Source organism: Cajanus cajan, chromosome 8 (genome assembly GCF_000230855.2).
Source record: "Cajanus cajan strain Asha chromosome 8, NIPB_CcT2T_4, whole genome shotgun sequence".
Classification (NCBI taxonomy): domain Eukaryota; kingdom Viridiplantae; phylum Streptophyta; class Magnoliopsida; order Fabales; family Fabaceae; genus Cajanus; species Cajanus cajan.
The window spans coordinates 3625922-3698010 of NC_138524.1; the positions used below are offsets into that span (position 1 = coordinate 3625922).

Below are 72089 nucleotides of genomic sequence, written 5' to 3' on the forward strand. Positions count from 1 at the left end.
ATGATAAAATCCAGTAACAAGAATAATTCTTTTCTGATGTGACTGATCAGACAATACTGCAGCCACAGAGCATACTAAGAATTTTCTCCGATACTATACCAATGTACACCACAGCGGAATAATAAACAACCTAGTGGCTCTGATACCACTGTTAGGTCCAGAGTAGGCTTAATAGTTACTCACAGCTAAAATAAGAGATGAGTAAAAAAGAGACAAGGGAGAAAATAACCACAGTAAAAATATTATTTACTGAAAGGGAGGAAATTACAGCACTTCTCTCTCTATAACTTACTCCTTTGAATTAGGAGACTACTACTACCGAGAACAGATCTCAAGGTGTATAAGAGAGGAAGAGAGAAGAGAAGAAGATTTGGGATGAAAATTATGGTTTTCAGCTTCCCTATTTATAGGAAAGTCCCAATGGCATTTTCGTAATTTCTCCTAAACCTTTAATATTATTTTATTATCATGTGGGACCCGCTTTTAATTTAAAAATTAAAAGCCACCGAAAGTGGCTTGGCAGCTGTACCCAACATCTAGTACATGGTGGTCACTGAAAAATGACCTGATACAAGATTTCATCCATATAATTGACACAAGATAACTTCATATCTGCATATTTTACCATAGCCACTCCCACTTGTTGTTATTGGGTTCTAGGGACCAGCACCACATATGATACAACGATAATTTGCCCACATGACGGATACCCCATTTACTTATGTCAAATGGTTCTTCATCTGTGTGAGTCAAGCAGCAACACCATCTTCACATGAGCAATACTAATAGAGCATATTAGTTGGTTTTAGGGCCACAATAAAAATATGAATTTAATTGAAATATATTTACAGTATAATTTTACATAGTATTTTATTGATCCGTAATTTTACGTGGTCTTCCAATCATAGATTGACATATAAGTATAACTGAAAATTGTTTATTTGTGTAATTAATGATTACTTTAAAACTGGAAAATTCTTTGTACTATTTATACAAATAATTGTACTATTTCACTAGGTGTTGCTTAGAGATGCTCATTCATTCTGCATCATGATTATGTATTCAATGTTGGTTCCCTTGCTGACACCATGCTTCAAAATTATCAATAAGGTCTTGCTTAAGGCGTACAAAAGTTTCATATACTTTGCCACTCTGATATTAGTTGGCACTTGGTAGATCTATTTCTGCAGCATTGCCAATCTGAAGAAAATATGAGTTATGTCTGAAGCATGTCTACCAATAGGCCCGATACTATAGTACAACATTGCATGATAAACACACAATAGGTTTCACCTATGGAAAATTAAATGTCTTCAATTTTGAGTGTCGTTTTCTATTGGTCATTATCTCAGGTGCGGTAAACACTCCCGTTTAACTTCCAAGCTAATTAATACCTGACCGCTTGTGTGACAATGCCATGTGATCACTTGCAATTCATTGCCTCTCAGTAGACACCATCATGTAAGTGCCACAATAATCAAAGTAATTGGGAATCTGGTTTAGAAAGGCCCTTAGCAATTATATATATACACAATACTTTCTGGTTTCTCAAACAACACAAGTCATTTGCATCCTGAAGTATCAGAACTCATTTCTTTCTCATAGTGCACTTCAAATCAACATATTCTTTTTCTGTTTGCAGCCATAAAAAATGATGGGTATTCGCATAAAAGGCATTAGAATGGCATCAATTACTTCTGCAACCAAAGCAATTGCTAACGGTTTTCATGTCCCAAAAGGCTATCTTGCAGTCTATGTTGGAGAAAATAAGAGGCGGTTCATGATCCCGATATCATACTTGAACCAACCTTCATTGGGAGGATTACTAACTCAAGCAGAAGAAGAGTTTGGGTATGATCATCCCATGGGTGGTCTCACTATTCTTTGCCCAGAGGATGCTTTCTTAGACATTACTTCTCGCTTGAACTAATGGCCCGTAAAATCACACTGAAGGACCTGACATAGATTAGCTGAGTCAATTTTGTACAGTAGGCACTTTCTTTTTTTATACTCTTAGTCCCTTGTTGTAAAAGGAAAAAGGTGGTCTGAGTGAGATAGTTATGACCAAAGAGATTGGAATTTTTTTGCCAAATTTCAGTGAATTTATATATACACTTCTTTCTCAAAATATATCTTGCATATGCTCTGCACATGAGCTTCCTCTTATTTTTAGGGCACAACAAATGATATGGTGGTGAGAGATGGCTGATCCTTCAATGATTGTATTATATAAGTTATTATTTCTTGTCTTATTTTATCGATGTGAGACTTGTTTGTATCGCAACAGGAAGAAGGTGGACCTTAATCCACTGGTTCATTGATGTAGTTCCTCCCATTCACTAATGTTTGTTTAAAAAACCAAAGAAACAAAATAAAGGATTTCACCTATTAGAAAATTGTGTTTATATGATAACTATTTGCAATAAAGGTCAGTTATAATCCAACGTGTTAATGAGCCAAAAGCAGCATAGAAATATAGAGATAGTATTCAAAGCCCATTCTTCTTTACCTAATAGGTTTCCAAAGCCCTCTCCTTTATGTGTGTAGATATAGTCATGGTTGCAATCACAAGCAGTCCTTTTGCGTTTTTGTACCATCAAATACTTCATACAAAAACGCAAGTCTGTTCCAACTGTTCTTTTTATCTGCTATGGATTTCCATTTGCCTATTCTTCAAAGGTGAACTGATATCGAAAGGGCTATATTGCAGTTTATGTAGGAGAAAACCCAAAAGAGTAGTTTGTGATTCTCTCTATAATGTTGTTGGGGTTATTTTTATAGTATTTGTCTTAGGGGATATTTTATAAGGGCTATTTTTATAAGGTTATTACACAAACATACTCCACAATGATAAGATATTGTCTGCTTTGGGCCTAAGCCCTCATGGTTTTGCTTTTGGTCATCACCCAAAAGGCCTCTCTATCATTGAAGTATGTTTGTATTATATAAGTTGTTATTTCTTGTCTTATTTTATCAATGTGAGACTTGTTTGTATCCCAACAATCCTCCCCTCAAAGTATGTTTATGCTATATAAGTTGTTATTTGTTGTCTTATTTTATCGATATGGGATTTGTTTGTATCCCAACAAATGCCCATGAAATTAAAGTTGTTATGTGGCTGATTGTCTATATTCTTTGGAAGACTAAAACTACTTGAAAAGTCATATTTTAACTAAAGCATAATGAACTAAATTAGCATGCTCATCTAAAGTATTTCTAAGTGTCCAGCAGAGTATTGAGCATTTCTTGATTTTCTGCTGCTGTGTTAATCAACAAAAAAGAGCCATTTGATAAAGTAATCAATAATCCAGAAAGAAATTCAACTCATACATATTTCTTGGTCACTTTATGGATTAATCATAATAAAGTGTACATTTTAGCAATAGCTGTATGACAGATAAAAGAAATGACTTCTACTGTTGATAGTTATATGCACATTAGCTGTTGGTAGGGGCTTCAACTCAATTCAATGGCTGCTGATAGCAGCCTAAGTGCAACCAAAGGAAGTGGAGAAAAACGGGCTAAAAGAAGCACTCAGAAGCCCAGTTGGCATAAAGATTATGTTTTTAATTAAAATAGTTGACCCAATTTCTATCTTATAAGCCCAATTATGTTTTAGCATAGTTTAGTTTTTCTTTCAAAAAAAAGTTAGAATAGTTTTATCAACTATTGGGCCTTGGCTGGAGGGTGCTTGTTACCCTAATTTTCAAGTTGTATTTATTCTAACATGATGAAATGAAATGAAGAAGAGATTATTCCCTTTCTTTTGGTAGCTGTAGTGTTGGGAGATTTGGTCTATCTCGAAGCAAGACCTTGTTAGGAAAACTGCAATTAAAATCCTAACAATTTTGGTGCTTTCATCAATGCCTCCTCGGAAGGATATGGACGAAGCCTTGGCAGCCTTATCCGACCGCATCACCACATTGCAACAGCAACAGGAGACCCGTTTTGAAAATTTTCAATCCCTAATGGACGCCAGGTACGAATCCATCAATGGCATCCTAGCTACGGTTGTTGAAAAGCTGGCAGCTGTTCAACCCTCCTCTTCATCCACTATTGATAATAACCCCCCACCTCCCATTACTAATCTCAACAGCCCTGGACCGGAGGGTTCTACTCCCCATAACCTTCCACCTCCCTTTCCTTCTTTTACCCCAAACCCGTTTTCCACCCCTTTTACCCCTCCACCTTTCACCACTATACCCCGTCAATTTTCCCCACCTAACCATATGAATGCTTTTCGTCCTCCCAAATTGCAACTTTCTCATTTTGACGGTTCCGAACCCCTTGATTGGTTATTCCAGGCAGAGCAATTTTTCTCTTACCATCAGATTCCCATTGAGGCCCGTTTGTCTATGGTTGCTTTTTATATGAAAGGTGACGCTCTTTCATGGTTTAAATGGATGCTCCACAACCAACAGCTCTCTGATTGGCATGCTTTTGAGCGTGCTCTAGAGCTCCGATTTGGCCCCACAGGATATGAAAATTTTAGAGCTGAGCTTTTCAAATTACGCCAACATACCACTGTCACTGAATATCAACAAAGGTTTGAGAAAATTTCTAATAGGGTTTTTGGCCTTCCTCCTGATGCTATTGTAGACTGTTTTTATTCTGGCCTTCTACCTGAAATTCAACGTGAAGTTGCTATCCTTAAACCCACCACCATTTCCCAAGCCATTGGTCTCTCAAAACTTATTGAAGCCAAGATTCGCGACTCCGAACCCAAAATTCCTCTTAACCGCCTCCCACCTCTTCCACCCCCACCTGACATCACTACTTCACCCTTGCCCATTAAACGCCTTTCCCCTACTCAACTCCAAGAACGTAGAGCACAAGGTTTGTGCTTTAACTGTGATGCAAAGTATCACCCTGGTCATAAATGCCAACACCCAAAATTTCTCCTTCTTATGACCGATGACCCTGCCCCTGACACTCAAACCCTATCACACACTCCATGCCCCCTCACCGACGCTCCTCATACAGCAACCCCACTTCTCTCATTTGACACGGGCTGATGCACCTATTCAGGACTTTGTGGACAAAGTCCTTTGTTAAGTCTCAATTTTACCTCTTTTTGGATGAGACTTATTGAACAAATTCCACTCATCCTTTGAACCATTGCAATATAATTGTTCTCTTTTTGGTTCATTTTGTGTGCAGATATAACTAACCCAAATTCATCTAACAATACCTTAATCCACCTCATTTTTTTGTGCAGGTATTGAGGAAGAGTGGAAAGTTGAAGACTCTTAGGATTGGAAACCTAAGAAGCTAAGGAGCAGAGAAGAGGCTCTGCGCCGGGCTCAATATAACCTGCGCTGGGCGTGACAAAAACAGAGTATTTCATCTCTGCCAGGAATTAAGCCGGGCGCAAAAGGAATTAAGCCGGGCGCAAAAGGAATTAAGCCGGGCGCAAAAGGAATTGCGCCGGGCTTGTGTTGAGACAGAGAGTGCTTGACTTCTTTGGAAGAACTTGCGCCGGGCGCGAAGAATTGTGCGCCGGGCGCGGAACCCTAATCTGATCTCCCAGGCTCGTATTTGAAGCCATTTTCGGGGTTCTTTCCCCCCATTCTCACATTGGGCGCCTCCAGGAGCTGCGGAAGGGATTCCCAGGGCTTGGGATCGTCCGTGTGCGGATCTTTCCTTCGGTTCTTCACTTCCTCTTCCATCTCTATTTTGTATTTGCCCTCTTTGTTGAGTGGTTTCACCCATTTTGTGGGGTTAGATGTAACCAACGTACTCTATTGTAATCTTTACGGTTTTAATGATATATATACATGTTGTTTTATTCGTTGTTGTGTTTGTTTCTATTCTTAATGCTTGCTTTGGATTGATCACCCTTTGCATGATTTAAGGTTCCATGGGTATTGGAAAATAACCTTTGAAACTAGTTCTGAAACATATGCCTAGTGGTGATTGTATCTAGGGATAGAGCTTGACCCATTAGTAGTCTTAAACCCTAGCCCGTAATGCGGGTGTAGATATTGGGTACTCAAGGGATTGATATTCAATATCCGCATCTAGGCTCTTTCTCTAAGGGATTAGGTTTGAGTAAACTTATGGGTTGACTAAGCAATGAATTCAACAAGAGATTAAGGATACATTAGTGTTACGTTTGGTGAAATCTGACCCCCACAACCTCACAATACCACAATACCATTCCTTACCTTTTCCACTCACAAAACAATATTTATTTATAGCTTTCATTCCAATAGTCACAACTTTGAATTCACTGCACAAACTATGAAATTGGAATTATTCTTTAGTCACGAATAGTCAATAAATGCTTATATTACCTTCTAATCCCTGTGGATACGATATTTTTACTACTTGAACGGCCGGTATACTTGCCGTGTTTGAGACCGTTGATAGAATTAAACGAATTTACAAATATTAACAAAAGTGTTTCAACGGAAATCTCAACAAGTTTTTGGCGCCGTTGCCGGGGATTAGAATGGCAATTTAGTATTTATAGCTATTTGTGATTTAATCCTTTACTGTTTTTGTTATTCTTTGTTAGCAATGAATTGTTGGAGCTAACCTGTGTACTCTAGTCTTCAGCTTTCTCTTGTATGCAAGGTACTGCTCAAATTGGATTCACCAATCCTTCTGAGTCATTTGTTGAGCAATCATGAGATTGCACACGGGGCAAAAAGGAACAAGAGCAACAAGAGGAGAAGGAGAATCAGAGCACTTCAAGTTGGTCACCGTCAGGCTCGGGACAGTAAACAAGCGCTTCCTGGGAGGCAACCCAGAGATCTGACTTTGTTTATGTGTTTGTCCTTTCATTCTGTTGTAGATTTTAGTGTTAATGTTTGTTATGCATGATTGTTTTGTGTACACGTTGTTTGTGTTATATGTTGGTTTGTGGTATGTATTATTTTGTGTTAGATGTTGATTGTTAGAATCATGCTTGAGTGGGTAAATATAGGGTACATCTTGTTGGGAGTGTGAGGAAGAGGTAACCCTGTATCTAGGTGGAAATCAGGCCTTATCTCAAAGTAAATTTAGGCAAAACTGACCATATCAGGGTTATGCGCCCGGCGCGCTTCACCTCGCGCCCAGCGCAAGACTCGAATTGTGGTCTCTGGAACCCACCACGCCGGGCACGTTTAACGCACGCCCGGCGCGATATCAGATTTTGAAACCTCGTTGATTTTTACTGATATTAAGCCCGGCGCATCTGTGTTAAGCCCGGCGCACCACATTCCTGACAGCCCATATTTATCTGTTTGCAATCATGTTTCTTTATGTTCTGTTGTATGTTGTATGTTTGTGTGCTTTATGTTGCATTGTTATAGTTCATTTCCGTGTGCATGCATGTTGTGCTTAATTTTGGTCTAAGGATATTCTCCATTTTTGCTATATTTACTTGGTCATCACTGTGTATAATTTTTGTGCTCACCATGTTCTTTCATGAGTACACTCTGCAATCACTTCTGGTTACCAGGACTTTCAGGCGTATACTGGTTGGCCTGGGGACCAGGCTCCTAAGTTTGGGGGAGTGGAGCTGCTGAGGTTGATGGAGTTGATGATGGTGGAGCAGCTCTTGGAGATGATGATGACCAGACCCCATAGATGGAAGCAGACGGAGCCTACCTTAGTTTACCTTTGTTATTGCAATTTACTTTTCTGTCTTTTATTTTCAGTATTTAACTGTTTTTATATATAGTCTTTTTGATGATTACTTTGTTGGTTCTTTTTGTGAATAGTCTGCCTTAGCATGGTTTTTAATCTTGTTGATACTTGTTTTGCTTGTGGTCGATTCTGGATTATAGTTTGCTTGATGTTTATGGTGTGTGTACCTTAGACATTTTCAAGTCACATTAGATCTTTAGTTCATGACTAGTTGCATACGGGTTTCAATGTTGATCATAGAACTGAGCTGAGTTTGATAATTTGTGGATGCATAGCCGGGTGAGGTTTGAGCCTAAAATACCTATGAGTGAACTACACTTAGGTTGCATGATAGACTTTGCTTGAGTTTCCCTGGTGGTTTGCTTATGTTGTGCACTTATATGATCAAGGCATTTACATTTCCATATTTTGTTAATCATCTAAGCCAAAAAGCCATATCCACTTTCCACTTGACCCATACCTTCCTAAGTCTAAACACCACACCTTCCACTTGTCCCAAACCATGGAAAATTAACCATAACCTTTGCCTTGGTTAAGAGAGCAAAATGATGACATCAAATAAGTTTGGGAGAGTTGAAGAATGAGGAAATTTGGGAAGAAGAAAGTATGTGGTCAGCCATTACAAAAAAAAAAAACAAAACAAAACAAAAAAACAAAAAACAAAAAACAAAAAACAAAAAGCAAAACAAAAACAATAAGGCTAATGGCTTGGATCCGGTTAGGGGCATGTGCTTAATTGTTGTAATGGGGTATGGAGAGGGACATCATTGTAAAATCTTATTTGCTCTCTTAAGCTATAGCACCTTCAATCTTTGAAAAACCATAAAACTGCTACCGCTTGACCCTGCTTGACCCAGATTGCCCTAATAAAGACCTTGTGATAAGTGTCTGCATTTGTTTTACCACTGGTTTCATTTGGAAACGAAGAGCAAAGTTGAATTATGTGGCGTGAGTAGTAGACTAGAGAGAAACACTCACCCTGATACACTAGTGTGCATAGAGAGAAACATTTTCCTAGAGAGAAACACTCACCCTGATACCCTGATACCCTGATACACTAGTGTGCAAATGGGCCCGGTATTGATAGCAGCCTAAGTGCAACCAAAGGAAGTGGAGAAAAACGGGCTAAAAGAAGCACTCAGAAGCCCAGTTGGCATAAAGATTATGTTTTTAATTAAAATAGTTGACCCAATTTCTATCTTATAAGCCCAATTATGTTTTAGCATAGTTTAGTTTTTCTTTCAAAAAAAAGTTAGAATAGTTTTATCAACTATTGGGCCTTGGCTGGAGGGTGCTTGTTACCCTAATTTTCAAGTTGTATTTATTCTAACATGATGAAATGAAATGAAGAAGAGATTATTCCCTTTCTTTTGGTAGCTGTAGTGTTGGGAGATTTGGTCTATCTCGAAGCAAGACCTTGTTAGGAAAACTGCAATTAAAATCCTAACAGCTGCACTCAACAGTGTCCAGTCAAAATCAAAGCAATTGTTTATCATAACAACTTTCATCACTCATACTAGTGAAGAGTACAGACAGTACAATGCAACATATAATTCAATTGGAGATTGAAACACTGTTGTATGGTGGGATAAAGTATTGGTACAGATCATAGATAGAGAAACACTAGATATACAAGTCTCATGTGACACAGTTGAATGATATATTTCAACTCAGATCATAAAATTCAGCTAGAGATATCACCTTTTTGATTTTTAAAGTGTATATAATCATTTTTCTTATCAAATTGCTTAATTTTACAATGATCTCAAAAGGAATGACCATATCAGACATAATTAATGGCCTCGGATTTAAATCCTAAGAATGCAAATCTGTTAAAACTCGATAGGGAGATATCTGATACTCTTGATAATCTTTCGCATGCTAATAAAGAAATGATAAAGGAAGAATGATATAAGATCAATTAAAGAAAATAGATGGAATTATATGAACATTACATTATGGATTTAACATAATTTTTTTCATTCATATTTTTCTGTATGTGCTAAATAAATCATTAAATATTTGACTCTAGTTGGTAACAAAATTGGCAGCAGTACCACGAAAATTAGTTAAGGAAATCAATAAATTAAATAAATCTTGGTACTAATTAAGTCTGCTATTACCTGCATTAAATTAACAGTTGATGGGGTAACATCTCGTGCATGACTGGGGTCTGTGTCTATGAATTTAAATTTTCGTGAGTACAACACTTAAAAATCATTCAAAACCATCTCAAATAAGGTGTGCTTCTTCTGTTTTTTCCTAGCAATCTACCATTAACTCTGCCCAGACTGTAAAGTCCATGGTATGTTATGCTGTGGAATTCATGAGAACAATCAAGTCAGTTTAATTTTTGTTTTTGTTCACAAAGCAGCCTTATAATACTGTCTACAATTCTAATTGCTGGAAGAAAGTAAACATTTTAATTGGTAAAGAGAAACACTTAGCAATTGAATTCATTTTCATTTCTCAAAAATTGGTAATAATCATTACAAGAAGATGCCTATTGTACAAAATTTCTCAACTATGTTAGTGTCCTACAGTGTGATGAGATTTATTGTCCATTCAAGCAAGAAGTTATATGTTGGAAGACATCTTCACTGCAAGGAATTGTGAGGCCACCCATGGGATGATCATATCCAAATTCTTCCTCAGCTTGGCACAACAAATCTTGGAAAGAAGGTTGGTTCAAGTATGACACAGGGATCACAAACCGCTTCATTTTCTCTCCAACATAGACAGCAAGATAGCCCTTTGGAACTTCTACGGATTTTGAAGCTGCTTGGCTGGATGTGAATGATGCCCGTCGAATAGAAGGAAAACGGAAACCCATATTTTGTGTTTCTTTGGAAAGAACAATCTCAAATTTACTGAGAATGAACCTAAATGTTGATTCTTGAGGATGCCAATAGCTTGTGTTGTTTGTGAAGGCAAAGGATAGTGTATATATAGCTTTTAAGATTCTCCAAAATCCAAATTCCTAGAGAAAGTGACTGTTAAAGGAAGGAGGGTCTAGACATGTGATATCACGTGGTGTGGTCTTCAGAACTTGTATCAAGCATAAAGTAGTCAAGCGTGCAACCCCCACCTTATCAACATAAAGCCACCACATGTAGCCAAATATGATGTGTCTACTGAAAACCTGAAGTCTGTTCATACAAAACATTAATTGGTATTCCATATTTTTGTTAACATGCTTTTGACATGTTTTCTTCACGTGGCCTAATGTTGAAGTACAGTACAGCTGGAAATTCATTTCTAGCTGATGAATTATAAGGCTTGAGATTGTGAGAGATCATTGACCACTATATATTCTTGAGGTTTGAGATCATACGTCTGTTTTATTTCAAGTGAGATTTGCACCAGAAGGCGGGACCCGTGTTGTCTACTATAAAATGTCACATTGATCTTTGCGAAAGTCCTCAAGGGCAATACAATACCATATGCCCTTGTCTCTCTGTTGGTCCCATATGACTCTTATATCATAGTCCTCCCCCCTCAATCATTCATGTAGTGAACCATTTCTTACAAATTCTTTCATCTATATATTTTCATGGCTATAAGCATTTAGGACAACAAAAATCATTCACATCCTAAAGCATTTGAAGTTCAAAAACTTGTATATCTTGTTTAAAAGAGTCTATTTTCATAATATTTTCATCCCAAGTCTCAGCACATACAACAATGGGTTTCCGTTTACCTGGTATCAGAAAGGCATCATTTGCTGAAAATCAAGCATCTTCAAAAGAGGGGAATGTACCTAAGGGCTACCTTGCAATCTATGTTGGAGAAAAAATGAAGCGGTTTGTGATCCCAATATCATACTTGAACCAACCTTCATTTCAAGATTTGTTGAGTCAAGCTGAAGAAGAATTCGGGTATGACCATCCAATGGGTGGTCTCACAATTCCTTGCAGAGAAGATGCGTTCTTGGATATACCACTTCTCTCTTGAGTAGGTGCTAATCCCATGAAGATGAAACTCACATAGACTAAAGTTGACACATTTTTTGTATCATAGTTTCTTACCTTGAATATATTCTCTCTCTCCGCAATTTTGTTGTCTTACTTTGGCTAGTGTAAAAAAAAAATTAATCTGAATGAGAAATTTCGTACATGAACCTCTTTCTCATATTTTCTCTTCATTGTTCAATCTAAAAATCAAAGTCACTTATAATCTGAATGGTCAGTTTAAAAGATAAATGAAATTCTTTTCTTGAAAAATTAATCTGAATGAGAAATTTCGTACATGAACCTCTTTCTCATATTTTCTCTTCATTGTTCAATCTAAAAATCAAAGTCACTTATAATCTGAATGGTCAGTTTAAAAGATAAATGAAATTCTTTTCTTGATCCTGAGAAGGGAAAAAGTAGACGAGGCTTATCTTCATTCACAAATCACAATAATGAAACTGTCCTTTTTCTTCTTGATCTTGAGCTTAATGGAAGCTTTTGGTATAAGAATTTTCTAGTTCCCAATCACAGTTCCTATTTTAGTAAATAGTAACGGATACAGACTTCACAATCGCAGCAACACAAATGCTTGTTTGTAGGAAACGAAAATGAAAAATTCAATCTTGCAAATTTTAATGAAAAACATAGTTCATTCCAAACTATCTGTGTATGGTGGTGCACCAAATGTTAATAGACTTTTGAATATTTTGTTGAGATACAAATCAAGTCTCACATCATTAAAACAAGAAAAGAAATAAGAGTTTATAAAATATATATATATATATATATATATATATATATATATATATATATATATTCTATTGGTTGAAAGATCTTTTAAGTGATATCTAAAAGTAAAACCGTAAATATATCCTCTCAAAGACAAATGCCATAACATAACCGTACATATTCGTCCCTTTTCGATACAAATGATTTTATATTAAACAGAATTTCTGTTCCACTAATTCCACTTTTTTTTATCTGGGTTTCTTCTTGTACTTCAAAACTTATTTTGCACATCCAATCACCAAATCCAAACTGTTAAAGACAAGTTAAAGATTCAAAATAAAATAAAAACAACATAATCATGGAACAAATGCTACAGTAATAAGTAAAATAAAATCTAATCGCCAAGCCGCAAAGCATGGATTTATAGATAATTGTATATAATATAATTTGGAGATATTAGGGAAGCAGTAACAACCATTATCTAGGTTTATCAATATCTCCAATAGAATTACTACACTTAATTTCTAATATATGTTGATAGCTAGCCTGATATATATAAACTGAAATTTGATAATGATATTAAAATTCGCTGGGATTTGGCCAAAGATAAAGAGTGTTTAAACTATGTCTTGTGTTGTTGTTAGAAGTTAAGATTTTTCTAGATACTTTAAGAAAATATTAAATATTTATGTCTGTTTGTATCTTAGTTGCATTTGGTGTGGTTAGGTATAATTAAGTGGAAATCCATATTTCAAGAGATTTGTTTGTTGCTTGGACAAATGTTTAGGTAAAAAGGAGTGTTTATCTTTATTTTGTGGAGATTTACTGTAGCATATGATATGCATATCAGAAATCTCTCTTGTCATATATTTGATGTAATGCAACTCTACGGAGAGTGTGGAAATGAATAATGAAATTGTGTAACCACTTTTCTTCCTTTCATTGAAACAAAAAAAAACCAGAAACTCAACTTCTCTGTTCCAGTTTTTTCTGTTTCAACTTCTCTGTTCTGGTTTTTCTTAACATGGTATCAAGAGCTACATTGATCTTTTAGGGTCTGTGAGGGAGAAAGAAAAAAAAATCTGAAAAACAGAGGGCCTGTGAGTGAGTGAAAACCAACCAGAAAACCTGTATCAGAACACCCACCAAAACCAGAATGGCTTCCGGTAGCAGCTCTTTACCTCCACCTCCAGTTTTTGCTGGAGAAAATTATGATTTGTGGGCTGCAAAGATGAGAACTTATCTCAGAGCTCAAAGTTTGTGGGAAGTGGTGGAAAATGGAAGCAATCCAGCTCCTTTACCAGACAACCCAACTATGGCTCAGATAAGATTTCACAATGATGAAGTGGCTAAAGAAGGCAGAGCACTTGCCATCATACAAGCAGCTGTTCATGACGATGTTTTTATCAAGATTTTGAATCTTGATACAGCAAAAGAGGCTTGGGACAAACTCAAGGAGGAGTTCCAAGGCAGTGAAAGAACAAGGAGGATGAAGGTGCTGAATCTGAGAAGAGAATTTGAAGCAATCAAAATGAAGGAGTCTGAAACAGTGAAGGAGTTTTCTGATAGGCTCTCTAAGGTGGTTACACAAATCAGATTGCTAGGTGAAGAACTTAGTGATCAAAGAGTTGTGGAGAAAGTCTTGGTTTGTCTTCCTGAGAGGTTTGAATCAAAAATCTCATCTCTTGAAGAAAACAAGGATTTTTCTCAAATATCACTTGCAGAACTTGTGAATGCTCTGCAAGCTACTGAACAGAGAAGGTCTTTAAGAATGGAAGAAAATGTTGAAGGTGCTTTTGCAGCTAACACCAAAGGCAAAGATCAAGGCAGCAATAGCTTTGGTAAAAAGCCATTTGGTGGGAAAAAAGGCAAAGGGAAAAAGGAAGAAGACAGAAACAAAGGAGGAGCTTGGAAGGAAAAGTATCCACCTTGCCCTCATTGTAAAAAGAAAAATCATACAGAAAATTTTTGCTGGTTCAGACCTGGAGTCAAATGTAGGGCATGCAACCAACTTGGCCATGTGGAGAAGGTCTGCAAAAACAAAGTAAAGCTCCAAGGACAGCAAGCTCAAGTTGCTGAGCATCAAGAACAAATTGAGGAGCAATTATTTGTTGCTTCTTGTTATTCTGTAAGCAATAACAAAGAAGCTTGGCTCATAGACAGTGGATGTACAAATCATATGACTCATGATGCTAGCATTTTCAAGGAACTTGATTTGTCATACCTCTCCAAAGTCACCATTGGCAATGGAGAATGTGTTGATGTCAAAGGCAAAGGAGTTGTTGCTGTTGAAACTCCCTCAGGTACCAAGTATATTTATGATGTTTTGTTTGTACCGGAGATAAATCTAAACCTTTTAAGTGTGGGGCAAATGCTTGAAAAGAATTATGTTTTGCATTTTGAAGATATGAAGTGCAAAATAATTGATCCTTCTGGATGTGAATTAATGACTATTAGAATGAGAGATAAAAGTTTTCCAATAGAATGGAAACAAACAGCCATGCATGCTTTTCCAAGTGCAGTAAATGATTCTTTCTTATGGCATAAAAGACTTGGACATTTTAGCTACTCTACTTTAAAGCGTATGAGTTCAAATGACTTAGTTAAAAATCTGCCTGCAATCCAAGATAATGCTAATTTGTGTGATGTATGCCAATATGGAAAGCAAAGGAAACTACCATTTCCAAAAGAAGCTAGCTGGAGAGCCACTGAAAAATTACAACTTGTACATACTGATGTGTGTGGTCCAATGAGCACAACATCTTTAAATGGCAGCAAATACTTTCTGCTATTTATAGATGACTATACAAGAATGAGTTGGGTGTTTTTCTTAAAGAAAAAGTCAGATGTATTTGCCAATTTTCTGAAGTTCAAGTTTATGGTTGAAAATGAGACTGGACTTCAAGTTAAAAGACTAAGATCCGATAATGGAACTGAATACACAGCAGGAGAGGAGATTTACTGTAGCATATGATATGCATATCAGAAATCTCTCTTGTCATATATTTGATGTAATGCAACTCTACGGAGAGTGTGGAAATGAATAATGAAATTGTGTAACCACTTTTCTTCCTTTTTACCTAAACATTTGTCCAAGCAACAAACAAATCTCTTGAAATATGGATTTCCACTTAATTATACCTAACCACACCAAATGCAACTAAGATACAAACAGACATAAATATTTAATATTTTCTTAAAGTATCTAGAAAAATCTTAACTTCTAACACTCCTCCTTGAGATTTTTCTTACATACTCCAAGCTTAGATCTTAGCATTTCAAACTTGCTCTTTGAGAGAGCTTTGGTCATAATGTCTGCAATTTGATTCTCAGAGCTGCAATGCTTCAAGCTGACTTCCTTTGATTTTTCAACTTCTCTGTTCTGGTTTTTCTTAACATGGTATCAAGAGCTCCATTGATCTTTTAGGGTCTGTGAGGGAGAAAGAAAAAAAAATCTGAAAAACAGAGGGCCTGTGAGTGAGTGAAAACCAACCAGAAAACCTGTATCAGAACACCCACCAAAACCAGAATGGCTTCCGGTAGCAGCTCTTTACCTCCACCTCCAGTTTTTGCTGGAGAAAATTATGATTTGTGGGCTGCAAAGATGAGAACTTATCTCAGAGCTCAAAGTTTGTGGGAAGTGGTGGAAAATGGAAGCAATCCAGCTCCTTTACCAGACAACCCAACTATGGCTCAGATAAGATTTCACAATGATGAAGTGGCTAAAGAAGGCAGAGCACTTGCCATCATACAAGCAGCTGTTCATGACGATGTTTTTATCAAGATTTTGAATCTTGATACAGCAAACGAGGAAGAACAGTTATGGAAATGGAGAGGTGTTTGCTCTTTGAAAAGGGCCTTCCTAAAACTTTTTGGGCTGAGGCTGTTAATACTTCAGTATACTTACTGAATTTGTTGCCCACTAAAGCCTTGAAGGGTAACACACCATTTGAGGCATGGCATGGAAGAACGCCTTCAGTAGAGCATCTCAAAGTTTTTGGTTGTGTGTGTTATGCTCTTGTTCCAGAAGTGAAAAGAGATAAATTGGATCAGAAATCTGAAGTTGGTATTTTCTTGGGGTACAGCAGTTACTCTAAAGGTTATAGAATTTATAATCCAGCAACAAAGAAGATTCTTGTCAGCAGAAATGTCAAGTTTGATGAGCTATCTAGATGGAATTGGGAGAAATCCAAAGCAGAAGCCTCAAACAAAAGGCAACTTGAAGTTGACAATCTCCAAGAACAAAATTCAGAAAGTGAAGAACAAAATTTGGATGATGATGATTTTCCAGTTAGAGGCACAAGAGATCTAGCTGAAATTTATGAAAGGTGTAATGTTGCTGCACTGGAACCAAAAGAATATGCTGAAGCTGCTGAACTTGAAGGTTGGAGAGTTGCTATGCAGGAGGAGATGAATATGATCGAGAAAAATAATACCTGGCAGCTTGTGGACAGGCCAATTAATCAAAAGGTAATTGGTCTTAAGTGGGTTTATAGAACCAAACTTAATTATGATGGTTCTGTAAACAAACTTAAGGCTAGATTGGTTGTTAAAGGCTATCATCAACAGTATGGAGTTGATTTCTTAGATACATTTGCTCCTGTGGCAAGACATGATACAATCAGAATGCTAGTGGCATTGGCAGCAAAATTTGGTTGGAAGATCTATCATTTTGATGTGAAGTCAGCCTTTTTAAATGGTTTTCTTGAAGAAGACATCTATGTTGATCAACCTGAAGGTTTTCAAGTTAAGGGAAGTGAAAATAAAGTCTACAAACTCCATAAAGCTCTTTATGGGTTGAAACAGGCACCAAGGGCTTGGTATACCAGAATTGATAATTACCTTTTGCAAAAAGGCTTTGAAAGAAGTGAAAATGAAGCTACTCTGTATGTAAAAAGGTCCCAGAATGAAGTGAAGCTCATTATATCATTATATGTTGATGATATGCTGGTCATAGGGAGTGATTTTGATTCCCTTAGACAATTCAAGCATGATATGGAGAATGAATTTGAAATGTCAGATTTGGGACAAATGAATTATTTTCTTGGAATGGAGATATACCAATGTGATGCAGGAATCTTCATTTCCCAAAGAAAATATGTCTTGGAGATATTGAAAAAGTTTCATATGGAGAAATGTAAACCAGTGGACACTCCACTTGTTATAAATGAAAAGCTATCACTTAATGATGCTATTGCTAAAGTTGATGCTTCTTTATATAGAAGCTTAATTGGAAGTTTGTTGTATCTCTCAGCCACCAGACCTGACATAATGTTTGCTGCTAGTTTGCTGTCCAGGTTTATGCATTCCCCTAGTCAAGCTCATTATGGTGCAGCAAAACGAGTTTTGAGGTATTTAAAGGGTACAACTGATTATGGTTTGTGGTTTCTACAAAATGAGAGTGGAGAGCTTCAAGGATATGCTGATAGTGACTGGGCAGGTAGCATAGATGATTCCAAGAGCACCTCTGGCTATGTTTTCTCATTTGGGAGTGGTGTCTTCACATGGAATTCAAAGAAACAAGAAGTAGTGGCTCAATCCTCTGCTGAAGCTGAGTATATTTCAGCTGCAGCAGCTGCAAATCATGCTATTTGGCTTAGAAAAATTTTGTGTGATGTGAAACAACATCAAAATGAGACTACTATCATATGGGTTGATAATAAATCAGCCATTGCAATTGCAAAAAATCCTGTCCAGTATGGTAGAACCAAACACATCAAAGTGAAATATCATGCCATCAGAGAAGCAGAAAAATCAAAGGAAGTCAGCTTGAAGCATTGCAGCTCTGAGAATCAAATTGCAGACATTATGACCAAAGCTCTCTCAAAGAGCAAGTTTGAAATGCTAAGATCTAAGCTTGGAGTATGTAAGAAAAATCTCAAGGAGGAGTGTTAGAAGTTAAGATTTTTCTAGATACTTTAAGAAAATATTAAATATTTATGTCTGTTTGTATCTTAGTTGCATTTGGTGTGGTTAGGTATAATTAAGTGGAAATCCATATTTCAAGAGATTTGTTTGTTGCTTGGACAAATGTTTAGGTAAAAAGGAGTGTTTATCTTTATTTTGTGGAGATTTACTGTAGCATATGATATGCATATCAGAAATCTCTCTTGTCATATATTTGATGTAATGCAACTCTACGGAGAGTGTGGAAATGAATAATGAAATTGTGTAACCACTTTTCTTCCTTTCATTGAAACAAAAAAAAACCAGAAACTCAACTTCTCTGTTCCAGTTTTTTCTGTTTCAACTTCTCTGTTCTGGTTTTTCTTAACAGTTGTATTCTCATTTTCGGATCAAATTAGACTACACAAGAAAATGGAAAATCCTTACAATAAAAGAAAATGCCTTATGTACAAATTTTGCTCATCTAATCTATCTCAGTCTCCATTAGCATGATTTACAGCTCATTCAAGTGAGAGGTGACATTTAAGAATTCATCCTCCTGGCATGGAATTGTGAGACCACCAGTTGGATGATCATATCCGAATTCTTCTTCAGCTTGACTTAGTAATTGTTGAAATAAAGGTTGGTTCAAGTATGATACTGGAATCACAAACCGTCTCCTCTTATCTCCAACATAGACTACAAGCTAGCCTTTTGGGACTTCAAGTTCCTTGCAAGTTGCTTTGGCAGCAAAAAATGATGCCTGTGTAGTAATACCTGGTATGCGGAAACCCATTGTTTTTTGTTGCTCCACAAACAAATAATTTTCTGAGTGGTGCCAAAGAACTTGTATTTGAAAGAAATATTTAAATTCTGATGCTTCGGGATGCAAATGACTTGCGTTGCTTGAGGACACAAGAAATAGTGTATATATAGTCACTAGTCTGCAACTGCAATCCAATTTTTCCATGACTGATTTTTGACAGGTCTATGATGGGGTCTAGGACTAGTAGGGACCAGGGATCACATGGTATTGTCTTGGAGTTCTCTTTCAGGGATTAGGAAGATAAAATAGGTGCATATGCATACCATACCCTCCACGTTCCCCGTCCCCACCTTCTGAGATAATGACCAACAGATTTACCCACTTGAAATTAAATACATCAGCAAAGGTAAAACCTAATTCTTGTTCATTCATTGTTCACTAACTACTTTAATAATACACATGTAGACATACTTTAGACATATCACGTGTTTCTAAAATAAGATGACAATGATATTGATATACATCTACCGCGTGCCAACTAATTAATATCGCGGTTAGATAAGCAGCCTATATAAACATTGAGGCTTGGGGAGAGTTGGTTGATAGCTCTGAAACAGTGGAGATCAGAAGAGAACCAACATTTTACGCATGATCATGAGAAACTGTATATATGTACGTCAAATTCTAAGCAACACAGCATGAAATATGCATAAATGAAGTTTCGAGTCCCCACCACCCTCAGTAAGTGTTATTCTGACTCAATTAGGCTTTCTTTTTCATAGATACAGAAGGTGGGACTTGCATTATCTACTATAACATACGTTGATTCTTGAGATAAGTTCTCTAAGACAACACCATATGCCATGTCTCTCATTTGGTCCCTTGACTCCTATCTCACATCTCTACTTCACCAATAATTCAAGTAGCCAATGGTTTCTTACATATCCTTTCATCTATATATATTAAAGCATTTAGAACCAACACATATCATTCACATCCTAAAGAGTTCAAAATTCAAACCATATTTTCAAGACTTTTTTAAAGCATTCTCTTATCAAGTCTCTTGATCAATACAACAATGGGTTTTCGTTTTCCTGGTATCAGAAAGGCATTATTTTCTGCCAACCAAGCATCTTCAAGATTGGTGGATGCACCAAAGGGCTACCTTGCAGTCTATGTTGGAGAGAAAATGAAACGGTCCATGATCCCTGTGTCATACTTAAACCAACCTTTATTCCAAGACTTGTTGAGTCGAGCTGAGGAAGAGTTTGGATATGATCATCCCATGGGTGGCCTCACAATTCCTTGCAGCGAAGATGTTTTCCAACATATAACTTCTTGCTTGAGTGGACTATAAATCTCACTTTAGGAGGCTGACATAGATTAGTAGTGACATTTTTGTACAATAGGCTTCTTCTCAACTTGTAAAGATCTCCCTTTCTCAAGAAATACGGAAAAGAATGACCATCAGATTGACAAAATCACTGTCATTTTTTTTATGAGCAATGAGAGTTAATTCAACTTGTCACGTATCTTGTGTGTTTTCTGTTTATTAGTTACAATGTTCCCTTCTCCCTGGATGAGCAAGGATAATTGCAGTAAAAAAACTAAACTTTGTTCTAATAAATTTAAAAGCAAGAACTGAATATGTGATTCCTAACAACGGCAGAGGAAAAGTATTTTAATATTTTTCCCAAGACCAAAGACAAAGTAAAATAATTTATAATAAATATACCAATAAAATAAAAATTGAGGTGCCAAAGCCGAAATCACCCATGAAACTGTTAGGCCATGAGTAATAGAACAACTTTTTGCTAATCAAAGAATCGGTCTACATCAGGAAATCAACATTCTTATTTTTTTTACCATAATTGACAATATCTTCTTTTGCTGATGGGAAATTTGAGGCAAACTATAGTAGTAATAATCCATGTATTGCTGCCTAAGAAAAGGCTAATAATCCACATGATGGGGCTGCTTGTTTGGGATAAGGGAAGAATTAAAGACCCTGGAAAATGATTTTGCAGCGTTGATATATAGAATAGGAAGAAGAACCTAGTTAACAATTACTTTGTGGTGCTGAAAGCAGTAAATAGCTACTTGAGAGACATATATAAAAGAACCAAGTAACAATTGGCTAATACTAAGATTCAATTGAAAACAAAATAAAATTAGCTATCTTTTTATTGAATTTAGTTGAAAATGTAGAGTTAGCAGTTTATTTAAATTAGATGCATTAAGAATTATTTTATTCAAATTAATACATTTTTAGCTAATTTCTTATTTAATAATTGCTTTCTATTATCATAATTTCTTATTTAAAAAATATTTAATTCATGAACCTTTCTCTTTTTCTGCGACATCAGGAAGATAATTGATTTACAAATGAAATAATTCTTGTTTAGTTTTTCCCTTTCCAGGATCAAGAAAAGAATTTTCAATTTTATCATTTATTGATTCTAAACTGAATTCAGCTTGTTAGTGCCTTCGATTTTCAGATTAAGAAATGAGAAGAAAATGTAAGAAAAAGGTTCATGTTCCTATTCAGATGAACATTTTGTACACTTACCCAAGATAACAAAAATAAGGAGAAGAATATTTTCAAGTTTTAAGAAACTCTAACAAAAATGTGTCAAGTATGGTATTACGCTATATATACATCAGTTTCAACTTCATTGGATTAGCACCTATTCAAGCCAGAAATGGTATCACAGAACACAAGGAATTGTGAGACCGGTCATTGGATGGTCATACCCATAATTCTTCCACAGGGTTGGTTCAAGCATGATATCGGGATCACAAATAGGTTCATTTTCTCTCTGAAAGGGTTATTTTATGATATTTATCTGAGAGGATATTTTATGAAGGTTATTACACAAACATACTCCTCTCACAATAGGCCCTCACGGTTTTGCTTATCCTGCTCTCAAACAAGGGACCTAACCTTTCATGCAGCGGTATCGCAGTTTTTTATGGGGGTTATTGGTTGTCACCGAATCCAACCTGCGGCTCTGATACCACTGATGGGGTTATTTCCTCTCAATCATTGAAGTATGCTTGTATTATATAAGTTGTTATTTGTTGTGTTATTTTATCGATGTGGGACTTGTTTGTATCCCAACACTCTCCAACATATACTGCAAGGTAGCCCTTTGGCACATCCTCGCCTTTTGAAGATGCTTGGTTTGCAGCAAAGGATGCCTTTCTGAAACCAGGTAAACGGAAACCCATTTTTGTGTGTGTTGAGACTTGGGATAAAAATGTTGTGAAAAAAGAGTAAATAAGATGCAAGTTTTTGAACTTCAAATGCCTTAGGGTGTGAATAATTTTTGTTGACCTAAATTCTTGCAGCCATGAATATATATAGATGAAAGATTTTGTAAGAAATTGTTGTCTACATGAATGATTGAGGTGGAGGGATATGAGATCATGGGACCAACAGTGAGACAAGGGCATGGTGTTGCCTTGGAGGACTTTCTCAAGGATTACCGTAACATGCTACAGTAATTAATACAGGCCCCTCCTTCTGGTGTGAAGCCACTTGAAATAAAACAGACGTTATCAATTCATTAGCTAGAAATTACTTTCCAGCTGTACTTCAACATTCGGCTGCATTGTCAATCTTGAGAAAGCATGTCCAAAGCATGTTTACAAAATTATGGAATACTAATTACTGGATGAGTAAACGTTTCATTTGGTTACAAGTGGAGGTTTTATGTGAGCCATTATCTGATAAGGTGGGGTTACACACGTCTATACAACATTATCATTGTTAGAGGCATTGAAGACAACACCTCGTGATATCTCATATGCATGCCCTTCATCCTAGAACAATCATTTTCTGCTAATAGGAATCTTTAAAACTATATATAAACTATCCTTTGCCTTCACAAACACCACAATCCATTGGCATCCTCAAGCCTCAACACTTGGGGAAATTTGAGATTGTTCTTCTTCCTTCATACAAACACAAAAAAATGGGTTTCCGTTTTGCTGCTATTCGACGGGCATCATTCACAGCCAGCAAAGCAGCTTCAAAATCAGTAGAAGTCCCAAAGGGCTATCTTGCAGTGTATGTTGGAGAGAAACAGAAGCGGTTTATGATTCCCATATCATACTTGAATCAACCTTCATTCCAAGACTTACTGGGTCAAGCTGAGGAAGAGTTTGGATATGATCATCCCATGGGTGGCCTCACAATTCCCTGCAGTGAAGATATCTTCCAACATATAACTTCTCACTTGAATGGACAATAAATCTCATGCTGTAGGACACTGACAAAGATTAGCAGAGAAATTTTGTACAATAGACATCTCTACTTGTAATGACTGTTACAAACTTTTGAGTAATGACAATAAATTCAATTACTAAGTGTCTATGTTTATTAATTACAACGTTTACTTCACTTTGCAATTAGAACCTCGTAGTCAGTTTTAGGAGGTTGAAAAAACTTTATTGTTCTCATGAATTCCACAGCATAACAGCCCACATGCTTCACAATCCGGACAGAGATAATAGTATTTTGCTGGGACCTAAGAGAAGCATCAATTTAATCATTTAAGACGTGATTGAAAAATTTTAAAGTTTTTTATGCATAGTTAAAATTACAATTCATGGCCCCAGTCATATATGCACGAGGTGCTGCCCCTACCATGAAATTGCATATTCATTTGATGTATGGCTAAGTTTATATATACCTGTAGATTCTCTTATTTTTTCACTGAAAGATTTATCAATAAGCCATGTGTTAAAATTACCAAAATCTGATGATCTGTACATTTCACTATTTCAGTGCTAATAATGCTGTACAGCTGAAGGCCAATCACAGTTCCTCTAAAGATTTTCTCATTGCTTAACAAGCACAGTGACCAAAATGGAAAATATTAATATAAAAAATAAAAAAGGAAAATGTTGACCACTAACTTGGAGACGGTTATTTGCAAATATAAGAGTCATTCACCTGTGGCAATATTTGCATCCAGGAATGGAAGTAGAAGTTTATAGTGATTTTTTCATCCCTGTTGTTAATGACAGTCAAGATAAAGGGAAAATGAAAGAGGGTTACATCACTTACAACAATGTTTCAATCTCCAATTAAATTGTATGTCGCGTTGTACTTTCCGTACCCTTCACAAGGACGAGTGGTGCAAGTTGTTATAATAATAAAGTCTTGCATTGATTTTGACTGGAGACAATATTGTGGCGAGCATCCATTGAATAGAATTATAGCTCCTATCAGACAGCTAATATGCAGATAATTATATCAACAGTGTTAGTCAATTCTTTTAGCTGTCATACAGCCATTGTAACAATGCATACTTTATTATGACCAATCCATAAAGTGACCAAGAGATATGTGTGAGAAAGTGAAAATGTGTGATGTGTAGAACATTTCTTGAACACAAGAAGCAGCACATTACATTGGTTAAATAATAATTAAATTTCTTGCTGTACAAATCTCTTCCATTTTTAAGCAATAACTGTGTTTGTGACTCTTCTATGTACCAAGTAGGTCGTTAACTCTAAAATCTTTAGTAATTATTGATAAATCACCAATTAGACAACACCACATGGTTCGTGAAACCTTGTCTCTCACATAGTCAATTAACCATTCAATTTTGTAAAGAAGATTGTCCACACAGACGCTATATATACTCGTTATTCGCTCTCAACTAAAGCATCAAGCTTAAAATATTTGTTTGACATACAAGTTCTTCGAGATCACTTTATAGTTGTGTGTGGAGTAACGAACAAGAAAGAGAAACCATGGGTTTTCGTTTACTTGGTGTCAGAAGAGCAAGACAAGCAGCATCGAAGGGTGAGGAGGTCCCAAAAGGGTATCTTGCAGTGTATGTTGGAGAAATAATGAAGCGGTTCATAATTCCAATTGGATACTTGAACCAACCTTCATTTCAGGACTTGTTAGGCAAAGCAGAAGAAGAATTTGGATACCATCTTCCTATGGGTGGTCTTGCAATTCCTTGCAGAGAAGAAGTCTTCTTAAGTATCATGTCAGTTATCTCTTGAATAGTTCTGAACAAAGATGCTGACATAGATTATTATTTAGTTCAAACAAACAATTTTGTAGACTTTTTTCCCTTTGCTTTCATGCAAACATGGAAAATGTAAAGCAACAAAAGTTATTAGTTTCATTGATTAGTTTATTGAAAGATCTTTTGTTGAGGAATTTATATATATATGCACACTCATGGTGTTTGAGGAATTGTTTTGTTGTTGCATACAACCATACCATTCACCAATTGCCTTTTCTTTTTTGTTGCAACACTGTTAACTGTTAAGGCTTTCACTTCGTCACGTTTATTCGTCCCACTAGTTCAGTCTTCTTGATTTTTCATGGCATGGTCTGATTCTTCTAAAGGACTATCACAGTCACACAGCCTAAGGGTCTAACCTTGTATGTTGAAACCCATCCTCTCTCCTCTGGGTTCCGTTCAAATTTAGAAGCTCAAGCTCCTTTCTTCTTCGGGTCCAGATTAAGTTGTGATTTATCAAATGTCTTCTTCTGTCATTGAATACTAATGTTTTTTGTAAAGTATACATGTCATGCAAAAAGGTGTGACATGTTCAATTATAAGTCAATAAACTATAAGTGCAAAAATTAGTTATGCTAAAAAAGATCATTCGATTTTAAACATCAATTATTATATAGTCCAAGCAGAGAGTAGCTCTGCTGGCTAATTCGTAAGTTTCCCAGATATCAAAATAATGTGAAATTACACTGAAATTAGTTTAAAACACTAGACCATTGAATTTTAAATCATTGGTCGATGCTCTATCTAATTATGAAAGGTCTTTTATTTCAGTTTAGGTTTTCAGAGTCCAGCCATAAAATATAGCAACATATCATGTGCATGAGCAGCAAGACTCCTACGTAACAATCCATATAGGCTGGATTTATGGATGACCCCGTTGAATCATTAGATTTAACATTAGCTTCTGGAAATGAAGTAAAAAAAATGAAGAGCATATGAATAACAGTTGCCGTCTGTATATTAAAATTTTCTGCAGAAAAAACTGCATATATACGCATTCATTGAAATTTGACCAAAAAAACAAAGAAAAATCTAATATCTTTACTAACAACTATTACTTAGATGGCATTTTTCACTTTCAAAAGATGGATTAAAAAAAAAAATTTGTCTTCTGTACACTCTGTCTCAACTAATCTATGTCAGTCTCCTTGAATATGATTTATTGCCCACTCAAACGAGAAATGAGGTCAAAGAAAGCATCTTCCCAGCAAGGAATTGTGAGACCACCCATTGGATGATCATACCCAAATTCTTCTTCAACTTGGCTTAGTAGTTCTTGAAATAAAGGTTGATTCAAGTATGAAACAGGAATCACAAACCGCTTCATTTTCTCTCCAACATACACTGCAAGATAACCTTTAGGGACTTCCACAGCCTTAGAAGCTGCTTTGGTTACAGCAAAAGACGACCTTCTAATACCAGGTAATCGGAAGCCCATTGTTTGAGTTGCAATGTGACAAGAACTAGTAATGAATACAAGGGTTTGTATACACAAAAAATCTTTGAATTCTTATTTTCTGTGACTTGTGTTGCTTAAGAATGTCATGACAAGTATATACAGATAAGTAGATATAACAATTCTCTAATGAATTGAATGATTGGTTGGCAATTGATGCTTGATGGGGCCTAATGACAGACAAGGTCCAATGAGATGTTGCATGGTACTGTCTATGGTACTATCTTCACGGTGTTGATCAAGGATTACTCGAGATTTGAGAATTCATGCCAACCTGGTTGCCCCTTCAAAAAGAGACTTTACAGCCAATAAACTAATAAATGCATATCCAATATGATGGCCTTTGATCTTATGTTCCATATAGGCTCACAACATATCATCACGTATATTCCGAGGGTCATGATATTTTCTGTTTTACTAAACAATCAGCACTAGAACATGGATTATTTATTAGTTGTTTCTTGGGCAGAAAATCATGGATTATTACTATTGTTGTATTGCCCCAACATTCACAACAATAGAAGAAGGAATTGCAAGTTTGGTGAACAGAAAATAAGAACTCAGATCTACACAGTTTCAATGAATAGTAAATAGATGTTCTATTATCATGCTTATTATTTCTCCCTTTCCAATTTATTTCTGTTTATTAAATTTACTTTGCATTTGGATCTCTGGATTCCTAGTCCAGCTGTATAAATATTTTGGAGTGATAATCTATTTATTTATTTATAATATAAAAGACATTGTCATGTCAGCAAAAATGTTGATATGTCATTTTATAATCTTTTCCTATTTCTAATATATATCTTCATTCATGTAAACTTAACCACAAATCCACTTTTGAAATCCTAGCTACAAATCTCCTTTCAAAAATATAGCATCTCTTGCGCCCACCAAATAGATTGAAAGCCCCATTATTGTGGTTGAGTGTAAACCTAACATATCGACTATATATGTTCATCCTCCTCTCCTCCATTGCCTCCTCCAAGGCAACACTAACATCCTCCTTTACCTTTGACCTTGTGGTCCATGCCAAGATCACGCTTAAGCTCGCTTACCCTTTGTCTATTCTCTTGTGTCGACATCCTCTTCATCATCACCACGACCTACTCACCATGCTCCGACAGTTGTTCTCTCACCACCTCTACTGTCCCTTGCCACCCCCTCACCCCTTTCATGCCCATTCTCTAAATCTATTAAAATGACTAATACCGATTAGTTGTTAATGTATTTTTTGACGTTAGCTATTTTTTGGGAAATCTATATTTTTATTCCTTTTGTTTTTTATTATTTATTTGGTTACAAATTAAAAACAGTAGTTGAATAATAATGATAATATGTATGGATTCTATAGTTAAATTATTTTTGTAGTGTATTTCAAATGTTGTAATTAGGGCATTCTCAAATCTTGATTATTATCGTAAATTATTAGTGAACTGTATGTAATTAGGATATTTTCAATTATGTTTGAGAATGTATTGTATTTAATATGATGATGATTTGATATATGTTTTTAGATTTGCATAATTTGTTAAAAATGATGCTAAAAATTATATAATGTGTCATCCTTTATCTCATTTTTCATCTCCATGTAATTAGTACATTATTCTTCCGACACAATGTGCACGTAGAAATTAAAATTAAAGGATCAAATGAATTATCATTATAATTATATCAAAACCTTCATAACGATGTCATATTTACAATTAGTGTTAATTATTAGTATTCACCCTATGAATTAAATATTAGATAGAGGAAAAAAATTAAGGGTTGTTTGATTTCATAAAAAAAACTTATTTTTAGTTTCTATTTTCATTTTCAAGTTTTAAAATTTAGAAAACAATTTAATTTCTCAATATCTAATTTTAGAAAATGAAAATATTCAAACATATTTGGTTTAACTATTTTCCAAGAAAATCATATAATATCTTTTAATAAAGTTTACAATTTTTAAAATAAATAATAATATATTTTCTTCATATATAATTGACTGTCAAAAAAGATAATATAAAATAATTGAAAAATACCAATATATATCATAATGAAAACGATTATAGATGGTCGTATCTCATATTCATATTATAATATTTATGATTCTGATTGTTATATATATATATATATATATATATATATATATATATATATATATATATTGTGTATCTTTTATTTAACTTTATATTCTTTTAGTTTTAGAATCTTACATAGCAAATATTTTTTATTTAATTTTATTTTAACCTTTTTATCAAACAATTGACCTATTAGAGTAATTAATTTTACATCATATTGGAATAAGTTAAAATTGGAAAGAAAAAAAAAATCTGTGGAGCATGGCTTAAACAGAAGAAGAAGAAAAATAGAGAGAGATTTGGGGTCTCATGCACTACATCTATTAATGGTAAAAAAAAAATGAGAAAACAACTTTACAGACCAAAAAATATCTATGCAAATAATCTACATGATATAAACTAATTAAAAAGTTCTAAAAAAAAATAGACCAACGAGAGCACACAAAACACAAGTAAAATTGTTTCTTTACAATAGTCAATATCTAGTTTATGACATAAATATTGAGTACCACAAAATAAGAACAAAAAAAAATGATAGAAAAGAAAATTACACCGCTCTTTACCCTAAAATTCACTCTTTAAAATAAGAAAATATTACTACCAAAAGTAAATTCTCAAAGTAGATAAAGAAATGAAGAAAGGTTTGGGGATGATATTTGAGAGGAACAACTAAGCTTTATTTATAGCTTTAATGAGGTTCAAGTGTGAAGTTTTCACCGACTTCTACTTTTAGCAATAAATATTAGTTAGCCATAATTGTTACGGATATGTAGATCTGATGGGGTTATTTTTATGGTATTTGTCTGAGAGGATATTTTATGAAATATTTTTAGCCATAATTGTTATTATTTTATCGATGTGAGACTTGTTTGAATCCCAACAATCCTCCTCTCAAACAAGGGACCTAACCTTTCATGCAGCGGAATCTGTCTTTATATAGCACATTATATTTTATGAGTTATGAGGGGTTATAGGGTTATTGGTTGTCACCGAATCCAACCTGCGGCTCTGATACCACTGATGGAGTTATTTTTATGGTATTTGTCAGAGAGGATATTTTATGAGTTATTTTTATAAGGTTATTACACAAACATACTCCACAATGATGAGATATTGTCCGCTTTGAGCCTTAGCCCTCACGGTTTTGCTTTTGGTCATCACCCAAAAGACCTCTCCACCGAATCCAACCAGGCTCTGATACCACTGATGGGGTTATTTTTATGAGGCTCTGATACCACTGATGGGGTTATTTTTATGGTATTTGTCTGAGAGGATATTTTATGAATTATTTTTATAATTTTATTACAAACTGATGAGGTTATTTTTATGGTATTTGTCTGAGAGGATATTTTATGAATTATTTTTATAAGGTTATTATACAAACATACTCCACAATGATGAGATATTGTCCACTTTGGGCCTTAGCCCTCACGGTTTTGCTTTTGGTCATTACCCAAAAGGCCTCTCAATCATTGAAGTATGTTTGTATTATATAAGTTGTTATTTCTTGTGTTATTTTAATGCAACAGAATCTGTCTTTATATAGCACATTAGGGTTATTTTATGGTACTTGTCTGAGAAAATATTTTATGAATTATTTTTATAAGGTTATTACACAAACATACTCCACAATGATGAGATATTGTCCGCTTTGGGACTTAGCCCTCACGGTTTTGCTTTTGGTCATTACCCAAAAGGCCTCTCAATCATTGAAGTATGTTATGTTTGTATTATATAAGTTGTTATTTCTTGTGTTATTTTATCGATGTGGGACTTGTTTGTATCCCAACACAAACATACTCCACAATGATGAGATATTGTCCGCTTTGGGCCTTAGCCCTCACGATTTTGCTTTTGGTCATCACCCAAAAGGCCTCTCAATCATTGAAGTATGTTTGTATTATATAAGTTGTTATTTGTTGTATTATTTTATCGATGTGGGACTTGTTTGAATCCCAACAAGATCTTTGTTTTGCTTTAAGATGACTTTTTCCTTATTTGGTTTCAAGGCTTCAAACTCATACTTCTTGATTGTAAGTTCGTAGTTTAATTTTATCTAAAATACAAAAGTTAGAAAAGCATTGGTTCTTTGACTTCTACAAATATAGGGTTATAGATAATAAGCCACACCATACCTTACCATATCATACCATACATCAATGGCACAAGAGAAAGCTAATGCTATATGAGTATGCCAGTGTTATTCAAGGGAAAAAGTAAAGCTTAATGCCAAATCTTTGTTATTTGCACCTGCCTTAACAAGGAAAGTGCCTCATAGTCAGGGACGAATCTACGTTCTACACAGTGGAGCACTTGCCCCCACTACTATTAATATTTAACACATACATAATTTTTTATCTAAAAAATAATATATTTTAAAAAATAAAAATTATATTATAATATATATAAAATACATATATATATATATATATATATTAAATTATCATATATATAAAATATAGATTTGAAGAAGATGTTTATTTATTTGATATCTGTCAAACTTTTAAAGGAAATTAATTCTCTTATGTAATAAAGAATATAATATATATATATATATATATATATATATATATATATATATCTTAATACTCACATATATAATGTAATATATTAAAAAAATTAATTTTTTATAAAATAAAATTTGCAGTATGCATGTTTACCTTTTGTGTTTTCTATTTATTGTATACGTTGATTAAAAAAATCAAAATAAAAAAATTGAAAGATTTATGTTCCATTTAAAATTATCATCATAAAATATATTTTAAAATAAATTATCATCTAAAAATATATATTAGATATTAAAAACAAGTTTATATCATAAATAAATTAAACTTGATTTTTATAAAATTTAACATATTTATTTTTATATTTTAATAGTGTTAAATTATTATAAAGTAGGTCTTTAGGAATGTAATTCTAACTAAATATTTAAAAAATGTCTATGATAGATAAATAAGTCATACTTATGATATATATTTTTAAAGAAAGTTAGGTTTAAACCTACTAAATTATGATAAAATTTAATCTAACCTAATTTATTTTCATTTTTAATTGTAATCGTAGATATAAAAACTTGTAAAAAATAATTATGATATATATTTATGCCTTTAAAATTATATATAAAATTTTTAATACTACAAATACATGAATAAGTATTATCCCCACTATTTAAAAAATTTGGATCTGTCACTACTCATAGTCATGGGTGATTTCGGCCTTGGCACATCAAAATTTTAATTTCACATGTACTTCTAAATATATTTCAACTTTGTCCCAAATAAATTGAACTTTGTCTTTGGTCTTAGGAAAAATTACTTTTGCTCTACCGTTGTTAGGAATCAACCTTGCTCGTACAGGGAGAAGCGAATACTGTAACTAATAAACAAAAACACAGAGATGTGCTTAAGCAAATTAATTCATTCTCATTAAACAAAAAAGAATGATATACTTTGATTTTGTCAACTGATGATTTTTCTTGTCGCTATTTCTCTAGAAAGGGAGATCCTTACAAGTTGAGAAGATGCCTATTATACAAAAATGTCACAACTAATCTATGTCAGCTTCTTAAAGTGTGAGATTTAGTGTCTATTCAAGCAAGAAGTTATATGTTGGAAGACATCTTCACTGCAAGGAATTGTGAGGCCACCCATGGGATGATCATATCCAAACTCTTCCTCAGCTCGACTCAACAAGTCTTGGAATAGAGGTTGGTTCAAGTATGACACAGGGATCATGAACCGCTTCATTTTCTCTCCAACATAGACTGCAAGGTATCCCTTTGGTGCATCTACTGCTTTTGAAGATGCTTGATTGGCTGCAAATAATGCCTTTTTGATTCCAAGTAAACGAAAACCCATTGTTTTATTGATTGTGTTTAGAGACTTGAGAAGAGAATGGTATTTGAAAAGTATTGAAAATAAGCTTTAAAATTTTGAATGCTTTAGGATGTGAATGATTTGTGTTGGTCCTAAATGCTTGCAGCCATGAATATATATAGATAAAAGGATATGTAAGAAACCATTGGCTACTTGAATTATTTGTGAAGTAAGGATATGAGATAGGAGTCAAGGGACCAAATGAGGGACAAGGCATATGGTGTTGTCTTAGAGGACTTACTTAAGAATCAACGTAACATGTTACACTTATTGAGGGTGGTGGGGACTGGAAACTTCATTTATGCAAATTCCATGCTGTGTTGCTTAGAATTTGACGTACATAGAAAATGTGGTTCATATACAGTGTCTCATGATCATGCGTATAATGTTGGTTCTCTTCTTATCTCTACTGTTTCAGAGCTATCAACCAACTCTCCCCAAGCCTCAATGTTTATAGGCTGCTTATCTAACCGTGATATTAATTAGTTGATACACGGTACATGTATATCAATATCATTGTCATCTTATTTTAGAAACACGTGAGATGTCTAAAGTATGTCTACATGTGTATTATTAAAGTAGTTAGCGAACAATGAATGAACAAGAATTAGGTTTCACCTTTGCTGATGTATTTAATTTCAAGTGGGTAAATCTGTTGGTCATTATCTCAGAAGGTGGGGACGGGGAACGTGGAGGGTATGGTATGCACCTAATTTATCTTCCTAATCCTTGAAAGAGAACTCTAAGACAATACCATGTGATCCCTAGTCCCTACAAGACCCCATCATAGCCCTGTCAAAAATAAGTCATGGCATAATTGGATTGCAGTTGCAGACTAGCAACTATATACACACTATTTCTTGTGTTCTCAAGCAACACAAGTCATTTGCATCCTGAAGCATCAGAATTCAAATATTTCTTTGACATCACTCAGTATATTTTTTGTTTGAGGAACGACAAAAAACAATGGGTTTCCGCATAGGTATTATTAGACAGGCATCATTTTCCGCTGCCAAAGCAACTCGCACGGGACTTGAAGTCCCAAAAGGCTATCTTGCAGTCTATGTTGGAGATAAGATGAGACGGTTTGTGATTCCGGTATCATACTTAAACCAACCTTCATTTCAACAATTACTAAGTCAAGCTGAAGAAGAGTTTGGATATGATCATCCAACGGGTGGTCTTACAATTCCATGCAATGAGGATGAGTTTCTAAGCCTCACTTCTCGCTTGAATGAGCTATAAATCATTTTAATGGAGACTGAGTTAGACTAGATGAGCCAAATTTGTATAGAAGGCAGCTTCTTTTATTGTACAGATTACTCATTGTCTTTTCTTGTATAATTCTATTGATAGTTGAAACATCAAACATGTTCCCTGAATGAGAATACAACACAAGGCATTGTTTAAACACTTTCTCTTTGGCCAAATCTTAACCAGTCGATAATGATTTATATAAGGGTATCAGAAAATATTAGGGATAAGTGCAGTAATTCTATTGGAGATATTGACAACTTTATGATGGTTGTTACTGCTGCACTACAGTAATTTCAATATATGTCCTTGAGCGCGTACGTACAAAGTACCCACTACACATTTATCCTGAAACAGCTTTAGCCACTTATTGCGATAACTTTTGATAATTTGTGGGTCATTCAGTTCCTGCTTTAAGCATCACATAGGAACTTTCTCTAGTTAATTTAGTACTCCCTCCTGTTCTTTTATCTCCGCAAAATCATCATATCATTTTTCAAGGGTCACCAATTTTCCAGTTTTCCTAAACAAGCAGCACCAGCCCATTGCACATGGATTATTTGTTGTTTCTTGGGAAGAAAAACATGGATTATTACTATTATTGTATTGCCCCAAAATTCACAACAGCAATATAAAAAGGAATTGCAAATTTTGGTAAACAGAAAATAAGAACTTTAATCAACACAGTTTCAATGAAATGTGAATAGTAAACCGTTGTTTTATTATCCATGGCCCAATATTTCTCCCTTTCCAATTTATTTCTGTTTATTTAAATTAAATTGAGAATTTAGATCTCTAGCTTCCAAGTCCCTATATAAGTATTTTGAGATGATAATTTACGATACAAATATTAGTCAGTTATAATTTTTACACACATCTAACCTATTGTTTTGATTTAAGGCAACTTTTTATTTAGTTGGTTTGAAGACAACCTATGATTCTTGCATTTTGTAAGGTCATAGTTTCATTTTATCTAAAGGAAAAGTTATAGAGACGTATTGGTTCTTTGACTTATACAGATATAGGATTTTAGATAATAAGCTATACCATACGTCAATCGTATAAGAGAAAGCTTTTTCTATGGAGTAGGCCAGTGTTATTCAAGGGAAAATGTACCTTGATGTTAAACAAGACATCCATGATCCATTGTTATTTTGTACCTGCCTATAGGTAGAGAAGGTGCCTCGTGTGATTTTGGCCTTGGCACCTCAAAATTTTAATTTCCTATCTATACTTAATAAAATTTATTTTAACGTTTTTTCCTAAACAAATTATGTTTCTATTTGGTCCTAGGAAAAATACTTTTTTCCCTACCCTTGCCAGTTGTTTGTTAGGAATCACATGTTCTGTTCCTGCTTCTAAATTTATCGGAAGTCAGATAATGTCTAGTTTTTTTTCCAGCAATCAACCTTTGCTCATGCAGAGAGAAGAGAATATTGTAACTAATAAATGGAAAACAAAGAGGACATGATTGGGCAATTGAATTTGTTCTCACTAAGCAAAATAAAAATGATATACTGCAATTTTGTCAACTGATGATTTTTCTTGTCCCTAATTCTCAAGAAATGGAGATCTTTACAAGTTGAAAAGATGCCTATTCTACAAAAATGTCACAACTAATCTATGTCAGCCTCCTAAAGTGTGAGATTTAGTGTCCAGTCATGTTAGAAGTTATATGCTGGAAGACATCTTCGCTGCAAGGAATTGTAAGGCCACCCATGGGATGATCATATCCAAACCCTTCCTCAGCTCGATTCAACAAGTCTTGGAATAGAGGTTGGTTCAAATAGGACACAGGGATCATGAACCGCTTCATTTTCTCTCCAACATATATACTGCAAGGTATCCCTTTGGCACATCCACTGCTTTTGAAGATGCTTGATTGGTTGCAAATAATGCCTTTCTGATACCAGGTAAACGAAAACCCATTGTTGTATTGATTGTTTTGAGAGACTTGAGACGAGAAAGGTTTAAGGAAAGTTTTGAAAATAGGCGTTTGAATTTTGAATGCTCTAGGATGTGAATGATTTGTGTTGGTCCTAATGCTTGCAGGGCATGAATATATATAGATAAAAGGATATGTAAGAAACCATTGGCTACTTGAGATATTGGTGAAGTCGGGATACTAGATAGGAGTCAAGGGACCAAATGAGAGACAAGTCATATGGTGTTGTCTTAGATGACTTATCTTAAGAATCAACGTAACATGTTATAGTGGATAATGCAAGTCTCACCTTCTGTGCCTATGAAAAAGAAGGCCTAATTGGGTCTGGTTGACACTTGTTGAGAGTGGTGGGGATCAGAAACTTCATTTATGCAAATTTCATGCTATGTTGCTTAGAATTTGACGTACATAAAAATGTGGTTCTATATAGTGCATCATGATCATGCATACAATGTTGGTTTTCTTCTTATCTTCACTGTTTCTGAGTTATCAACCAGTTCAGCTCCAGCCTCAATATTTATAGGTTGCTTTTGTAACCCTGATATTAATTAGTTGGTACACGGTAGATGTATATCAATATCATTGCCATCTTATTTTAAAAACATGTGAGATGTCTACATGTATGGACAAGAATTATGTTTCACCTTTACTAATGTATTTAATTTCAAGAGGGTAAACGTGTTGGCCATTATTTCAGAAGGTGGGGTACGGCATGCTCCTCAATTTATCTTCCTAATCCTTGAAAGTGATGTCAAAGACAATTCCATGTGATCCCTTGTCTCTTAGTACACCCTTTCATGGCCCTGTAAAAGTCATTCTTGCTGGCATGAAATTGGATTGCAATTGCAGCCTGCCCATACGCAACTATATATATTATACGCTATTTCTTGCATCCTCAAGCAACACAAGTCATTTGCATCCTGAAGCATCAGAATTCAAATATTTCTTTCACATACAAGTTCTTTGACATCACTCGGTATATTATTTGATTGTGGAGCGACAAAAACAATGGGTTTCCGCATAGCAGGTATTATTAGACAGGCATCATTTTCTGCCACCAAAGCAACTCGCAAGGGACTTGAAGTCCCAAAAGGCTATCTTGCGGTCTATGTTGGAGATAAGATGAGACGGTTTGTGATTCCAGTATCATACTTGAACCAACCTTCATTTCAACAATTACTAATTCAAGCTGAAGAAGAGTTTGGATATGATCATCCAATGGGCGGTCTCACAATTCCATGCAATGAGGATGAGTTTCTAAACCTCACATCTAGCTTGAATGAGCTGTAAATCGTGCTATTATGGGGACTCCAATAGATTAGTTGAGGAAAATTTGTACAGAAGGAACTTTCTTTTATGTGAATATTTTCCCTACTATTTTTTCCTTGGATAATCCAAGTGAAGCTGGAAATTTTGACTTGAATGAGAATTAGCTATTTCCAAAAACACTGCTTTTACCAATTGAGTTAGAATATATACTGCTTTATCCTTATCTAATTTCAGTTTATACACATCAGGTTTTCATCTTTTAATAGGGATTAACTTCGTCCCCTAATATGAAATCTTACTCCATGAACCTAGGATCAACTTGTACAAGAGTGGTTAACCCACTTCCTGAAATGAATGGCCAATAGAGCAACTACTTGCTATCAAAGGAGATATGATCTAGTAAAACCTAATGTTTGTTTGTGCATTGATTATAATTCCATACTTCCGTACGCTTTAGACATGTCACATGTTTTCTTTTCTATTGATAACGTGGCTTAATGCAATTTATAGCTGCCGATCGCCAGCTAGCATCTACTTAAGGAGATAAATTATGTAGCAGTTGACACTGAAATATCAGTGTTACTGTGTTAGTAGGGCACAGGAGAACTTGGACATTAACAGTACTAGACTACTAAGTACTAATCAATGTAACCTTAAAATTTAATTTATATTAAATTGTAAAATGGAGAGTTATCAATCTGAATTTGATACATTAAAAATCCCCATTTTCTAAGGGTCTTAATTATTCCATTTTCTTATACAAGAAGCAGCGTAACGTGGATTATTAGTTGTTTCTTGAGTGAGCAGTAATAGAAGATATTGCCAAATTTAGTGGAAAGATCCACCCGGATTCAATTATTACCCAATTGTTGTTCTTGTTAATATATATATAATGTAATTTATTACTGTTTTAATAGGAAATCTTCTATAATCTCTCATTTTCTTGTATAATTACTGTAATCTCTAACCTTCTTGTAAAAGCATATATCTTGCTGTCTATTTAGAAAAATGAGGCCGCAGAAGGTAAATGAATTATTCAAAACAAAAGCTCTTGTCATACTATAAAATGTTTTCTGGTCTCTTGATATTTTGACATGATATCAAAGCCACAACTTTGAACCGTGGTCAACTCTTGTGTTTGGTCCATAGAAGACGTTATTCTTGTCTTGTGATCTTGTGGGTGTCTTCATGACTTATCTTCCTGGGTGATCTAGAGCGAGCAAAGTGATTTGCAATCAGGTTTTGTTTCAAAGTCTGTGCCTTCTATTTGTGCATTTTCCTAGGTTTCTGGTTTTGTTGTTGTGTTCAATTGTTGATCCTTATTACTCTATCATGTCTTATGATAAGTCTGATTCCTTTCTTGTTCGTTTTAATGAAAAAAATTATTTTGCTTGGGAGTTTCAATTCAAATTATTTGTCAAAGAGAAAGATTTATGGGGTCATATTGATGGAAAAACACCAACACTACAAGTCCAGAGGACTTGGCAAAATGGGAAATCAAAGATGCTCAAATCATGATCTAGATACTTAGCTCAATTGAGCCTCACTTTATTCTTAATCTGAGGCCTTATAAAACTGCTAAGGAAATGTGGGATTATTTGAAAATAGTTTATAATCAAGAAAACACAGCTAGGAGGTTTTAATTGGAGTATGAGATGGCTAATTTCACACAAGGGAGTCTCTCAACTGAGGAATATTTTTCTGGTTTTCAAAATCTTTGGGTCGAATATTCAAACATTATTTATGTTGGTATCTCTGACGAAGCCCTCTCTGCTGTCCAAAAAGTGCATGAACTAGCAAGAGAGACCAATTCTTAATGAAGCTACGCTCTGACTTTGAAGTCACTCATTCTAATTTGATGAACTGTGACCCAGTACCAGCTTTGGATGCTTGCTTGACTGAACTTCTTCGAGAGGAACAACGCATAGCAACTCAAGCAGCCATGGAACACAAAACCAATTCTTGTGCTCCTGTTAATGTGGCCTATGCAGCACAAGGAAGAAATAAGAGCAGAGATATGTGTTCTGTCCAATGCTACAGTTGTAAAGGATTTGGTCATATTGCAAAGGATTGCTCACAAAAATTTTGTAACTACTGCAAGCAGCAAGGGCATATCATCACAGCCTATCCGATTCGACATGAAAGAAAGCAAGGAGTTGCTTATCATGCCTCTGTTGGTGCCTCTAGTTCTACTACATTGCCTGTTTCAACTTCTGTTCCTACACCTCCTGCAAACACACTTACTCCTGAAATGGTACAACAGATGATTCTTTCTGCATTTTCTACCTTTGGACTCTTAGGTAATCCTAATTTTTCTTCTAAACCTTGGTACCTTAATTCTGAAGCTTCTAACCATATGACCAATTCTTTTGTGTCTCTTTCCAATGTGCAAAAGTATGATGGAAATCAGAAAACTCACACAGTTGATGGCAACTCTTTGCCTATCAGTGCTATTGGTGATATTTCCCCTTCCTTGACTGATGTTTTTGTGTCTCCTATAGTCTTTCCACAAATCTTATTTTTGTTGGCCAATTGGTTGATCATGATTATAATATTCAATTTTCTTGTTCTGGTTGTGTTGTGCAGGATCCAGTGTCCGAGAAGATAATCCTGAAGGGACCTAAAGTGGGACGAATCTTTCCGCTACACTTATCTTCTTCCAAAATTTGTCCTACCTTTCCTTTACTTTCTCTAGTCTGTATTGATGATAGACAAATAAATAAAATGTGGCATAATCGTTTAGGGCACCCAAATTCTCATGTACTTAGTACCTTGTTAAAATCTGGTTCATTGGGCAATAAAGATTTTTCTGTTCCTTTTGATTGTACTACATGCAAACTTGGCAAAAGTAAAGTTTTACCCTTTCCAAATAATGCATCTCGTGCAACCCATTGTTTTGACATTATTCATAGCGATGTTTGGGGGATTTCACCTGTTGTTTCTCATGCATGTTATAAGTATTTTGTCACTTTCATAGATGACTACAGTCGATTTACTTGGATATACTTTCTTCGGTCTAAGGTAGAAGTTTTCTCTGTTTTTCAACGTTTTTTCGCACTTCTTGAAACTCAATTCTCTGCCCACATAAATATCTTAAGATCTGATTCTGGAGGAGAATATATGTCTCATGAATTTCAAAGTTTTCTTCAAAATCAAGGGATCATATCTCAGCGTTCTTGTCCATCCACATCGCAACAAAATGGTGTTGCTAAAAGAAAGAATTGTCATCTTCTTGATGTAGTAAGAACCTTTTGCTTGAATCATCTATTCCTCCTCGCTTTTGGTGAGAAGCACTTTCTATTGTTGTTCATTTAATAAATCGGTTACCTTCTCCAACATTACAAAATGTTTCTCCTTTTTTTAAGTTGTTTGGGCATTCTCCTTCATACTATGATCTTCATATTTTTGGTTGTGTTTGTTTTGTGCATATTCCTGCTCATGATAACAAATTTACTGTCCAATCTGTTAAGTGTGCTTTTCTATGATATGCTATTACTCAAAAAGGGTATGTTTGTTATGATCCACAGTCCCGTCGTATTAGAATTTCCAGGAATGTTGTTTTCTTTGAAAATCCATATTTCTTTCCATCGTTTATTGAACCACCATCTTCCTCTTTATCTCTTATGCCACACTTTTCAGATTCTTCAACAACTATGGAACAGTTCAAGCCTGGTTTTGTGTATGAAAGACGTCGTCAAATTGATCCTGGTTCTCTTCATGATTCTGCCTCGGCACTATATCCTGTCACTCCTGTCATACCTCATCGTCAATCCACTCGACCATCTAAACCCCCTGACTAGTATGGTTTTTATACACCTGTATCTCTATCAACTACCTTGTCTTCTATTTGCATTCCATCTTTTTACACACAGGCTATGGAACATGAATGTTGGAAACAAGCAATCCAAGAAGAACTGCAAGCACTTCAAGAAAATTACACTTGGGACATTGTTCCTTTTCCTCCCACGGTCAAACCTATTGGAAGTAAATGGGTTTTCTCTATAAAGCTTTGTTCTGATGGCTCTTTGGATTGCTACAAAGCTTGATTAGTCGCCCTTGGTAATAAACAGGAATATGGGGTTGATTATGAGGAGACATTTGCTCCTGTTGCCAAGATGACTACAATTCAGACCATCCTAGCCATTGCTGCTTCTAAATCTTGGCCACTGCATCAAATGGATGTGAAGAATGCTTTTCTTCATGGTGATCTAAAAGAAGAAATCTACATGAAGCTTCCCTCTGGTATGACTACTTCCTCTCTTAATAATGTTTGTAAACTACGTCGTTCTCTATATGGGCTTAAACGGGCTCCTCGGACTTGGTTTGAGAAGTTTCGTATTACGCTTCTTAATCCCTCCTTCACACAAAGTCAATATGATTATTCTCTTTTCTTCCACAAGTCTCCCACGGGTATAGTTCTCATCTTGGTTTATGTGGATGATCTAATTATTACGAGAACTGATAATGGGTTGATTACTAAGCTTCAAGCAGTGTTACATGCAACATTCCGCATGAAAGATCTTGGCCAACTCACATATTTTTTGGGATTGGAAGTACATCATTGATCCAATGGCATATATTTAAACCAACATAAGTACATCCAAGATTTGATCACTTTGGTTGGTTTAGAAGGAACTACTTCAGTTGATACTCCTATGGAAGCAAATGTCAAATACAGGAAAGATGAAGGGGATCTTTTTGCTGATCCAACTATCTATTGGCGTTTGGTAAGAAGTCTTATCTACCTAACGACAACTCGACCTGACATTTCATATGCTATTCACCAAGTTAGCTGGTTTATGTCTTCTTGTCGACATCTTCATTTTGCTGCTATTTGTCACATTATCCGCTATATTATAGGGTCCCCTACACGTGGGTTATTCTTTCCTAGAGGCTCACCCTTACAACTTTTGGCATATAGTGATGCTGATTGGGCAGGGTGTCCAGATACTCGTCAGTCTACTACAGGTTGGTGTATGTTTCTCGACAGTGCCTTCATTTCTTGGAAATGTAAGAAGCAGGATCATTATGTTTCTAAATCTTCTACTGAGGCTGAATATCGTTCAATGTCTTCTACTTGTTCTGAAATTGTGTGGCTACGTAGTCTTTTAGAGGAGCTTGGATTTCACAACCTGACTCTACCCCTCTTCATGCTGATAATACAAGTGCTATTCAAATTGCTGCAAATCCCGTGTTCCACCAACGTACCAAACATATCGAGGTTGATTGCCACTATATCAGGGAAGCCTTGACCAGTAAAGTCATCTTTCTTCCTTACATCTCCACAAATCTTCAAGTGGCTAATATCTTTACTAAAACTATGACTAGACAGCGCCATCAGTTTCTCGTTGGCAAATTATTGCTGGTTGACTTACCAGCATCAATTTGAGGGGATGTTAATATATATTTAATGTAATTTATTACTATTTTAATAGGAAATCTCCTATAATCTTTCCCTTTCTTGTATAACTCCCGTAATCTCTCACCTTCTTGTAAAAGCATATATCTTGCTGTCTATTTAAGAAAGAGAGGTCGCAGAAGGCAAATGAATTATTCAAAACAAAAGCTCTTATCATACTGTAAAATGTTTTCTGGTCTCTTGGTATTTTGACAGTTCTACAATCCATGGCCTATACTTTCTCCCTTTCCAACTTATTTCTATTTGCTAACTTCAAACAGAGATCTTGGATCTCTGATATTTAAAATTACTGACTCCATTATCCAACTGTATAAGATGACACATTATAATATAAATATTAGTCAATTGTTAAGGAACTAGATTTATTGTTTAGCTGTTAAGGCAGCTTTTATTATGGGTGGTGTAAAAGCTTTAACCCTATGCTTCTTGTATTATAAGATCATAGACTCATTTATATAACAAACGAAAGTCAGAAAAGCATTGGTTCACATAAACCATATCTCAATGGTATGACAGAAGGATTTTGCTATAGAAGTAGAGTGGTGTTTTTCAAAGCAAAAATGAAACATTGGTGTCAGACCCATTGTTATTGCTCACCATCCATATCAAGGAAGTTGCACCTCGTGTGATCAGACGTTGGCACCCCAAAATTTAAATTTCGAAGTGCATGTTGTGAATATTTAATAATAAAAAAATTTTAACTTTGCGCCAAATAAATTAATCTTTCTCCCTGATCCTAGTAAATATGTTTTTGCTCTTCCCTTACTATGAATCAAGTGTTCTGTTCACGCCTTGAAATTTATCAGGACAACCATGTCTGGTTTTTCTTATAGGATGAAGTGAACGTTGTTAAAGTAACTAATAAACAGAAAACACATAGAAGCTGCTTGAGTAGTTGAATTCATTGTCATTAAAAAAAAATGGAACAAACTTGTCATTCTAATGGTCTTTTCTTTTCTCTCATCTTTCAAAAGGGGGAATATCTTTACAAATAGAGAAGATGCCTCTTGTACAAAATTTCTCTACAAATCTATGGGTCTTGTACAGTACAAAATTATAGCCTATTCAAGTGTGAAGTTATGTTTTGGAAGACATCTTCACTGCAAGGAATTGTAAGACCACCCATGGGATGATCATATCCAAACTCTTCCTCAGCTTGTCTCAACAAGTCTTGGAACGAAGGATGGGTCAAGCATGATATGGGGATCACAAACCGCTTCATTTTCTCTCCAACGTAGACTGCAAGATAGCCCTTTGGCACCTCCACGGCTTTTGAAGATGCTTGGTTTGCTGCAAATGATGCCCTTTTGATACTGGGTAAACGAAAACCCATAGTTGTATTGTATGTGCTGAGACTTGATTAGAAAATGGTCTAAAAGGACTTGAAAGTTCAGGCTCGTGAATTTAGAATGCTTCAGGATGTGAATGATTTGTGTTGGTTCTAAAATGCTTGCAACCATGAATATATATATATATATATATATAGAGAGAGAGAGAGAGAGAGATAAAAGGATATGTAATAAGGCTACTTGAATTATTGGTGAAGGAGGGCTTATGAGTTAGGAGTCATGGGATCAACTGAGAGACAAGGGCATATGGTAATGTCTTTGAGCACTCTCCCATCAACCAACGTAACATGCTATGGTAGATAATAAAAAGCACCAATCTATGTAAAATAAAATCTTATAGGATGATGTTGATACTTATTTGGGGTGGAGGGGACCTCAAACTTCATGTTAGCAGGTTCACATGGTGTTGCTTAAAATTTGACGTACACAAAATTGTGGATGGTAGATATACCAATAGCATGGTTTACAGTTTGCTTACTCTCTGATATTAGTTGGTGAATGGTAGATAAATCAATAGCATTGTCATTTATCTAAAGAAACACGTGATATGTCTATATCATGTCGATCATTTGAAATAGCTATGGCATAATGAATGATTCGGAATGGGCAAGCATTAGGTTTCACCTGTAAATCTGTTGGCCATTATCTCAGAACTGTCCGAAGGTGGTGGGGTATTTGTTCCAATTTAACTTCCTAATCCTTGAAAGAGATCTCTAAGACAATACCATGTGATCCCTTGCCCCTCAATCTACTCCATTGTAGACTCGTAGCCCTGCCAAAAACCATTCATTTGGTATTGGATTGCAGAGGCCATTGGCAACTATATATACAATATTTCTTGGGTACACAAGCAACACAAATCATTGCATTCCTCAAGTATCAGAATTCAGATATTTCTTTCTTATACGTGTCCTTTGACATCAATATATTATTTGTTGTGTGGAGCAATAGAAAACAATGGGTTTCCGCATAGCAGGTATTATTGGACTGACATCATTTTCTACAACCCAAGCTGCTTGCAAAGGGGTTGAAGTACCAAAAGGATATCTTGCAGTCTATGTTCGAGATAAGATGAGGCGGTTTGTGATTCCAGTATCATACTTGAATCAACCTTCATTTCAAGAATTACTAAGTCAAGCAGAAGAAGAATTTGGATATGATCATCCAACTGGTGATCTCACAATTCCATGCCAGGAGGATGAGTTCCTAAGCGTTACCTCTCACTTGAATGAGCTGTAAATCATGTTAATGGAGACAGATAGATTAGATGAGGCAAATTTGTACAGAAGGCACTTTATTTTATTGTAAAGATTTTCCATTTTGTTCTCTTGAATAATTCCGTTGGAAGTTGAAACCTGCTGCTTAAATGATAGTGCAACACAAGACATTGTGTTTAAACACTTTGCTTTAGCTGAATCTCAATAAATTCTAATATATACAACAGTATCATCATCAAATTTCAGTCGATATATATCATGCTTTCACTTTTAGCAGGAATTAAGTGCACTGATTTTATTGAAGATATTTACCAATCTGAGTATTTCAATATCCATCCTTGAGCTGAACAAGGAAAACACAACAGAACACATTTTTTCTTAAACAGATTTTGCCACTTCTTGCTAGTTTTTCAATATGTGGCGCACTCAGTTCCTTACTTCCTGCTCCCAGCATCACAGAATAATTTTCTCAAGTTAATTTGGTGCTCCTTCCAATGCTATTATCCCTGCAAAATCATTCTTCATTTCCCAAGGCCATTGATCCTTTTATTTTCCTAATTAAGTAGCAGTAGCACCATCACATGGATTTCTGATGTTTAAGAAGTAGACTTCAACTAGATAAGTATTTTGGGAGGATAGTTTATTGCATAAATATTAGTGTTAATTGCAAGGATTTCTTGATTTAAAGGATGGAGGTTTAGCATATATACATGTTTAGCTTTGAAGTAACTAATGTTCTGTATTTTGTGTGGAGTGAAAACATTAAACATATTGTTGGATAAGTGGTCGCATAAACTTGAACAACAAAAATTGTCCAAAAACATCAAGGCTTCATCAATTTTAAGGCACACCATCAACTTCAATACAAAGATTTAAAAGTAGGCTGGTGCTTTTCAAGGGAAAAATTAAACCATGATGTTGGGATTCCATTATTGTTATTGCACTCCATAAATATCAGGGAAGCTACTCCTCATGTGTGATCAGCATGCCTTGGCACCCAAAATTTAAATCTCATATGCATGTTGTGAATATTTATTAATTAAAAAATTACTTAAGCCTGGTTTTTCTTATAGCAAGCAACCTTGCTCATATAGGATCAAGTGAACATTGACAAAGTAACTAGTAAATAGAAAACAAAGAGGAGCTGCTTGAGTAATTGAATTCATTGTCATTAAACAAAAAACAGAACAAAATTGTCATTCTAATGTCCTATTTCTCAAAAAGGGGTGATCTTTACAAATAGAGAAGATGCCTATTGTACAAAATGTCTCTTCAAATCTATGTCAGTCTTCCAATACAAGATTCATAGTCCATTCAAGCGTGAAGTTATGTTTTGGAAGACATCTTCGCTGCAAGGAATTGTAAGACCACCCATGGGATGATCATATCCAAACTCTTCTTCAGCTTGACTCAACAAGTCTTGGAATGAAGGCTGGGTCAAATATGATATGGGGATCACAAACCGCTTCATTCTGTCTCCAACGTAGACTGCAAGATAGCCCTTAGGCACCTCCAAAGCTTTTGAGGATGCTTGGTTTGCAGCAAATGATGCCCTTCTGGTACCAGGTAAACGAAAACCCATTTTTGTGTTGTATTTGATGAGACTTGAGAAGAAAATGGTCCAAAAAAGACTTGAAAGTTCAGGCTTAAGGATTTTGAATGCTTCAGGATGTGAGTGATTTGTGTTGGTTCTAAAAGGCTTGCAACCATGGATATATATAGATAAAAGGATATGTAATAATGCTTCATAATTTATTGGTGAACGAGGGCTATGAGATAGGAGTCGTGGGACCAACTGAGAGACAAGGGCATATGGTAATGTCCTAGAGAACTCTTCCATTAATCAATGTAACATGTTATGGTAGATAATACAAGTCCCACCACCTTTTTTGAGCGAAAGCCATCAGATTACCCCACTTGAAATCAAAACACGTATCTATGTAAAAGAAAATCTAATAGGATGATGTTGACACTTATTTCGCGTGGAGAGGACCACAAACTTCACTCATGCAAGTTCACATGTATTGCTTAAAATTTCACTTACACAAAAAGTGTGGTTCATAGTGCCTCATGATCATGTGTTCATTATCGGTTCTCTTCTTACCTCCAATTCCAATTGAGTCCGCTCATGGTTTACAGGTTGCTTACTCTCACCCTGATATTAGTTGGTGTATGGTAGATATATCAATAGCATTGTCATTTATTTAAAGAAACATGTGAGATGTCTATAGCCTGTCGATCATTGACATTGCTAGAGCATAATGAATTAACAAGCATTAGGTTTCACCTTTGCAGATGTCTTTAATTTCAAGTTGGCAAATCTGTTGGTCATTATCTCAGAAGGTGGGGTATACAACTATACACTCCCATTGAACTTCCTAATCCTTGAAAGAGATCTCAAGACAATACCATGTGATCCCTAATCCCTTGTCTCTCGTAGAGTCCATCGTGTCCGCAAGAAATCATTAACTGTGGTATTGAATTGCAGAGGCCCTTGGAAACTATATATACAATATTTCTTGGGTTCTCAAGCAACACGAGTCATTGCATTCAGAATTGAAATATTTCTTTCTTATACAAGTCCTTTGACATCAGTATATTATTTGTTGTGTGGCAATAGAAGGCAAATGGGTTTTCGCATAGCAGGTATTATTAGACGGACATCGTTTTCTACAACCCAAGCAGCCTCCAAGGAGGTTGAAGTACCAAGAGGCTATCTTGCGGTCTATGTTGGAGATAAGACGAGGAGGTTTGTGATTCCAGTATCATACTTGAACCAACCTTCATTTCAAGAATTACTAAGTCAAGCAGAAGAAGAATTTGGATATGATCATCCAACTGGTGGTCTCACAATTCCATGCCAGGAGGATGAGTTCCTAAATGTGACATCTCGCCTGAATGAGCCGTAAATCATGCTAATGGAGACCAAGATAGATTAGATGAGGCAAATTTGTACAGAAGGCACTTGCTTGTATTGTAAAGATTTTCCATTTTGTTCTCTTGTATAGATGTTCCATCGAAAGTTGAAACCTGTTGCTTAAATGAGATTGCAACACAAGCCATTGTTAAACAGTTTTTGCTTTTGCTAAATCTCAATGAATTCTAGTATATACAACAGTATCATTATCAAATTTCAGTTCATATACTTTCGGTTATTAGCTTTTAATAGTGATTAAGTGCATCAATTCTATTGTAGATATGTACCAATCTTCATAATGTTTATTACTGCTTCCCAATTTTATTTCAATATGCATCCTTGATCCAAACAAGGAACACACAACACATTCGCCCTGAAACAGCTTTCACCACTTGTTGCTAGATTTTTCAATAATTTTTTGCTCATTCAGTTTCAGACTTCCTGCTTTAAGCATAACAGAATAATTTTCTCGAGTTAATTTGGTGCTCCTTCCAATGCTAACATCCCTGCAAAATCGTTCTTCACCCATTCTTCTATTTTCCCAACTAAGCAGCACCAGCTCATGGATCTCTAATATTTAAGAAATAGTAACTTCAACCAGAGAAGTATTTTAGGAGTATAGTTTGTAGCACTAACATTAGTTTAAATGGGAGGTGCCAATTAGGCAATTAGCTCAGCTGGTAAAGTTATATGCTGTTGATTGCAGGAACAGCTTGAAATTAAAAGGAGGTTTTGCAGATACAATTGTTGTTTAACTTTGAAGTTGAAGTAACTGAAAGTTCTTTTTGAATGTTTGGAGTAAAAACTGTAAGTTAGTTGTTGCATAAGTGATCACAAAACCGGAATAAAAGGAACTGCACAAAATTAATCTTCAAGGCTACAACTGTAAGGCATCTGCCAAAAGAGATACTACTTACTGTAATATAGGATCGTGAGTTCAAGTTCATACTAATGCAATTGTTCTTGAATGTATTTGGACCTGCAATAAAATGAATAAATGAATTATTTCTGTTTCATGGGTACCTGAATTATTTCCATGCATATTTAAACAAACAATATAAGGTACTCTGTTAACATTTGCTATACAAACGTTTAGAAAGGGATTTACATTTATGAATTAATCTCTCATTATGAACCATAACCCAAATTATTAACATTATTACGCAACTTATTCTATCTAAAGGTTGGATTTTAATCATGAATTTAAATATACATTTATTTAGAAAGAAAATTCAAGATAAAGAAAGTTCAATTCCTTTGCTTTCAATACAAGCAATATATAGAAGCAACTAAAAAGCATTAACCAAACAGATCATCTACACTGGACTCCAGATCTTAGTCACCAATCTGGTTTGTGCACTAATAAAAATATGATCCTGCAAGTATATTTTTAGTCTACCAAAAATAAATTGACAAGCATCCATCTAAAACTTGAAATAAAGGGTCATGGGAAGATTAGAAAATAAATGGTTGTCAATGTCATAATCTATGGTAATAAGTTTTTGCCAGTACATCTTTCCAATTCTCTAAGTACAATAAAGAAAGATAAAATGTTCAACTATGTCTTCTTTACAAAATTGAATTGATGATTGACCATCTACATTTCAATCTTCTCCTCTATAACCTATGCAATCGAGAAGTGATATCTAGGAAAACATCTTCTCTGCAAGGGATTGTAAGGCCACCTATTGGATGATCATATCCAAATTCTTGTTCAGCTTGGCTAAGCAGGTCTTGGATTGAAGGTTGATTCAAATATGATATTGGAATCATAAACCGCTTCTTTTCGTTTTCTCCCACATAGACTGCAAGATAGCCCTTTGGCACATCACGATTTTGTTTGAGGGGAGGATTGTTGGGATACAAACAAGTCCCACATCGATAAAATAAAACAACAAATAACAACTTATATAACATAAACATACTTCAGTGATTGAGAGGCCTTTTGGGTAATGACCAAAAGTAAAATCGTGAGGGCTAAGGCCCAAAGCGGACAATATCTCATCATTGTAGAGTATGTTTGTGTAATAACTTTATAAAAATAACCCTCATAAAATATCACCCCAGACATACTATAAAATAACCCTATCAAATAATTAGTTAACATTCTTTCCCATCCAGATTCAAATCTCTCCAAAGGAGAATGCACTTCTGTGGTTTGTGTAGTTGAGTATTCAAATATATTATGGGATAAAAAACAAAAGAGACGAAGGAAAGATATTGAAAGTGACTAATAACCCATACATCACTTTTTTTTTAATTGTGCATGGTAAACCAAAACAGAAAAGTTTTCAATTTTTAATTTTGGAATATAGATATGTTTTATTGAAAATCTTTTGGTTTATATGAATTTTATCGGGTAAATGGTCATTTTGTCTCTAAAAGTATAAAAAATTGCATTTATCCAAAATTCAAAATAAATGTGAGACTAAAATGAAAATATTCATATATATTTTAAGACGAAAATATCAATTAGTATTAAATTTAAAAATTTATTTGAAATTCTTATTTAAAATTTTTAATTTTTTTTCAATTTTCAGACACTGAAATGATTTTTTACTTGAATTTTATCATTCTTAAAATTTTTAAATTATTTTCTGAATTTTAAACTAAAACTTAAAAATTGTACCAGGAAAAAAAAATATATACACCAAGACTTTTCAGGCTTCAGCTGGCCTATTTTTGAATATCCGAATCTCCAACAAAATTCTCGAACAGGCCCATTTCTGTAAAGAAAAAAAAGTCCGAGAGAAAATGCCCACTTGGGCTATGGGTTGGGCCCGTTTGGTGATGATCAGAGACAGTTTTTCTTGTGAAAACGATGTCGTAAAAGACATGAACTGCGATGTATAATTTTGACAGAGACACAAAAAACCCTAAAACTTGATGCTCAGATTCAGGTTCTATTTTTGAGACGAGGTCGTTGATTGATATGACCAACAGCTCATCTTCGAAAAAGCACGGTCAAGATCAGCCTGAATTAAGTGGTCCTACCCCCAAATCCCAGCGAACCAAAATGGGCAAATCCGAAGACAACGATAAGAAGGTAACCTTGTTTCGATTCAAATTCGGATAAAACCCGCAACCCCATTTTCCAATTCGCCAAAATAACGATTTCCCCCAAACCCTGCGCTTTTGGGACTGTGTAAAGATTGCAGTTTGTTTGCCTTATCGATTCAAATTCGAAACCTTGATTAGGAACCATCATATAGCACTACAAAGATATTAAAAACCACGGCAGAACGTCAAATATGATTTTAAAATGTCATACAACGTCAAAATAAATTCCTCTATATATTTTACTAAAGTACTGATTGTACGAGTATAACCATTTCTTGGTTTTGTGTAGAACTTGGGTAAGAAACTCAAAGATGTAGAAATAAACATTCCAATCGTGTATGGGAACATAGCATTTTGGCTTGGCAAAAAGGCCAGCGAGTAAGTATCCTACGTCGCCACCACCCGGTCTAATGTGTAGTTTGAAGTCACGAAAATGTGTTTTTTTTAACAAAGAGAGTAAGAAAGTGACCATATTTATGTTATGCAAGGTATCAGTCACATAAATGGACAGTATATGTCCGTGGAGCATCCAATGAAGATCTTGGGGCGATAATAAAGCGTGCTGTTTTTCAGTTGCATTCTAGTTTCAATAATCCCACCCGTGTTGTGGAGGCGCCACCTTTTGAATTGTCGGAGGCCGGATGGGGGGAATTTGAAGTTGCCATCACACTTTATTTCCACAGTGATGTTTGTGACAAACCTTTGAACTTGTGAGTTGTTGGCTACTGCTTTGAATTTAGTAGCTGATTCCGGAGAAAAAAAAATATATTGAGCCTTTTGTTGAAATAAGATTTCTTGATTCATTATAGAGGTTCAAAATATGCCTGAAAGTATCAAGGATTGGCAAAATATCAACTTAATTCTTAGCACGTTTCAATCATTCATTAGCGATGTAGTTATGATTCTGAAATACTGCAGGAGTGCAACTCTATGCCCTGCTAAGTTTAGTTAGATAGATTTAACAACTTGGCTTGAGTGCTTCATTTTATTATTAATGATAAGCTTGGATGAGTATGCAAATATCTATTTTGCAAACTGCTAAGCTTGGTAAGAGTATGCAGTTATATATTGCTCAAGTGCTTGGATAATATCTGATAACCATACAACCAGTATTCATTGTTATTAATCATGCAGATTGCAAACCATTTACTGTAAAAGTCAAAATAAATTCTGAATCTTGTATTTTATTGAAGTGTAATATATATACAGATATCATCACTTGAAGTTGTATCCAGAGGATGAAAACAGTTCCATGTCCACAAAGAAGCCTGTTGTTGTGGAGTTTTATGATGAGATAGTTTTCCCTGATCCTTCCGAGGCTTTCTTAGCTCGTATGCAAGGTCATCCAGCTGTGAACTTGCCAAGATTACCTGCTGGGCTCACCTTACCTCCTCCCAGTATGTTATGTAGCAATTACCCCTGTTATCTGCAGCTTTCCTTTTTCCATGCTTGAGTTGAAAGAACTTGTAAATGCAGTACCTGTTGAGGATGCAAGTAAAAGGAGAAAAGGTGATACCAAAGATCATTCCTTAAGTCAATGGTTTACAAATTTCTCGGAAGCAGATGAGCTCTTACAGCTTGCAGCAGCTCGTCAGCAGGTATGTATCACAATACTTTTATCATATTTGAAGTATATGATATTTGTGGATGTCAAACCTATTGTTAATTGTTGATGCCTTGATTGATGGTATATTTATTAGTTAATGAATCTGAATGAGCCATGACAACAAGCATATGCTTGCATCTTTACAAAATAGAAAAGTCTGTATCAACATGCTCACCTGTTTGGCTGTCACCCTAGCAATCCAGATTATAGATGATCCTGATAGTTTCTTTATGGAGAAATGTGATAGCAATAGCATCAAGATCTTGATGCAAGGTTAATGTTTTATCAAAAATGAAACATAAGCATTGATGGATAATTTTTTCTTAAAATTTTCTGCACTTCAGAACATATACTCTGGACTCGTCAATCAAGAGACTGAGACTACTTTTATATGCTTGGGAGTTTATTTTTGTTTGCATGATATTTATGGCCTTTTTTGTTGATTAGTTGAACTCAAAATAACTATGCCTTTGAATTATTAGAACAGAATGCAGAGACATATTTCCTAATTTACATTGTTGAGTGTACTGATTTGTGCATTTATGGGATTTTGGTTTGTAATTAAACGATTTAAATCAACATGTGAAGAAAGGAGAGCCAGCATAGAGGGAGAAGGAGGGGAGAGAGAGATAGAAGATAGATAAGATGTTGTATATGCTGATTACCATTATTATAGTTTTATTTAATAGCCATCATGTTGTATCACTCCTGCTTGTTCATTATTAAAGGATGTAATTATGGCATCCATTATCATCGATATGTTGTGGGTTCTATATGTTTTAATCATTTTCTATGTGGGGCATGACTATTTAGAATGCACATCGTATTGCAATTTTGTAATAACAAGTAACTGACAAGACTAAAGTATATAATGCTGACATTCCTCATGTTTTACTTTGTCAGTTTACTGAAGTCTGTATTACAATCCTTTTCCTTGTATATCCTTGATAAGCTACTGATTGCCTGAGTTAGTGTTACTTGTGTATCCCCTTTTATGGTAGTGAATTACAGGAGGAGCTAAGAGAGGTGGTTGAATCTTATTTTCTCGTCGGTTAAGTTGTGCATATGTTTTAGTATTTCTTGAAGGCTTTGAATGTTCTATCATCTTAACCTTGCAAGAAAATTGTATTCCAAATATTGACAGTTATTTTGTGCTTGCAATGGATTAGGTTCAAGCTCATATTGCTAAACTCAGACGACAGATAAGCTTGATAGATGGACAGCATCAGCAGTTTAAATCTACTTCTGAGCAGTAGAAGTACAATTAGGATCTTTGAGGTTTATATGCTTCTAAAGTTCTAATCAGCTAATTGTTTCTTCAGCTGTATTGTAACTTATTTCAGTTTTTGTCAGCAGTGTTGTAATTTAAGAGTAGTGTACCTTTTACCAATAATCATAAGCGGCCAAATGTGTATTATTTAATCATAAAAGATTAAATAGTGTAGTCTTTATTATATTCAATATAGCTATCAAATTTAGATATATCATGTTGACAGCAATTAAAGACATTTAAATAAGATATTTAATTATGCATTTATTAAAAGTTTTTTGTCAAATAAGAGCTTTTATATTCATAAACTTGACTAAAATAAGCTAGAAGAGTGTTAAGTTTAATGTATTTTATAGGTGTAATTATTACTTTCTTTCTTTTTGAGACATACTTTTACTGATGTTGGTGGCTGTGTCAGGGATCAGACTGCTGTATCTCCTTTTCTGTCTTATCTTGTACTCTCTAAGCACATATATATATATGAATGTTTTGGAGCTAAGTGTATAACACACACTTTAGCTTTTCTCTCATATTCCGTCAGTTTTCTCAACTTGGTATCAGAGCGGGTTTGACCCGCTCTGCCTGTCATCGTCCACCGCCGCTGTCCGCGTCTCCGGCCGCCGCTCATCGTCTCCGGCCGCCGTCCGCCGCCGGCCATTTTCCGGCGAACCCTAGGGGTTGGTGCGCCTTGTCAAACGCAACCCAACCCAAGTGGTCACAGAGGCAAAAGCCTCTTCACATCTTCTCACGCGCTGCATCTTTGGGCTGCTACACCAGGCGTGCACTGTTAACGTACCGATCTGCAGCCACCGGAAAACGGCCACGCCACCGACAGTTCTTCGTTGACACCTTCTGGGTCTGTTTCAAAGCTCTCTTTGTTGTTTTCTGGTCTATTTGGAGAGTGGGTCTGTTTCTCTCTTCCTTTTGGGCTTTCTTTTTCATCTATTTCAGCAACATGTCCAGCTCTGGCCCTATTTTTTCCATTTCTGGAACTCCCACAATAACAGCAGAGAAACTTAATGGCAAAAACTACCTGTCTTGGTCTGCCTCTGTAGAGTTATGGTTTCTTGGGCAGGGATATCATGACCATTTGGAGAAGGATATTACTGAAATATCCTCTGAGAGTCAAGAACTGTGGAAAAAGCTTGATTTTCAACTGTGTGCTTTGCTGTGGCAGTCAGTAGAGCCCAACATTTTAGGAACCTTGAGAACTTTCAAAACTTGTCATTCCTTTTGGAAGAAAGCTCAAACTATATTTGCCAATGACATTCAACGTCTATATGATTCAGCTCACAAGTTAGCATCTCTCAAACAAACTGATGATGACATGGTCTCTTTCATTGCCCAAGCACAATCAGCAGCTGAGGAGCTGAAAATGTTTTTAGAAGCTGATTCTGTGGAAGAGATGAAAAAGAAACTTGATAAGTTGTGTATGGTGTTGATTCTGCGTGCCATGAACTCTAATTTTAATCATATTCGTGACCAGATTTTGACAGATCAAGAAATCCCTTCAATGGAGAACCTTGTAACACGTCTTCTTCGTGTTCCAAGTTCGAAAAATAGTGCAAGTTTGGTTGAACCTACTGAATCTTCAGCAATGGTTTCTACCCGAGGAAGAGGAGGTCGTGGAAACCGTGGAGGCCGTGGTGGCAGGAGTGGTCGGCCCCAGTGCTCATATTGTAAAAGAATGGGTCATACTCAAGAGACTTGCTATTCCTTGCATGGCTTTCCTGAAAAAACTGCCAATGTCTCCAAAATTGAAGACTCTAAATCTGATAAAAAAATTTCTGAGGACGAATATCAAGAATATCTTCGGTTGAAATCCAATAGTCAAGCTCAATCTTCCTTTGTTCCTAATATTTCAACAGCATGCATTTCTCAATCCACGGAGAGTCAAGGTCCATGGATAATAGATTCTGGTGCTTCTGACCATATGTCTGGTAATAATTCTTTGTTCTCTTCTATTTCCTTACCTAAAGTTCCTCATTTCATTACCTTGGCTAATGGATCCAAAGTCGCTTCCCAAGGAGTTGGTCAAGTCTCTCTCACCCCTTCCTTGAACTTAAAATCTGTCCTCTTTGTTCCTAAATGTGCTTTTAATTTAATTTCTTTGAGTAAATTAACCAAATCATTAAATTGTTCTGTTACCTTTGATGCTAATTCCTTTGTTATTCAGGAACGTGGCACGGGTCGGTTGATTGGAGGAGGACATGAATCTAGAGGACTCTACTATTTTGAAACTAGCCCCTCTGTCTCTTGTTTTGCATCTTCGACTCCTAAACTTTTGCATGATCGTTTGGGTCATCCTCACCTGACAAAATTAAAGAAAATGGTTCCTAGCCTTAACAAACTTCAAGCCTTAGAGTGTGAGTCTTGTCAACTAGGGAAACATGTTAGGTCTTCATTTCCAAAAAGAACTGAAACAAGATGTAACTCTGCTTTTTCCATCATTCATTCAGATATTTGGGGTCCAAGCCGTGTCACATCTTTTGGGTTCAGATATTTTGTCACATTTATTGATGAATACTCTCGATGTACTTGGATTTATTTAATGAAAGATCGATCTGAACTTCTGTCCATTTTCATGTCTTTTTGCAATGAAATTAAGAATCAATTTGGGAAAATAATAAAAGTCCTTAGGAGTGATAATGCTAAAGAATATTTTTCTTCAGATCTTACATCCTTTCTAACTACATATGGTATTTTACATCAATCTACTTGTCCTCATACACCACAACAAAATGGTATAGCAGAAAGAAAAAACAGACATTTAGTTGAAACTGCTCGTACCTTATTACTTAGTACCAATGTTCCCGTCCATCATTGGGGTGATGCAATTCTTACGGCTTGTTTTCTAATAAATAGAATGCCATCCTCCTCTCTTGATAATAAAATTCCTTATTCAATTCTTTTTCCAAATGAACCTCTATTTCACGTTTCTCCTCGTGTTTTTGGTTGTGTCTGTTTTGTCCATGATTTATCTCCAGGTTTGGACAAGCTCTCTGCTAGAGCCATTAAGTGTGTTTTTCTGGGTTACTCTCGACTTCAAAAAGGTTATCGTTGTTATTCTCCAGACACCAGACGATACTACATGTCTGCTGATGTCACCTTCTTCGAAGACACTTCGTTCTTTTCATCTTCCATGCAAGTTTTAGATTCTATTCAACAAGTATTACCTGTTCCATTTCTTGAGTCAGTGTTGACCCAGTCTCCTGAAACTACCAATCAAAACATAGATCCAAATCCTTCTCCAACTATCAACCCACCTGAACCATCTTCACCACCCCTCATCACTTACCAACGAAGAATACAAAGGGACAATTCAACACATCATGGAGAGCCATCTGTTTCATGTTCTTCACCATCAACTGCACCTACCACGATTCCCAATGATGAAGATTCTAGTTGGCCAATTGCTCTTCGCAAAGGTATTCGATCTACTCGAAATCCTCATCCTATTTATAATTTTTTGAGTTACCATCGTTTATCCCCTTCATATTTTTCCTTTGTTTCATCCTTGTCTTCTATCACCATTCCTAAAAATATCAATGACGCACTTGCTCATCCTGGATGGCGACAAGCCATGGTTGTTGAAATGCAAGCTCTTGAAAGTAGTGGGACATGGGAATTGGTTCCTCTTCCACCTGGGAAAAAGACAGTTGGTTGCAGATGGGTTTATGCCATCAAAGTTGGGCCTGATGGTAAGCTTGATCGCCTTAAAGCTAGGTTGGTGGCCAAAGGATACACTCAGATATATGGCCTTGATTATGGTGACACCTTTTCTCCTGTGGCCAAAGTCACTTCTGTTCGACTCTTTCTTGCTATGGCCGCTATTCGCCATTGGCCCCTCCATCAGTTAGATATTAAAAATGCCTTTCTTCATGGTGATTTAGAAGAGGAAATCTATATGGAGCAACCTCCTGGATTTGTTGCTCAGGGGGAGTGTGGATTAGTTTGTAAATTGCGTCGATCTCTCTATGGGCTCAAACAATCTCCACGAGCTTGGTTTGGAAAATTTAGTCACGTTGTACAGAGTTTTGGGCTCAACCGTAGTGAGGCAGATCACTCAGTTTTTTATTGTCATACCTCTTCTGGAAAATGTGTTTATCTAATTGTGTATGTTGATGACATAGTTATTACAGGAAATGATTCTGTCAAGATTTCCCAGCTGAAAAGGCATTTAGTCAGCCACTTTGAGACCAAGGATCTCGGTTATCTTAAATACTTTCTTGGTATTGAGGTGGCTCAATCAAAGGAGGGCATTGTTATTTCACAAAGAAAGTATGCTCTAGATATTCTGGAGGAGACAGGCATGATTAATTGCAAGCCAATTGATAGTCCTATGGACCCAAATAAGAAGTTAGTGGCAGACCATGGTGAGCCATTCTCAGATCCAGAGAGATATAGAAGGCTTGTTGGAAAACTTATTTATCTCACGATCACTAGACCTGACATCTCCTTTGCAGTTGGGGTTGTCAGTCAATTCATGCAAGCTCCTTATATTGATCATTGGAATGCTGTGATTCACATTCTCAGGTACATCAAAAAGAATCCAGGACAAGGACTACTGTATGAGGATAAGGGAAGCACCCAAATTTCTGGTTATTGTGATGCTGATTGGGCAGGATCTCCTATAGATAGACGCTCTACTACCGGATATTGTGTTTTTATTGGAGGAAATATCATTTCTTGGAAGAGCAAGAAACAAAACGTTGTTGCTCGATCTAGTGCAGAAGCAGAATATAGAGCTATGGCTACAGCCACTTGTGAGTTAATATGGATTAAGGAACTCCTTCAAGAATTAAAGTTTTGCGATGTTAAGCAAATGAAGTTGTATTGTGACAACCAGGCAGCTCTCCATATTGCTTCCAACCCCGTGTTCCATGAAAGAACTAAACATATAGAAATTGACTGTCACTTTGTTCGACAAAAGCTATTATCCAAAGAGATTGGTACTGAATTCACCAGTTCAAATGATCAACTAGCAGATATTCTCACCAAGTCTTTGAGAGGGCCTCGAATTAAGTTCATATGTTCCAAGCTTGGAGCATATGATTTATATGCTCCAGCTTGAGGGGGAGTGTTAAGTTTAATGTATTTTATAGGTGTAATTATTACTTTCTTTCTTTTTGAGACATACTTTTACTGATGTTGGTGGCTGTGTCAGGGATCAGACTGCTGTATCTCCTTTTCTGTCTTATCTTGTACTCTCTAAGCACATATATATATATGAATGTTTTGGAGCTAAGTGTATAACACACACTTTAGCTTTTCTCTCATATTCCGTCAGTTTTCTCAACTAAGAGAATATACGAGAATAACAGGAGTCATTTTTTATGAGTTTAAATAAGCTGTTCAAAATACCCTGTGTGGTATAATAGTGGGAGAGATTGTATTTTGAAATTCTCTTCTTACACCATCTATGATTTGTAGAATTAATTACCAAATTTATCCTTAAATGGGTTTGTTAATTTAGTTTCCTGAGTTTTAATTTAGTTAAATAAGATTTTGGATGTTCGAATTTGGCATAGATTCTCTCGTATTAAAATTTCTTATCATGGGAAAGTTTAATGTTTATTTCTTTCTTAATAAACAAATGAGACCTCATAAAAGAAATAGCGAGAGAGATGTATGCAAAATTTGCACATGACTATTTATAAACATGTGATGATTTGAAGATTCATTTTTTGTTTAAAATCATCTCCAATGGTACATGTAGTGCATGATTGGATTAAAGTTTACTAGCAAGGTTAAATCATAAGTATATAACTCAAATTCAGTAAAATAAATTAGTTTATTGACACATTATTCATGTTTAGATGCTTTTTTCTTAAAAGTATGTTTGATAAAATAAAATTTGTTTAGATCATATTAATTAAAAATATTTTAAAATGTGTAATTACTAAAAAAGGTTATAAGTTTATATCATAGCAGAGAATACAAGGCGGGTAAAATGAGAACAAGTGGTTGTTGGCCTTTAATATTCTCCATTAAATTTTCCAACAGAAAACTGGCCTTTTAAGAGCAACTTGATATTGCTTTCAAGTTCAATTGAAACTTGATTTCAAGCCAAATTCAAATGGGCAATTGTACTCTGGTAGAACCAAACATATCACTAAATTTAGTCTATCAAAACAAACTTAAGTTGGAAGAGGTCAAACAGTAAATCAAACATAGTTGTACATGTTTAGTAGGCATGGTAGTGAATTATTGACTTGATGGATACAAGTAACAAATTTATGATGATAGGTACAACTTCAAGTACCTACTAAACATATTATCATAATGTATATATATACACATTAAATTTGTTACTTGTACTCATTAAGTTTATAATTTACTAATATATACTTATTTTAAAAATAAATCTTGGTAGACTTATTTCAATAACTCATGTTTTATATTAAATTTTAACAATCTAACTGTTAAATTAAAAGTTTTTAATGTATAGATTAAGTCTACAAAATTTTAAAAAATTTGAAAGTCATATGATACTTCGTTATATAAATTATAATCAAAGCATAAAATGATTTTATGATTATCTATTAATTTGAAGTAATGAAATGAAGTATTAAATAACTTTTAAATTTTTTTCAAAAATAGCAAACTTGATTTTTTACCTTAAGAACTTTAAATTAATGGTTGAATTGTTAAAATTTAATGTGGAACAAGAGTTATTGAGTAAAGTAAGTCTATCAAGATTCTGACTTGCATCATGCCTAGTGCTTTGAAGTTGCGCCCAGTACGATAGCAATTTCTACACTTGGTAGAATTGCAATTTTGACTCCAAACACTTAAAAATTCAGTCTCAAACTAGCATGCAACCCACAATACCACATATATACACTATAACCAGTTAAAATACATCAATAAGCTCAACATGTAACCAACCAATAGTTCAAATAATCACTTTCTCCTCCTCACATTCAAAAACAACCAAAAACCCAAAACCTAAGAATTTCACTTCTCAATTCAAGATATATTCACAAAATTGATGAATTCATGTAATGATCAACATATAAAATACAACAAGATCAACTCTACAAGCTTCTCTTACCTCGAATTTTCCAAAGAAGAATAAGAAAAGGAAGAATATGGAGAATCTTGAACTTCTTGTGCAATGACTTCTTCCTTTAATTCTTGTCTCCTGAAGCTTTGAATCACAAATAGCTAATCAATCTAACTTTGAGGAAAAGATCTAAATACTCTATGAAATCAATAGAAGGAAAGAAATCTTAGTAGTTTCAGAGCTTTTCTATCTAACTTTTTTCTAAGTTTCTTAAGAAAATGAATTTATGAAATTCAAATCTTAAGAAAATCTTATATACATTTCCAAACTTTGTCAATTTTGATCTCAATTCAAAATAACTTCTAAACAACTAAACTCATAAAAATTCTTTAATCCTTTGAGTTTTACAACATTAAAACAACAAGTCACACAATCATTTAATTAATAAAATTAAATAAACAATCTTAAAATCACAATGTTACAGTTGTTCAACCAATAAATCTTTTCTGGTTTGTTTTTATGTGTATTTTTTATTTTTTAAAATTTTATTTTATTTTTTTCATTTATATTTTAAAATTAATGTTGCCTAAGTGGAAGAATGTTAGAAAAATTTATTTTCTATTTTTTGGTCTTTATTGATTTATAAAATATTGGTTTAATGGTATCTTGACAAATTCTGAAATATCCATTTTATGTCATTAATATGGATATTGAAAGTCATGTGAGAGTGTACGTAAAATAGTGTAGCATATAGTTGGATGGATCTTTGATGGACAGAAGCATCATAACTCTTCATGATTTGAAAGGGTATGATTAGAACCATTGTAACCTTACATGAAAGGGTGGTTAGAATTATTGCAACTTCACATGAAAGGGTATGGTTTAAACCATTGTAACTCTACATGAGAAATGCAAGTCCTCTTTCCACTATCTCTATAAATATAAGTCTTGTGACATATGGTCAAGGGTGGATATGTGAGCTTAGGTCCACGGGTTGACCCGTAAAGCTCATGGCTTGCACAGTTTATGGATGTAAATTTTTTAAATATCCTCATAAGTAATATAAAAGAAATTGAGCTCAACTTGCGAATTGATCCATTTAAGAGAATTATTCTTTTTATTTGTTTTAGGGTGAGAGCTTTTAAAAGATGAATGATTTTAGTAATATGTTAGTAAATAAGTGTTGAATATATACCTTAATATGTTTTAAATTAAGTATGCAAGTTTGATATGTTAATACTTTCATGTTTTAGTTTAAATGTGTAAACTTTTATATGTTAAGACCTCATAATTTATTTTGATTTTATAATGTTTGACGTTTATATTTTTTTATAATACTTTTTTATATATTTCTCTCTCATATTTTCTTAGCACAAAAGATAGAAAGAGATTTTTTTAACATGGTTATTAAGCCCACATGCTTGTCCTTTTAATAGCAAGTTTCACAAAGCGGATATAAATCAAGAAAAAAAAGTTAATTTATTTCGTGAGTTAGACTTATCAACATGTTAAAAATGTGGACTTTGTGATATTGAATTTTAAACATGTATACATACTTACCCTTACATATACATAATAATGCAACTTGTACAAAATTTCGTCAAACTTAAGATAGAAAGAGAGAAAGATCTTATCTTATAATAAAAATATACAAAGGCCACATAAAAGAATTCAAGAGAAAAAAGTATAAAGTCATAACTTCAAGAATTAAGTCATCTTATCATACTATTTAACTTATGGTGTTCCGACAAGTAATAATATGTGATAATGTCCTTAAATTTCTTACATAATACCTACCCAAATCTTACTTGTTATACCTTCCCTAACAGGTTTGGAAGGTTAAAATGGTGTATAAAATTGCACGTATCAAAGTGTGAATAAATTGGCTGTTGAGGAATGAGTGTGCATCATCAAAATGGAATACTTTTCAGCTGGAGGAAATAAAAAACCGTATACTTTGTCTGTTGAATTGGTAATGTATTGAAGTAGCGAGAGTACGGTCCTTTTAAAGGGTGGCATTACATAAACAAATTTGAGTGGGTTTGGAATTGGGTAGGGCTAGACCTTAGAGCATGCCGTTAATGGGAAAATCCAACTTCCAGCTGTTTTATTTTGGTGGGTACTGTAAAATTCTAAGTGAGGCTCCTATACGTTCATGTTCTTTTGAGAAGGTACAATGACCAGACCAAAAATTACCAACTAGGTACATTGGTACAACAACAACAACGTTATGCATGTTATGTATGTAAGGCCCCTTTGCTACGTCGGTTACAACAAATAATAGTTTAAGCAAAATTTGGCATTTGGGCCCCCATTTCTCACTGCCCTGTACCTGCTCATGTACATTGGTTTTTGCTTTTGTTGTGCCAGCTGTGGACGACATTTCAATTTTATTATATGCTTTTTTTTTTTGTTATAAATTAAACACAAGAACGCACCCAAATAAAATTTGCTATTGCTGCTTAAATTAGACAGAAGCTTTCGTTAATTGTATAGAGATAAGACTCTTGAAATAGCAGAAACAAACAAGAGTCTTATCATAGAATTGACATGTATCTGGCATCATTCTTCCATCATCAATAACTAAAAAACTTTCATACTACGCGCTTTTGATGCTGTTTTACCTTGGTAATGCAAACACATTTAATAAAATCATTTATTATACATATTATTAAAGTAAAATTTTAATTTTGATTCAACAACTGCACATGTAAACAAAAATCATAGTGCATTGATAGTTTTATAGGCTAAAATATGTCTTATATTATATAGTAAAGAGTTGTGACGTTGGAAGGTAAAAAATTAGAGGGGAAATTAGGCGGGTGAGTAAAGATGGTTGTTTTCAAGTGGTTGGAATGATCTGAGTCACAAGTGGAATTTGGGGGCAAGAGTAACATGGCCTTCATGTGCCAAAGTAAAGGTTAAGTCCCCATCAACTTAAAAGAACATCCCCTTCTTTGATTTGCTCCTCAGATCAGCATTCACTATTCAGCACCGCACTTTGGTGGGCCTCTCAACTCTCTCTCACTAATTTTAATTCCATCTCTTTCTCCAATTAATCTCATTCACAGAACATGAACCCTCTGTCCAAAGAATGCGACATCCGTTTATCTGGTTCTATCCCTTACACCGTAACATACTATATTTCACATGCTACGTACTTCCTTACAAACCGACATAACTATCCATGTTTTCCACTCTTTTTTCTCCACCATACTTTTTCCATCACCTCATTGCCCTTTGTGAAATTTCTCCATACATTATATAGCCAATCCACAAAATTCCTCGCCTCCTTCTTGTCCAATTTCACAAAGCACCATATGGTTTCATCCTATCTTGAAGTTGATGTACGAGTGGTGAAAAATAGACTTGAGTATAGTATTTAATTAAACTAGGCAATTTTTTTAGTTAGGTTCTTGAATATAATTGTGCCCATGTCCTACAAATTAGCATGGGGTTTGGCATTGAGAGGGACACAAAGTGTAGGACAGATCACTAAAATGCCGGACACTCCCGTGTACGAGTCACTGAACAAGATCACTTTATTATGGGCATAGAATTAAACATGCTAAGGTAACGAAGCAAGGAAGTGCAGGTTAACCTAAATAGTGGTGCGCATTGAATATATAATTTATGTCTTATTATAAATATGCTATGATCTAGTGGCCATGGTTTAGGCAGGACCACGTGGGGAGCCCTGCATTGTTGAGACACTAATTTCTAAGGGCACCAACCATTGTGTCCAAGTACTTGCGCAAGCCGAACCATCAACTCTGATATATCATATGTTAAATGGTCCAAAGGAATCTAAATATGTAAGGAGATCTCTGTCAATGTATTGAACATTGAACTATAATGTGGGATTGATGCCAAATCCTGACTCCAAACCTTATAAAGACAATAAGTTTACGGGTCTTTTCCACTTGTGTAATTAAGAGACTTCATCATGCATTATTCACACTTGAATTTTCAATTACTTTGTTATGTACACATTGAGCTTATCCTTGTACAGTTTTTCCACTCTAACAATAAATAAGGATGTCTTTCCATGAAAAGAACTAACCAACCAACCACGTTGTTGAGCATGACAACTCTCTAAGTTCACATCGACAGCTTAGCTTGCTAGTTATGATTTGTTCTAAATTAGTTTGTATTTTAATATCATAATAGATTAGGTTACTTGTCTAATATATATACATTACTATATGATAATCATATATTTGTTCATGCAATTGGAAGGTGATGCAGCATTCTAGGAAAGCAAATCTGATAAAAGAATCGTATTTTTCTCTCTCGCTGACAAACTCGAGAAAAAATTATACAGCCTCTTAAATCTCATTTGGTTTAAACTGAATGTGTTATCCTTCTTCCCTCAGTTCTGTTAATTGAATTACTTATACTTTAACACCCTGGGGTTTAAACTTATCCATCCAGACAACTTGTAGCTAGAGTTCGGTACTCATGAGTCATAATACTGAAGTGTGACATGCACTATTTTGCATAGAGATGTTCGCAAGGAATTTTTATGGAACTTATTTAAAAATAATTTTATTTTTATCAGATTGGCCTATTTAAGAGTATAGTATACTTTCTGTTCTGACTTCATGTCTAAATCGGGGTTTAACATCAATTTTTCATCTACTTATATTAATAATTTTCAATTGTTAAATTTTATGATAAAATTTATATTCATGTGATAGAATCTATCAAATAAATACTACATTTAGTTATTCATCCAAAAATAACTAATCAGTGGTGGTCATGGGAAAATTCGACGAAATGGGCTTGCAAAGGACCTGAGTTATAGCCTATAGGTTGCATGGACCACTTCCATGCTATTTTATGATAGGCATTGATATATTATATTTGTAAAATAAAAGTGTTTATGTATGCACTCTTCAAAGTATATTTTTAAACATTTCATTCAACTCTTGGCTGAGGCGGGCGATGCACTTGAACTTGAAGGTAAAACAATGACACTGAGGCCAAAACCTGAAAAGTATATGAATAACACTGCAACAGACACATGGGTTTCTGTTTCACGTGTCACTTATCAGTCCTCACAATTCACAAGCCAAACAATTACAAAGGCCAAACCAAACTATCAGCAGGTTGTGTGCCATGATCAGTACACACGGAGAGAAATTGGCACCGACTAACAAATTTCAAAGAAAAGTTTCTTCCAAATTCAAATTCCCGTCACTTCCTCATACAGTCACATACCATTTACACTCTAAAGTATGAACTAACAAATTCTGTTCACGTACGTTTGTGTTAGGTGTTGACAGCACCAAAATAAAATCTAGTCTTATTTACAAACTTCATGAAGAATAAGTGCAAATCAAAATAAATGTACCAAATTGCGGAGAGTCTATAAAAGCCACACGTTCTTGAGCCAGATTTTAAGTAGCCATACGGAAAAGGAATTGAAACTATTATCTGTTTCTGTCTTCTTGAAAAGTGACGTACAATTTAAAAGTAACACTCTTTCATAATTAACTTTGTGACTTTAAAATTAGGCAAAGAGCCAGAAAAACAATTTTTAATCCAGGAACTACAAATATGTGAGAAATAAACCTGTGCTATGAAAAGAAGTGGACGTAAAAGAGTTATTAAAACAAAATTAAAATTAAAAGAAAACTATGTTATCCAAAAGTTGAGTCAAAAGAAAACATGACAGGCAGGTTTTTCAAAGTGTCTATCGGGTCTGACTTTTAAGCCTAATCCGAAGAGGCCAATAACAATCATACACATTCAACAATTTATACAATATTATATTTTGTGTTTATCTAATATCTATTTAAGTGATTAACTTTTGCGATAAAATAATATTTGATAAATAGAAATCATATAATCTTTAATCGTTAATTATATTTTTAGATACTTCATTGATCATATTTATAAATAAAAAATTAAAAATTAAAAAAGGAAAATAGTTAAACTCTTTCGACAAATATTTTTTCATGCACAAACCAGAATCAAAGTTTAGGATTAAGATTATCTGTCTTGACTTCTGATTCACTATTTGTTGTACAAGTATCATTTGTGTAACACTTTTGAAGGAAAGAAAATGAGTTGGGGTGATGGTGAATACGAAGGTTGAAAGCAGACAGATAGGTAGGGGGAGAATTGAAGGTGTACTAGAGTGAAAGTGGGACCATGTTGCCATGAGGAGGACCAACATAGAACAGTATAGCCAATGGGTTTGGCTCCCACCATGTCCTTGCACAAATACACAAACCCCAAAACACCCGTGGTCTGTCCTTTAATTTGCCCTGTGCCCCACACTCTCCATAAATACCCCCTCACCACCCTTCTCTTCACCACTACCTCTACAAAATCATCTCTCAACTCAACCACTCAACACACCACAAAAATGGCCATCAGAAAATCAAACAAGCTTCCCCAACATGCAGTCTTGAAGCAAATCCTCAAGAGGTGTTCCAGCATGGGAAGGAAACACGGGTACGATGATGATGGTCTTCCCGTGGATGTCCCAAAAGGACACTTCGCTGTTTACGTGGGAGAAAACAGAACTAGGTACATTGTGCCAATCTCATTCTTGGCTCACCCCGAGTTCCAATCTCTCCTAAGACAAGCTGAAGAAGAATTTGGCTTCGATCACGAGATGGGTCTCACTATTCCTTGTGAAGAAGTTGTCTTCAGGTCTCTAACATCCACGTTGAGATGAAACAACGACAACAACAACAACTACTACTTCGTACGTACGAGGTTTACCATGATGATATGATGGTTCTGACTGAAGAGGATGGCCAAGAAGCACCACCACCACCCTTTTGCTTCTTTTTTCTCCCTTCGTCATTGCCACTTTCATTCGCCTCGTTCACATTCTTCATCTGCTATTCTTAATTTTCCATCTCATTCTTTTCTTTTTCCTTTTTTTTTTTTGTGGGTTTGTCGCAACAACCTGTTATGATGTCAATTATGTGACTCTAACTTTGTTTCCATGAAGATTTCATGGGTAGCAAATGTACAAAGGTTTGAAGTTTTCCTCGCAGAGGTTTCTAAATAATTATACCCTGTGAGAGAAGTTTTATGTCAATGAATGAATGCTACTTCATTTATGTCTACACTCTATGTCACTCTGCCTCGTATCCCCCGGTTGAAAAATTATATGCATGGATTTAACTTTAAAAGAATATTTTAACATATAAATAAAAGTAATTCTTCTAAATTTAGTTTGGAATATTAATTTTAAATACGGATTAGATCCAATATTAAATTATGTTTCTTTGTCAAAAAAAATATATATAAGAATTCTTTTGTTAGAAGTAAGTGTATTATTATTCATGAAAGTAAATAAAGATAACGGACCAGGCCAGTACCTTATTGTACGGATTATCTTGGTACAGTGGGGCTTAACTTTTCAATTATTCCCAACTAGAAAATGAAAGAATGCCCTCACATTGAAAGTTTTTTTTTTTAAGCCCCTTACGTTGTAAGTTTTACAAATGTATTATGTCAAATTAATTGAGACTCTTCCATTATAGATATCTCATAATATTAGGTGTTTGCCCATCATTTTTTTATATAAAAAGATACTTGTATGATAAATTATAAAAAAAAATTTATAAATTTTTTTTTCTTATTTCTCTCGATTGCATCCTTTATTACATTTAAAGTTAGTAAGGATATGTGTACACTAATTTATATAATAATTTTACAACATCTTTTTTTTCATCTTACTTTAACATTAATAAATATAAAAATGATGTGATTGAAAAATATAAACCAAAAAATAATATACAAAAAAATTATATTATTTTTATATAAATATCATTTCACATGCATTTTATTAATAATGGAGAGAGATAAATAAGATGCAAAAAAAACTATTATATAAATGATTAAGAAGTAAAATCATATCATATTCGTTGGTCCAACTAATAGTGAAATTAGTCCTCAAGATCTCAAATTTGAGTTAAAGATTTGATAAAATAAAAATTTTAAAAAAAAGAAAGAAAAAAAAAAAGACTCAACTCTAACAAAACAAGTTCTATTCACTTCTCAATAGAACGTTCAAATATAATTCCTATATAAAAAATAAAAATAAGCCCCTTATAACGAATTCATTCCAAATAACTTATTCATATAAGTTAAATTTTTGCTTAAGCTTCTAAGAATAATTATTTATAGCTCGTCACTTTTTTTGTTTTTTGCGTATATCTTTTTCGAAGACAATTCTTGTTCAAGACAAATTAGACACGAAATGTGGGTATTTTTTTCTGGCAAGGATTTGAACTTTGATTAGCCATGTTGTGAAGACTAATACCTCCCACTAATCTTGTTAGTTAAAGCTTGTTTTCAATGATCAATCCTACAAATGATTCCTCATATTTTGGTTGAAATTCAAAAAAGTTTACTATTAAAGTAATTGTCTTACTATTAATATTATAAGAAAAAGTAAACCAGAAAAACCGTTGGGTTGGGTGGACAATGGTTTTAAGGCAATATGTGCAAAGTGGTTGTTAATGATGAAGACAGGGCATAATTGATGTTTGTGGCCTTGGGCAGGCCTCAAATGAAGTACTAGCCTTACAAATCCTTTTTCATAGCTAAGAGAAAAAGCCAAAAGTTGATATATACACTTTTTTACATGCCTATGGAACTTGAAAGAGACCAAAAACCCGCCTAACTGCATTACATTCATTTAATGACATTATTAATACTTATTTTACACTCAAAACCACTCCTCAATAATTTCTTCCAATAAAATTACAATTTCAACTCTTTTATTTTCCAAAGTCCTCTCTCACTCAACGACAAGCGATTAAATTCTAGAAAAATAATATTTTATTTCGTTTAGTTAATTTATGTTGATCTTTGATTGAAATTTTTATTATGTGCATCACTAAAGAGAAACTCAAAAAACTACATTCATGTTTGATTTTTTTTCATCAAACTGTTTCGACAAGGAAGATTACTTCTAACAGTTACCCAAGTTTAGAACATTCAATTGTGTAACTTGATGTTTCAACTCTAAAAATTCTCCTATCTATTGAGTTTTTCTTTTTTTTTAATATTATGAATTCTTGATCTCTTGCCGTAATTCTGCAAATTATGACATTATTACTATTATTACTGTGAATGATCTTCCTGTGAATCACGATACCATCATATATTTTGGGTGTCTATATTAAGTTGTTTGTCAACCGAACGTTTATCCTGATTAAGAGTTTCAGTCGGCCAAAGACCTAAACCGTACACAAACATACTTAAAAACTATGAACTCTTAATTTCTACTAACAGCAACATTATATAGGATGAATTACACTTGCGAGTTCCACCTCAAACAAACTTTATCTGAACATAGAGGCCAAAAACAAGTTTGAAAGTAAGTGGTTTTTCTTTTGCAGGAAGGACCAGCAGAGAAAATAATAAGCCTGGTTGTGGTGTGATGGTCCTGCCCTCTGCATTATTATTAATGGCTCCTTTTCTTTCTTTTGGTTTCAGCCACAGAAGAGTTCTGAGTTCTGACACTCACAACTCCTCTTGTAAGTTATAACTGCCTTGCCAACTTAGCACCAAAAGACATGTCTTCCTCTTCACAACAAAATATCTTCACCCATTTCTCTCTTGTCCATGCCTTTGTTTTCTCTCTCTCAAGCTCCTTCACACATGATGACACGACGGTATCATCTGTATGAACCAATAAAAGATTCAAAACAAATATATGCAAACTTGGACTCTTGCTACATGCGTTTTTTCATTTATTTTTTTGTAATATCTATACTAGTTTTTCTATCTTCAATAATGCAATATTTGCATTTTGCCCTGTACTTCACTGTTTTAATTTGCTAATACATCAAACTCCCGATAGAATAATACAGGGTGTTATTAATTTATTTGTCTTTCACTTTGCTGGAATATTTGAGATCTACTGTGTGCAAATTCTACGCTGGAAATTTGTCCCTAAAGTGCCCCACCCATGTGTTCTGAACTATTTCGTGGAAGCTTCCCATCTTTAACAATTATTTTAGAAACATATTAAGAACCAGAGCATTAATTAATATTCAATCACTGTTACTTTTTGTTTTGTATTAGCAATTTTGAATAGCAATCGTGCAAATAAAATAATATATATATATATATAATAATGACATATTTAGTAGTTTGAAAAGAAAAGGGATTATTTTAACTTTTATAAATAATTATAAAGGTATTTTTGGAGAGGAAAAAAATCTCTGTTTTATACATAAAAACAATGAGATCACACATTTTTACACATTAAAAATAACATCATAAATAGTGAATATTTTTAAGAATCCTCTCTCTTCACACGTTTTATACATAAAATTGAATGAAACTTGAAAACTCTTTCCAAGTTTTTTAGTCACACCTTGAAAACTCTCAACACAAATTTTATATCGAAACTTTGTAAATTATCTTTCATATGACCTTGGCTCATTTAAAATAATAACCCTTCTTAGAATATTTACAAAAATTAACTTATAAGGTAAAAATTATTTTTCACTTATATACTTTTAATTGTCTCATTTTTAGTCGATGTGAGCCTTATGTTTTTCCCAATACACTCCCTCATATACTTTTTTGTAGCTTTTGGTAGTGGAACGGAATAAGATAGAAAAGAATGGAACAAAACAATCTTGTATTTATACAAAGCTTGATAACAACATAACGGAACCATGTGTTTTATTCTGCATTTGGTACTTGCTTAACAGAACAAAACATCATATTTAATTACATATATATCCCTATCCTGTTTAATATTTGGTTGAGTATTAAAAAAATAAACTGAATAGAATAGAATATTTTTTCACATTTACTATTTTATGACTGTTATTATATAATATTCTTAAAATTATTAATATATTAATATTTATATTTTATAAAATATTTTATAATTATTTCCTAAAACCAAAATAAAATTAGACAACAAATTCAATGATGCAAATAACAAAGCACAAAAATTTTAATGATGCAAATAGCACAATAAAAGAGAAAAAAAAATTGTTTTGTCCTTGTACGTAGTATGTAGTGAAAGCAACAAACAGTGCAAAAAGATGGAAAAAGAGCAGCAAACCGTGAGACAAAAAAGGATTGTTTCATAGTGCATGTATCAATGGTGGGTGACCCATTTAGAGTAGATCTAGATAACTTTAATATCATTTTAGAATAGTAAATTTGAGTCTAACTCAATCCTACAAAAATAACTTGTAAGGTAAGGATTGTTCTCTACTTATAAACTTTTTAGTTGTCTTATCTCTAATTGTTGTGGAATTTGGGTTTTTTCCAATAACCTCCTCTACATGTTGGTAATTCCTCTCATTTTAAAGTCTCTATTTATTGACCTAACATTCTAATCTTAAA

At 34.6% G+C, this 72089-nt stretch overlaps 8 protein-coding genes and 1 pseudogene across 12 annotated transcripts; 7 read left to right on the plus strand and 2 right to left on the minus strand.

The window, feature by feature from the left end:
- The first annotated feature begins 19719 nt into the window (after positions 1 to 19719).
- On the plus strand, positions 19720 to 20504 carry LOC145950951 (indole-3-acetic acid-induced protein ARG7-like). Its single transcript, XM_083062957.1, has one exon. The coding sequence runs from the start codon at positions 20051 to 20053 to the stop codon at positions 20327 to 20329; it is 279 nt and encodes a 92-aa protein (XP_082919083.1). The 5' UTR covers positions 19720 to 20050; the 3' UTR covers positions 20330 to 20504.
- Positions 20505 to 22750: 2246 nt separating this feature from the next.
- Positions 22751 to 23360, plus strand: LOC109798485 (auxin-induced protein 6B). The gene has a single exon (XM_020358802.3). It carries the CDS (start codon positions 22950 to 22952, stop codon positions 23226 to 23228), a length of 279 nt encoding a protein of 92 aa, XP_020214391.2. The 5' UTR covers positions 22751 to 22949; the 3' UTR covers positions 23229 to 23360.
- A 2601-nt stretch (positions 23361 to 25961) lies between these two features.
- Positions 25962 to 26829, minus strand: LOC114915912 (auxin-induced protein 15A-like). Its single transcript, XM_029271303.2, has one exon. The coding sequence runs from the start codon at positions 26461 to 26463 to the stop codon at positions 26185 to 26187; it is 279 nt and encodes a 92-aa protein (XP_029127136.1). The 5' UTR covers positions 26464 to 26829; the 3' UTR covers positions 25962 to 26184.
- A 5097-nt stretch (positions 26830 to 31926) lies between these two features.
- Positions 31927 to 32822, minus strand: LOC109798948 (auxin-induced protein 15A-like). Its single transcript, XM_020359397.3, has one exon. The coding sequence runs from the start codon at positions 32402 to 32404 to the stop codon at positions 32126 to 32128; it is 279 nt and encodes a 92-aa protein (XP_020214986.1). The 5' UTR covers positions 32405 to 32822; the 3' UTR covers positions 31927 to 32125.
- A 4084-nt stretch (positions 32823 to 36906) lies between these two features.
- LOC109798946 (retrovirus-related Pol polyprotein from transposon TNT 1-94) lies at positions 36907 to 42475 on the plus strand. 5 transcript variants are annotated; one of them, XM_083062846.1, is made up of 5 exons: positions 36907 to 39190; positions 39286 to 39346; positions 39477 to 40130; positions 40530 to 40874; positions 40961 to 42475. In XM_083062846.1, the coding sequence occupies exons 2-5, from the start codon at positions 39287 to 39289 to the stop codon at positions 41453 to 41455; spliced, it is 1554 nt and encodes a 517-aa protein (XP_082918972.1). In that variant the 5' UTR covers positions 36907 to 39190; position 39286; the 3' UTR covers positions 41456 to 42475. The 5 variants fall into 5 exon arrangements, with proteins under 5 accessions (XP_082918972.1, XP_082918969.1, XP_082918970.1 ...); XM_083062843.1 differs by having other exon boundaries at positions 36907 to 38129; positions 38676 to 39346; XM_083062844.1 differs by having other exon boundaries at positions 36907 to 38129; positions 38765 to 39346.
- LOC109798570 (secreted RxLR effector protein 161 pseudogene) lies at positions 41546 to 42142 on the plus strand (annotated as a pseudogene).
- A 1858-nt stretch (positions 42476 to 44333) lies between the features above and the next one.
- Positions 44334 to 45127, plus strand: LOC109799057 (auxin-induced protein 10A5). Its single transcript, XM_020359545.3, has one exon. It carries the CDS (start codon positions 44616 to 44618, stop codon positions 44895 to 44897), a length of 282 nt encoding a protein of 93 aa, XP_020215134.1. The 5' UTR covers positions 44334 to 44615; the 3' UTR covers positions 44898 to 45127.
- A 5508-nt stretch (positions 45128 to 50635) lies between these two features.
- On the plus strand, positions 50636 to 53940 carry GAS41 (YEATS family protein). The gene is made up of 6 exons (XM_020359542.2): positions 50636 to 50838; positions 51142 to 51230; positions 51341 to 51562; positions 52062 to 52249; positions 52329 to 52450; positions 53628 to 53940. Exons 1-6 carry the CDS (start codon positions 50725 to 50727, stop codon positions 53712 to 53714), a joined length of 822 nt encoding a protein of 273 aa, XP_020215131.2. The 5' UTR covers positions 50636 to 50724; the 3' UTR covers positions 53715 to 53940.
- Positions 53941 to 67015: 13075 nt separating this feature from the next.
- LOC109799060 (protein SMALL AUXIN UP-REGULATED RNA 12-like) lies at positions 67016 to 67828 on the plus strand. The gene has a single exon (XM_020359548.3). It carries the CDS (start codon positions 67114 to 67116, stop codon positions 67426 to 67428), a length of 315 nt encoding a protein of 104 aa, XP_020215137.1. The 5' UTR covers positions 67016 to 67113; the 3' UTR covers positions 67429 to 67828.
- The last annotated feature ends 4261 nt before the right edge of the window (positions 67829 to 72089 follow it).

Coding starts and splice junctions, on each gene's coding strand:
- LOC145950951 (XM_083062957.1), top strand. CDS start 20,051: ATGGGTTTTCGTTTTCCTGGTATCAGAAAGGCATTATTTTCTGCCAAC.
- LOC109798485 (XM_020358802.3), top strand. CDS start 22,950: ATGGGTTTCCGTTTTGCTGCTATTCGACGGGCATCATTCACAGCCAGC.
- LOC114915912 (XM_029271303.2), bottom strand. CDS start 26,463: ATGGGCTTCCGATTACCTGGTATTAGAAGGTCGTCTTTTGCTGTAACC.
- LOC109798948 (XM_020359397.3), bottom strand. CDS start 32,404: ATGGGTTTTCGTTTACTTGGAATCAAAAAGGCATTATTTGCAGCCAAT.
- LOC109798946 (XM_083062843.1), top strand. CDS start 39,275: ATGTGCAAAAGTATGATGGAAATCAGAAAACTCACACAGTTGATGGCA. Junction 40,131..40,529: donor ATTGTCATCTTCTTGATGTA/GTAAGAACCTTT, acceptor CACACTTTTCAG/ATTCTTCAACAACTATGGAA. Junction 40,875..40,960: donor CACGGTCAAACCTATTGGAA/GTAAATGGGTTT, acceptor GGTAATAAACAG/GAATATGGGGTTGATTATGA.
- LOC109799057 (XM_020359545.3), top strand. CDS start 44,616: ATGGGTTTCCGCATAGCAGGTATTATTGGACTGACATCATTTTCTACA.
- GAS41 (XM_020359542.2), top strand. CDS start 50,725: ATGACCAACAGCTCATCTTCGAAAAAGCACGGTCAAGATCAGCCTGAA. Junction 51,231..51,340: donor CTTGGCAAAAAGGCCAGCGA/GTAAGTATCCTA, acceptor ATGTTATGCAAG/GTATCAGTCACATAAATGGA. Junction 52,451..53,627: donor TTGCAGCAGCTCGTCAGCAG/GTATGTATCACA, acceptor GCAATGGATTAG/GTTCAAGCTCATATTGCTAA.
- LOC109799060 (XM_020359548.3), top strand. CDS start 67,114: ATGGCCATCAGAAAATCAAACAAGCTTCCCCAACATGCAGTCTTGAAG.